A 67,255-nucleotide genomic window follows, 5' to 3' on the forward strand; every position below is an offset into this window, starting at 1 on the left:
GGGAGTTGCCTGGATGAACACCGAAATCTGTGGCCAAGATCTCGGGAAGAGAGGGATAATCGTGCTCAGGGAAGGCTTTGGATCAGAAACGCCCATGATTATTGGGATGAACATCTTGAAAGACCTGAATCTGGTGTTGTTTACCAAGAAGGGTCCCAAGTACTGGCAACAAGTCACCGCACATAGGGCCACCCGCCGTGCCTTTCAGCAAGTGGTCCGGACCTGCAACCTCCAGCGAATGACAGAAGAAAAACTGCCGCTGGCCACGGTCACCGTACCCCGCCATACTAGGATCACCTTACCGGCTGGGAAAGAGACAGTTATCTCACTACCCCTTAGCACCACGAGACAGCTTGAAGGCGTGGAGGTGCTGATTGAGCCACGCACCCCGAAGGAAGGGAAGCTGAATCCACTAGTCGCTCGAACTCTAGCAGTAGTGAGAAAGGGAAGAATTCCTGTCAGGCTGGGCAACACGGCTAACGTGAGCGTTGACCTAGAAGCCGGGACACAGCTCGCCCGAGTCTATGCTCTAACCGAAGAGGTGAACCCTATGAGCCCCCTCCAGTTTGTACCGTCTACAGAGGGAGATTGGACAGTGACGGTCTCTGCCATGGCCGCTGTCGCGGGTGACACCAACGCGGGGCGAGAACTACGAGAGAAGTGTCAGTTGGACGTATCCCAATACTCCAAACGGGAGGTATCCCAGGTGGAAGAGCTACTTCAAGAGCATCAGGCGTCCTTTGCCCGGTATGACACCGACTTTGGGTGCACCACCAGTATCAAGCACGAAATCCCCACCGGTGACACTGCTCCTATCCGTGAAAGGTACCGCCAAATTCCTCCCCAGCAATACCAAGAAATGAAAAATCTCCTGAATTCCATGTTACACGCTGGAGTGGTACGAGAAAGCCAGAGCCCCTGGTGTTACGAGGGGGACCCGGGGAAGCGTGCCAAGATGGGAAATGGACTGCTTCCGCCGGTCAAGGTCCACTGTGCGGTGTAAGGGACCGCCGCTATGGTGGGTGAAGAGTGAGCGGGTTGCTGCTAGCGATCGTCTGGAATGTCACAGACGATCTATGTACACCGATCTGCCCTAACCCGTGAGGGTTGTATGGCACAGATCTCACGGCTCGGTGTACCTGTTGCACGGGGAAGCACAGAGGTGCCCACGCACGTGTGCCAGTGGAAGTCACGAGAATATGGCACGAGGGTAGCACAGAGGTGCCCACGCACGTGTGCTTTCAATAACCAGGTGAGTCCAATGGAGACTTGAGGAGCTCACCTGGGACAGGAACACGGCCTGTTGACGGGGGTACTGCCGGAGCAGCAAGGCAGGAACACGGCCTGCAAACGAGGTACTGCCGGAGCAGCAAGGGCCAAGCCCACAAGAGACAGTAATGCCTGAGCAGTGGCGTGGCAGCACGCTGCCAGACATCCAAACATAGAAGGACGGTCGCGCGCCGCCATGATGGCAGGGGGAGCTTTTAAGGAGGTGCAGCTCCACCCGAGGGCGGGCGCGAGGCGGAGATGATGGACTTGACCCAATCAGGGTCCACGACGTCCCAGCCTGGCCAGTCAGGATTCACCACGTCACCAGCCTTGTCATCAAGCCGTGTGACGTCAGTGAGCGAATCAGGACCCACCACGCATTGCACATGCTCACCCTCCTGCCTCTGGGAAATAGAGGCGGGATCCTCGGTCTCACAATGTGGAGAGATAACGGGAATCTCACTGCTTCCCTGAGCAGTAAACCTCTGCACATTGCGCAGCCTCGCAGACCTTCGGGGCCGCTGAGCAGGAGAGTCTGCGGCAGGCCAGGAATGGGAGACCGCTTCACTCTTTGTAACAGGAGAACCACTAGGTGTCACCCTTCTGCTGCCTCTCTGAGAAGGTATCTCCTGCACACTGCACAGTCTGGCAGACCTTCGGCGCTGCTGAGTAGGAGTGCTCGTGGCAGGCAAGGAATGGGAGACTGCCTCAGTCCTTGCCTCAGGAGAGCCACGAGATGTAACACCCTGGGCTGCACCGGTGGTGTTAGTCAAGAAGAAGGACGGATCCCTGAGATTCTGTGTGGACTACTGCCGTTTGAATGCTTGCACCATCCGGGACTCATACCCTTTGCCAAGGATCGAAGAATCCCTGACAGCCCTGAAGAAAGCCAAATACTTCTCTTCATTGGATCTGGCCAGCGGATATTGGCAGGTACCTATGCATGAGAAAGATAGAGAGAAGACTGCTTTCATCTTACCCATGGGCCTGTACGAGTTCGACCGGATGCCCTTTGGTCTGAACAACGCGCCGGGGACTTTCCAGTGGCTGATGGAGCGCTGCTTGGGAGACTTCAACTTCGACTTCACCCTCATCTACCTGGACGACATTGTAGTCTATTCGGCCACATTTGAAGAACACCTGCAGCAGCTGGGCCGTGTGTTCAGTAGGTTGAGAGAACATGGCCTGAAGTTGAAACCCAGCAAGTGCCGTCTTCTGCAGCCCGAGATCAATTACCTGGGCCACCGGATCTCAGCCGAAGGTGTCCAGCCATCTTCAGAGAAGATAGCCGCCGTACGGGATTGGCCGCAGCCCACAAACGTCAAGGAGGTCAGGGCTTTCCTGGGGTTGGCCGGCTACTACCGCCGGTTCGTCAAAAACTTCGCCTGGCTTGCTGCACCCTTGCATGACCTGCTTCGAGGGACCACCAACAGCCCCAGAGAACGACCCATCAGCTGGGGACCCAGCCAGGAAGAGTCCTTCCAAGCCCTAAAGGGTGCCTTAACGTCTCCCCCCATCCTGGCATATGCGGACTACAACCTGCCCTTCCAACTACACACCAATGCCAGTCTACAGGGTCTAGGGGCAGTACTTTCACAGGTCCAAGAAGGCAAGGAACGGGTCATAGCCTATGCCAGTCGGTCCCTACATGAGGGCGAGAAGAACCCCACCAATTATAGCTCGTTCCGGCTGGAGCTGTTGGCCCTAACGTGGGCTATGGCGGAGAAATTTGCAGGATACCTCATGGGGGCTAAAGTACTAGTCCTGACCGATAACAACCCGTTGGCCCACTTAGAAAATGCGAAGCTCGGAGTCATGGAGCAGCGTTGGATGGCTCGGCTCTCCAAGTTCAATTACAAGATCAAATATAGGGCTGGAGCTGAGAATCAAAATGCGGACAGCCTGTCTAGAGTGTCTTACCCCTTACTCAACCGAGACCGGGATGAAGAATTAGAAGGGGACGAGACGCCTGACTTTGCAAAGCTCGCCCAACAGATGGTGGATTACCGCCAGTTCGTTGTGGGCGAAGCTGGAACTCCAGTGGGGGTCGCCTTGCCACCCCAGGAGTGGTGCAGGCTCCAGGACCAGAACCCTGAATGGGCTCTACTCAAACAATGGGTGAAGCGGCAGCAGAAGCCTCCCGCCGATATACGGGCATGACTGTCTACCGGGACCTTGACCCTGCTCAGTCAGTGGGACCGGCTGATTCTGAGAGGAGTGCTATACCGGAAGGTTCTCTTGTCGCACATGCTGGAGGAATGCACACAAGTTGTTGTGCCTGATCAATTGGCCCGTGAGATGGTGGCCCAAGCCCACAAAAGGAATTGACACTTCGGAATAGACAAGACCTTTCGGTGGATTCAACAGTCCATCTATTGTCCGGGGCTCCGCAAGCTGGTTGAAGACGTCTGCCAGACCTGTCGCACCTGTGAACTACACAAGTCCCCTGAGCAGCGTGCACCTGTTCAGACAATTAAAACATCCAGGCCCCTTGAGCTGTTGATGGTGGACTATCTGCTGATTGGGACGGCGAGCAGTGGCTATCAGTACTGCCTAGTCATGGTGGATCACTTCACAAAATTCGCTGTCGCTGTTGCTACCAAAGACCAGACGGCTGAATTGGCTGCACGGGCCATCTGTCGACAGTTCATCCACGTCTATGGGTGTCCGGAGAGGTTGCACTCCGACCAGGGGTTTTGTTTCGAAGGCCGAGTCATCGAAGAGCTGCATCGGATGTATGGGATCCAGAAGTCGAGGACCACTCCTTACCACCCACAAGGGAACGGTGCATGTGAACGCTTCAACCGGACTCTACTCCAGCTGATCCGCACCTTGGCCGATGATAAGAAAGACCAATGGCCCCAATTCCTTCCCGATCTAGTATGGGCCTACAACAACCAGGTCCACTCCGTGACTGGTTACACCCCACACACCCTTCTCTTTGGCCGCCCCGGAAAAGGGGTCCATGACCTGAACCTTTTCCGCCCTGGAGATGATGTCTGCCATAACTACCCCTCCTGGCTAAATGCTCACCGACAGAAGATGGAGACTGTACACCGGCTGGTGAGCCAACAAATCCGGGGCCAGATACATGCTGACCCACTCCCCGTGCAAGAGCAACCCTTGAAGTTAGGACAGCTAGTCTTGCTCCGTATCAAGAAGCCACAAGGGAAACTTCGAGCCAAGTGGGAGACTGAAGTCTACCGGGTAATCGAACGCCCCTACCCCAACGGGCATGTATACCGAGTGCAGGGTGAAGACAGTCGCAACATTCGCACTGTGCACCGAAATATGTTGTGTCCCTGCCGATCCCAGCCTGACTCCCCTACCACAGTACCCGGAGGGGGTGACGCTGCCAACACGACTGACGTCACGGACGTTTCCCAGCATAGTGATCACGTCGACTCTGAGACCGGTGACCCACCTACACAACCCAGTTCTTCCCCCGGAGTGCTGACTGAAGTGGGGCGTAAAGACAGTGACAGGGAAGGGAACAACCGACCCTTGAGATGCACTGACCACACCACTGCTGGGATCCCGCCCGGGCGGTCTTACAGGGACCAGTATGTATGGCCCACTTCTCAACCAACCCCTGTGACATCTGCAGTCATCGCTGCCTGGGAACCGACGGTAGTTGACAGGGACTGCCAACCTTTAAGTGGGGGGGTATGTAATGGGATCAACAATTCAGACTGCATCATTAATGTAGAAATGGATTTGAATATTGCTTCAACACTTGCCCACAAGGGGGCAGTGTCAGACTGTGCAACCACAAACACAGAGGTGGGAAATCCCCTACTGCAGCTTGTGTGTTTGAACCAGGAAGAAAAAGTGCGGGAAGATTATTCAGCTCCGGAGCTCAGCCAGAGGAGAGCTGCGTGTGGTCTTCCTGAACAGAGGGCTCTTTTGCCACCGGAGTCTTGGAGGAATCACCCTGTGGAAGTGGTTTCTGCCATTCCCGGTCTGCAGGACTTTGTTTGCACCAAGGATCTAACCGGACTGCAGAGCATCGCACCCTGAGTGCAAGTGCAGGGGCTGTGATCTCCCTTCTTCTGTTCGGCGTGCCCCGGGACTAAAAGACTGACTAGAATCCGTTACCAGCGGGAGAAGATCAAAGGAAAAGACCGAGGAGCTGCATCCCTTCAGCGCTGCATCGGGACCCATCATCGTGAGACCCCAGGCCTGCGACGTGGGAGCGGCATCTTCTTCCGGGATAGACTGGTACGTGATTGTAGGGAAAGTTAGGGAAAGTTGCCGCCATTTCTTTGTTGTTTTTTTCCCTTTCCTCTTGCTGCGTACCCGGAAGGAGTGAAGATTCGGGGACTCCACCATACACATGTGCGCAGATAGTTCGGTTGATTGTATTATAAATATGCTTCCTAGTAAAGAAATGTTACTACCGGTAAAATCTGAGTATGGGGATTTTGTTGGAATAGAGCATACACACACACCCGCGGCCCTACCACCGGTCGCTTCAGATTCCCACCGGTAACCCGCTCCCCAGCGTGTATATGTGCCGGAGGAGCCCTTTTGCCCGCAGGCTCTGGCCCTTGGAACTCTAGCTGTGGTGGTAGCTGTATTTCCTTTTGCTGGTCGGACGGTTGCCTTCAATCGGGTCTTGGCTGTTAGGAAACCCCTGGGGTTCTGGTCACTGACGGATTTGACCTCTAATGGCGACTCCAAGCCTGGTTGGGGTCCGCAGGCCCTGCCTGTGTGTGCTGGCTTCACTTCGCGCCCCAGTTCGGTTCCGGTTGGCCACCGCCCGTCCCCGGTCCTACGGTTCCGCGTTAATCTGCCTCTCCTGCAGACGGCCACCACCGTCTGCCAACCTTGCTCTTGGTGCCCGGGCCACACACCCGGACACGGTCAGTTTACTCCTCACTTCACTCCTCTCTCTTCCCCTTCCCTAACTGTTCTCTACTTCTCACTCACTGATTCCTTTCCCGCCTCCAGGACTTTGAACTCCTCAGTGGGTGGGGCCAACCGCCTGGCTCCACCCCACCTGGTGTGGACATCAGCCCCTGGAGGGAGGCAACAAGGATTTTGTGTCTGGCTGATGTGCCTGTCTCAGGGTGGGGGTGTGTGTTGTAGTACCTGTGACGACCTGGCTAGTCCAGGGCGCCACATATCTATCTATCCATCCATCCCTATCTATCCCGCTATCATCTATCTCTCCCTCCATCTATCCATTTATACCTATCTATCCCTCTATCATCCATGCATCCATCCATCTATCCCTCTATCATCCATGCATCCATCCATCTATCCCTCTATCTATCTCTCCATCGCTCTATCTATATCTGTCTGTCTTATTTCTGCCTGAATATGAGGATGGATAGACTGATAGATGTCAGTAATCACACAATGTGGTGTCCCAATTACTGTGCACATGCTCCGAGCTCAGCTGTGATGTCAGGGTTCCCTGCTGCACTGAATACTGTGCACATGCACTCTTCTCTACTGAGTTGTGTGGCGCCATATTGGATCAAGGCACTGCCCTCAGAATCTATGTGTCTATTGCACTCACAGTTGTATGTAACTGCCATATTGGAATGCCCACACTCCTCACAGGCTGCAGAAACATAAAAGAAATGACAGATTTCTTTGGTTTCTCAATGGTAAACTATGAACAAAGACCTTTCACGGAGCAGAAATAGGGGGCAAAGTAAACATTTTGACCTCACCCCAATCGTCTCCCACAAACCGGACCTATTTATCATTTCTTTCTACCCTGGCAGGAGGAAATGTCAGAGGGTTCATGATTGGAGATGACCAGACCAGTGGATATTCGGGTTCGCCAAATCTGCATGTAGTGGGAAAAAAACTTTAGTTCAGGAACCGGACTTGCCCCGAACTTGACCCTGGATAATGAACCCCATACAAGTCAATGGAGATGATACGTGCTAGGGGGCTCTAAAAGGAAGCTAAATGGGGGTAAGAGCAGGACAGGTATACATATTGGGTTTCCAAGATAATACTGGGCCCACTCATTAAACCTCATGAATATTCAATGCTTCCCCGCCCACCCTCTGTGTGAGCATCTGTGATTGGTTGCAGACCAGGTTGCTGTATAGGAGTGTAAAAATAAATAATTTTAACAAATTGTTTAAGCTCTCACCATACTTTTGATGACCAGTGAGGGTAAAACAAGACAACTTTGGGCTGCAACCCCCAGTGTTCAGCTTTACTGTGGCTGGTTATCAAAAATAGAGGAGATCCCACTTCATTTTTTAAATTATTTAGATAAATAATTAAAAAAAAAACAGTGTAGGTTCTCTTTCATTTTTGATAACCAGCCAAGATAAAGCTGACAGCTGGGGGTTGGTATTATCAAGGTGGGAAGAGCCATAAATATTGGCCTCTCTCAGCCTAAAAATAGCAGCTCAAAGCTGAAAATTCTGTTCATCACATTAAATAACACAATTCTGGTGCTTCACTCAGCTTTTCCCAATTGTCACCGCATCATGGCAATCGGGGAAATTGAGGATAGATGTGACTTGTAAAAAATCACAGCTGCCATCAAGCCCTAGGTTAGTAATGGGGAGGGGAGGCATCTATGAGACACCCCATTACTAACATGTAAGTCAAAAGAAAAACACACAGAAAAATCTTTTATTTGAAATAAAAAATATACACACCCTCTTTCACCTCTTTATTAGCCCCAAAAACCCTGCAGGTCCAACAAAATACATAAAATGTCCCATTACAATCCCGACTCTGCTACATCCAGAGGCTGCAGTGATGGAAAACATGACCGATCACTACAGCCTCCAGCGCACACAGAGCAGTGGGGGACCCAGCTATGAGAAGCGGTGACGTCAGTGAGTTCACCAGAGTTCACAGCAGGGCTCCTACAGTGCCAACTGTCACCGCTGGTGAACAGACTGCCAGACTGTTGGATTGCGGTACACGGCCATACAGCAGTCCGGCAATCTGGCAGCGGATTCAACCGAGCTCACTGAGGGCAATGGAGAAGTGGGGAAGTGGAGAGCCCCCAAGTGTGAACACTGGTGACCTGACTGCCAGACTGAGGGACACGGCAGCACATATACAGATATACTAGGTGTAGCACCCGGCGTTGCCTGGGATAGTAACTCTCCTGTGTCTTTCTCTCTATGTGTGTGTGTGTGTATATGTATAGTATATATGTATAATATATTTTATATATATTATATATATATATATATACACTAGAAGGTGGCCCGATTCTAACGCATCTGGTATTCTAGAATTTACGTATTGTATAGTTAATGTATGATTTTTGTTATATCTATATAGATGTTGTTGTGTGTAGTTGCCAGTGTTTGTGTAGGGCACTGTAAATGTTCTGGGTGTTGTCTGGGTGGGGTGGGGGGGTGAGAGCGGTGTTTGTGTGTTGCGTTGTGTGTGTTGCGTTGTTTGTGGAGCGCTGTGTGTCTGCAGCATTGTGTGTGTGTGGTGCTGTGTGTGTTGCGCGGTTTGTGTGGGTGTGGCTGTGGGGTGCGTGTGTGTGTTTTGGGGAGGTATGTTTTGTGCAATGTGTGTGTGTTGTGCGGTATATGCGTATATTTGTGTATGCTGCAGTGTTTGTGTGTCGCCCGGGGACCAGGGGTACTCAGATCCGGGCCACGGAGTCACTTCTGTGGGTATCACGGCGGCGTGACCCGGTCTGTGATCCCAGGCTCCACAGTAAAAGGGGATTTGGTAAGGGAGATTGTCCGTGACGCCACCCACGGTTGTGGTGAGGTTGTGACACCACCGCTGCTCTGGACGGGGATCCCGGGAGTGATGGTATGGAGCAGCTAGATGTTAGTTTTCCCCTCCGTGGTTAGGGGGTTGGTTGTCCCGGGGCCCGGTGAGGTAGGTGGATGGGTAGCAGGCGGGTTACGGGGCCTGGTGAGGTACAGGGTCGCAGGGGCAGCGCTGTGCCTCACGGCACGGGGTACTCACTCAGCCAGTAATCACGACACAGTCCTTGGTAAAACACTCGACTGGATGGACGGGTGCCCACAGACGGCTGCGGTTGTTGTTTCTCCCCTGACCCAGTTTGGTGGTGTAAGTCCTTTCTTCCACCTCCGTGCACGCTCCTCCTGCGCTCCGATTTCCCATAGACTTTGCTTGGAAATCAAAACGCATGCATCTTTGTGTGACGCCCTGGACCCCAGGGGTCACAGGTAATTATATCAGCCACATACACACACACCCCCACCCCCTGTGAGGTCACACACATCACCCGAGAGGGAGACCTGATGCCTCCCCCAGGGCTAGTAGAGCACACAGGTGGGCGGAGTCAGGCGGAAAGGCACGCCCACCGAGGAGACTACTGTCCTGGGGCAGGAAGTTCAAACAGATAAGTTTTGAGTTTGTACAGTGACAGTGAGTGGTAGTGGAGCAGCTGTCAGGGACCCGGGTAGGAGCCTGGGCCCCTTAGAGAACGTCAGGCAGGCAGACGGTGGTGGCCGTCTCCAGGAGTACCGGTACAGCAACCGGCGGAACCGTACGGACTGGGCCTGGGTTGGAGCCCGCCGGTCCCGAACCGGGGAGTCAAACGTGTACAGGAGCACCAACAGAAGGGTACTCAGACCCCGTCCTAGCTTAGAAGCCACTGAGTATAGGCAAATTGACTGATTGCTGGCCGGACCTCACGGGTTCATCCACAACCAAAGTCCCGAAAGAAGGCAAAAGCCCACCGAGACCGGGTGAGAGCCACCGCCAAGAGCCAAACACCCGACGGGCCAGCGCCTGCGGGCAACCGAGGGCTCCTCCGGCAGCTCAACGCCAGGGTGCGGGCTACCACTGCTCAGGCAGGGGGAAGCCGAAACACAACATCTAGAGGTGCACGGGAAAAGGGGCCACCATCAACCTCACAGGGGACAACAGCAGCTGGCCGCGGGAACCGATCACACCCGAACTTTGGTTTACCAGTGACTCCGTGTGAATTGTAAGTACACCAGTGCCATCCGGGCATGACACACTACACCACGGCACGGCACCCTGCACCCCAACAACAGCATCAGCCCAAGCAGTCCCCCACCGGGCCCCAAGACACACCGCCCCTACCCACGGAGGGGCTAACATGTCGGATGCGGCTGCAACACCGATCCCGGACGAGCCCGCCATCACTAGAGCCGCAGCGGTGGTGCATTCCCCCATCACCACGACCCGTGGGTGGCGTCACGACCCGTTACACAACCACCAACAACCCCTCCCAACCGCCTTCCCTTAACAAGAGCGACGTGGCCCCCGGTCCGGAGGTGCTCGTGCCACTGACCACCCGAGCCCGGACCTCGAGCGGCTTGACCCGAGCAAGCGGCCGGGCCCCTCTCAGGGCGGTACATTTGCATTAAAACGCTGTGGAAACGCATGAAAAAACGCAACATGCGCATACAGCCTAATACATGAATGCCGGCATTTAAGAACACCTGTTGATTGGGGGAAGGGGGGCATTCAGACTTTTGCTATGGGACCCAATGATTTCTATGTACGCCTCTGTATCTATGGTTTATACAGGTTTTCCAGTGAAATAAATCATTATAGGAGACAAAAAAAGTTCTCTCTCCAGCTCCCATATAAAGTGTGTGGGCAGAAATGGTGGAATAATTACTAGTCGGGCTTTTTAATGTTTTTTTTTCTTTTTTTCAGTATTTTCTCCCCCTTTCATCTTCATAGCAACGCCCCGCGGTTTGCTGATGGAATTAATAACATAATCAGCAGGACGCCGGGCTCCACGGAGGGAGGTCGCGCTAAATAATGATTAAACGGCGCTGGGCCCGCGCTATAAATTACCGTGTGACCCGGCGGCTCATGGGACCCGGCCGCTGCGCTTTATTGCTGTTGCCCCCTCCCGCTGTTAGGGGTTTATTAAGGCAGAAAAGTATCCAGAGCACAACAAGGCCATGGACCCAAACAGGGACATTCTTGTCCTCACATCTCCCCCAACAGGTCGTGTTCTCAGGAGGGGTTTGTTGTTTTTTTTTTTTAGGTGGTAAAAGTAGTTTGTTTACAGTTTTCTGTGCCCTGGACTACATTTCCCATGAGGCATTGCACTGGCTTTTCAGCCCGCACTGGCTCTGCCATTCAGTGTGCACAATGGAAAGGTAGAAAATTCACTCGAGGCCAGCACTAAATGAAGAGGTCCATATCTCTGGCACCATATGGCGGATTTATAAAAAAAAAACCATAATCCTTATCAAAGAGGAAAAACTGAAAATATTTGACCCAGTTAAGTTTTGTGGGGTTTTTTTGAGCCTTGCTTAAAAAGGAGTAGTTTTTATTGATGCCCTGCACACTCTCGCAGCTCCTGACGTTCATGTTGGATACAGTTGGAGCCGGTAGATGATAGTTCTGTCGGGCGCTGGGTGTTTTTGGGGTCCATCTCTTCTGACCTCTGCAGGAAATCAGTATTTCACAAAGTAAAGCTAGGAAGACACCTGGTGGCAGAACTGGGGTACTGCTGCCTGTCAAGATTGCCATTGACTACACCAATGGCTGTAGTGCGGCACACCTCTGCCTGCACCCTGGCCATCACTCCCTCCTTGCAAGCAATTGTACTCACTTCTAGATTTATATTTTTATATTTTTTTTTTAAACTTTCTTATATTATTTTGCCCCTGAATGCCACCTATCTTAAGAGGGGCTGTGGGGTGGCATTATACCATGTGGGGGCCATCCTAGTGTATAGGGAGGGGGCTTTAGAAACCTTCTACTGTTAAGGGGACTGTTGACCAACTGTATAGGGGGCTTTAGGGGACATACTGAGGTTTCTGGTGACTATACTGTATTAGGGGTTATTTCATAATGTGTAGGGTGCTGTGGGAGACATTGTATAGGGTGGGGATGTAGTGGAGATGTGACACCCTGGACTAGCCAGGTAGTCACAAACATCACACACACCCCCTCCCCTGGATAGTCAACAACAAAATCCTTGTTGCCTCCTCCAGGGTCTGATGTCCACACCTGGTGGGGCGCAGCCAGGCAGTTGGCCCCACCCACCGAGGAGTTCACAGGCCTGGAGGCGGGAAAAAGCAGTTAAGTGGAGGAGTTGAAGAGGAGCAGTGAAGTTCAGTTTGGAGTTGAAAGTGACAGGAGAAAAACTGTTAGTGTCTGGGTCGGAGCCCAGGCACTGTCAGCAAGGTCGGCAGACGGTGGTGGCCGTCTGCAGGAGTTGGCGCAGTTCAGCGGACCCGTAGGAATGGGGACGGGCGGTGGCCCGCCGGTACCGAGCCGGGGAGCAGATCTGAACCAAGCACAAAAGGCAGGGCCATCAGACCCCGGCCAGGCTAGGAGCCGCCGACAACGGTCAAATCAGATAGTGACCGGGACCTCAGGGGTTCCCTCACACCCAAGACCCGATACAAGACAACCGTCCACACAGTGAGGATAAAAAGCCACCGCCATAGGCTAGAGATCCAAGGGCCAGCGCCTGCGGGCAAAACTGGCTCCTTCGGTACATACACGCCGGGGAGCGGACTACCGGTGGGAAACCATCGGAGTTAACACATTCACAGCTGTGCAGGGAAAGACAGCCACCATCAACCTGTCCGGGGAGAGCAAAGACACTGCAGCCGGCTGCGGGACCCGTCCATCCTGCCGTTTGGTTTACCAGAGACTCTGAATCTGTGCGTGAGTGAGTACAACAGTGCCATCCGGCACCACACCGCACTGCCCCTGCAACCCGGCCTTCCTGCCTCCCCGTACCGCCACCAGGCCCCGAGATCACCAACCCCTACCCACGGAGGGGACAACATCCTAGCTGCTCCCTGCCATCGCTCCCGGGATCCCCGTCACTCACCAGCAGCGGTGGTGCCCATTATCACCACGACCCGTGGGTGGTGTCACGAACTATCTCCCCAAACAAACCACCCCTTTTCACTCGTGGGTGAGGAGCGCTGCTCGAGTCCCTGGGTCCGGCCCACCGCTCGAGCCACCAAGCAGCAGCCCCGGACCCGAGCATAGCGAGCGCAGCCCCTCCGCCCGCGACAGAGATCATACTATATAATTCAGGGCTGTGATAGATATAATTATACAGTGTGTCCACCCATGTCCTGTCCGCCACAATTAACTTGAGAACGGCGGCAGCTATAGGCATAGAAGTGATGTCTAGGTATAGTAAAGTAGCCATGTGCTACGCAATGAAACCACCTATAGCGCTACCTGGTGGAAAACAACGGAGTTACCATTTTTATTTCGAAAATGGAACATGAGAGAAGAAAAAGTGAGTTACAAAGTTGTATGGCTTCATCAATTCAATACGAGTCCACACCTTGCATGCAGAAATGCTATGATTAGAACGTGTAAAACTCACAAGGCTGCGGATGTGAAGCGATACTTCATGGAGACCTTCCTACAAGTCATTGGGTATGGTGGTTGCGTGGAGTGGCCTCCGCTCACCTGACCTGACCCCATTGGACTTCTGTGAGGTCACATCAAACAGCAGGTGTATGCGACCCCTCCACCAACATTGCAGGACCTACGACGACGTATCACAGATGCTTGTGCAAACGTGTCACCTACCATATTGCACAATGTGCAGCCAGATACAGTATGCTGTGCAGAGTCCAGATGTGCATTGCAGCTGACGGGGGACACTTTGAGCATCAAAGTTACATGAGCGCCATATACGTGTTCAGCATTCAATGTTTTGGGGAGGAGGAGGGGGGGGGGGTCATGGGTTTCATATAATAGCATTTCTGTATGCAAGGTGACGATTCGTATTGAATTGATGATGCCCTGCAACTTTGTAATTCACTATCTCGTTCCGTTTTCGAGATGGAAAACAACGGAGTTAGCATTTTTCTACCAGGTGGCGCTATAGGTGGTTTCATTGCGTAGCACAAAGCATGGCTACTTTACTATACCTAGACACCACTTCTATGCCTCTGGCTGCCGCCGTTCTCAAGTTAATGGCGGTGGAAAGGATATCGGTGGACACACTATATTGGGGGCTCTGGTAACCATCGTACCATATAGGGGGGACAGTGTGAGGCAGAGGTATAGTTTGGAGAGGTCAGTCTGGTGAGCAGTATGAGGGGATAGTGTGAAAAGGGGGTACAGAATGGACATGGACAGAGGCAGTGTGAATTGGAGGCAAAGTATGGAATGCGGTTAGATTGGTGGGGGAGAGAGCGGAAGGAAAATGTGTACAGCCATGGTAAAAGCTGTGATTCATAAGGTCAGATTGTGTGCCAGTTGTAGCAGATATGGAGCTATATTCACCATACTGTGCCACTGAGGAAGACAGAGTGGAGGTTATATGATAGGAGGCTTATTTAGGTCCTAGTATGCACAATATTTTTAAATAGAGGTCATAATACTCTATTTTTAAAGGGCACCATGTGAAAAGTGCTACAGAAGATGGAAGTCTGCAGAGAAGAGCTGTGGATGTGAGCAGTTTTGGAGACGAAGAGAAAGCCTTCTCCAATCTGAAAAGATGAGACACATACACACACACACACACACACATACACACACACACACACACATACACATAAAAATTAGCTGTACTACCCGGCTTCGCCCGGGTTAATAACTGCTGTTAAAATAGAATGTATTAACAATAATGTATTCTGCACACAAAAACCACAAAACAAATAGATAGAAATGTGATTATTATTATCAGAGCTCAGATTAACTGTAGCAAAATAGAAGCCAAGCTGTGATTGGTTGCTATTGGCGGCCTGATAAATCTCCAGGCAACAGAAAGCCCTCCCCCTGACAGTATATATTAGCTCACACATACACATATAGACAGGTCATGTGACTGACAGCTGCCGTATTTCCTATGTGGTACATTTGTTGTGCTTGTAGTTTGGCTGCTTATTAATCACATTTTTATTTGTGAAGGATAATCCCAGACTTGTGTGTGTTTAGGGCGATTATGTGGTGAGGTTGGTGTATGTGTGGTGAGATGTGCGCTGAGGGTGGTATATATGTGTTCAAGCACGTGGTAGTGTGTGGCGCATTTTGTGTGTGTGTGTTCATATCCCCGAGTGTGGTGAGTATCCCATGTCGGGGCCCCACCTTAGCAACTGTACGGTATATACTCTTTGGTGCCATCGCCTCATTTTTTAAGTCCCCCTTGTTCACATCTGGCAGCTGTCAATTTGCCCCCAACACTTTTCGTTTCACTTTTTCCCCATTATGTAGATAGGGGCAAAATTTATTGGTAAATTGGAACGCGCGGGGTTAAAATTCCGCCTCACAACATAGCACCGGCGCTGCCTGGGATAGTAACTGTCTGCCCTTTACCCTGTGTCTGCCCCTTACCCTGTGTCTGCCCCTTACCCTGTGTGCATTGTGACACCAACATTCCATATAAGGGCGTGGCTGCGCATTCTTCTGAAGTTCTGGCTGCACTGTGGCTCCCAGCTCCATTTGCTTTAATGAAGGCAGGTTTTTGGCAAATAACTGTAAAGCGCGGGGTTAATATTTCCCCTCGAAACATAGCCTATGACGCTCTCGGGGTCCAGACGTGTGTGTGCAAAATTTTGTGGCTGTAGCTGCGACGGTGCAGATGCCAATCCCAGACATACACACATTCAGCTTTATAGATTAGAAATTATATGTGTGTGTACATACATACATACATACATACATACATACATACATATACACATATCTATCTACACACATATCTACAGTCATGGCCAAAGGTTTTGAGAATGTCACCAAAATGATATTTTCACATGATCTGTTGCCCTCTGGTTTTTATTTGTGTTTGTCTGATGTTTACATCACATACAGAAATATAATTGCAATCATATTAGGAGACCAAAAGGTTCTATTGACAGTTAGAATGAGTTAATGCAGCAAGTCAATATTTGCAGTGCTGACCCTTCTTCAGGACCTCTGCAATTCTCCCCGGCATGCTCTCAATCAACTTCTGGACCAAATCCTGACTGATCGCTGTCCATTCTTGCATAAGCAATGCTTGCATTTTGCCAGAATTTGTAGGTTTTTGTTTGTCCACCCGTCTCTTGATTATTGCCCACAAGTTCTCAATGGGATTAAGATCTGGGGAGTTTCCAGGCCATGGACCCAAAATCTCTATGTTTTGTTCCATGAGCCATTTAGTGATCACCTTTGCTTTATGGCAAGGTGCTCCATCATGCTGGAAAAGGCATTGTTGGGCACCAAACTGCTCTTGGACAGTTGGGAGAAGTTGCTCTTGGAGGACATTCTGGTACCATTCTTTATTCATGGCTGTGTTTTTAGGCAAGACTGAGTGGTGCGATTCCCTTGGCTGAGAAGCAACCCCACACATGAATGGTTTCAGGTTGCTTAACAGTTGGCATGAGACAAGACTGGTGCTAGCGCTCACCTCTTCTTCTAATAAGCTGTTTTCCAGATGTCCCAAACAATCGAAAAGAGGATTCATCTGAGAAAATGACTTTACCCCAGTACTCAGCAGTCCACTCCCTGCACCTTTTGCAGAATATCAGTCGGTCCCTGATGGTTTTTCTGGAGAGAAGTGAGTCTTTGCTGCCCTCCTTGAAACCAGGCCTTGCTCAAGCAGTCTCTGCCTCACAGTGCGTGCAGAAGCACTCACACCAGCCTGCTGCCATTGCTGAGCTAGCTCGCCACTGCTGGTAGTCCCATCCCGCAGCTGACACAGTTTTAAGATACGGTCCTGGCGTTTGCTGGTCCTTCTTGGGCACCCGGGAGCCTTTTTGGCAACAATGGAAGCTCTCTCCTTGAAGTTCTTGATGATGTGATAGATTGTTGACTGAGGTGCAATCTTTGTAGCTGCGATACTCTTCCCTGTTAGGCCATTTTTGTGCAGAGCAATGATGGCTGCACGTGTTTCTTTAGAGATAACCATGGTTAACTGAAGAGAAACAATGATACCAAGCACCAGCCTCCTTTTAAAGTGTCCAGTGGTGTCATTCTTACCTAATCATGACTGATTGATCGCCAGCCCTGTCCTCATCAACACCCACACCTGTGTTAATGGAACAATCACTAAAACAATGTTAGCTGCTCCTTTTAAGGCAGGAATGCAATGATGTTGAAATGTGTTTAGGGGTTAAAGTTCATTTTCTTAGCCAATATTGACTTTGCAAGTAATTGCTGTTAAGCTGATCACTCTTTATGACATTCTGGAGTATATGCAAATTGCCATTAGAAAAACTGAAGCAGTAGACTTAGTAAAAATTAATATTTGTAGCATTCTCAAAACTTTTGGCCATGACTATATCTATATACACACACACACACATATATATGTATATATATCTATATCTATGTATGTATATGTAAGTACATACACATACATATACATGAGTTTCTTATATTTTATCATATATATTAATACATTAAACAAGTAATTATGTCTGGAGAGAAATGTTTACTTGTTGCTACTGATCATGTCTTATCAGTACTGTGGTTCCTGTATGGTCCACAGTCTGGTGCTAACTAAACAAAATTAAAAAAAATAAAAAATATAAATAATTCATTTACAAAGTCAGATTTATTTCTTTTCAGTATCAAACACAAATCATGTAAACCTCAAATTCAAAATAATTAGAAAAAAAAAAACTGCAATAAGGATCCAGTCCCCAATCAAAGATATAATAATATTACAGGAGAGAATTCAGACATCGCACGCACCTGTCATTCTGGGTGATCTCACACACAAAAAGCTAGCAAGAAAAAAAAAAATACATTGTCACTTTACAGAAATGGCACCATCTGATTGACCCGGTGGGTGGAGGCTGCACCAACAAATGCCTAGTGGGTATAAATTTAGTACACTAGGGAAGATTAAAGCTCAACCCAAAGTGAGATCCATTACGTTAATATTTTGGGGGCAATTTTTTTTTTTTTAAACTGGAGTAAAAAAAATTGCTAAATTTTCATAAACTTGCAACAGTGCATTTACAATCTTTTGTTTTCCCAATTTTCCGCAGTCATGGAGTGTATGGCACACTGGGTAAATATCCACATTAAGGCCGGTATGATGCAGCAGACATCTAGTTTTTCTTAGTTTTTCTCCACCTTTATGAATTTTACAAAAATCTGATTACTAAGGCAATAAAACAGAAAGTTTGATACCGCCAAGCCTTATTCCCATGTTAGATCAGACCAATCTAGCTTTATTCTGCAACTAAAGGAGTTAGACTAGATTTTATGATGTTCTGCTTGACCTTCTTGTGTTCTTGTATGTAATGCATCCATGAGTTTAGCCTGCACTAGTAATCAGATTTTTCAGATTCAGGTAAAACACCTCTTTAAAAAGAAGTACAAATATACTAATTGTAATCAGTGATGGAAAAAAAAAAAAAAAAAAAAAAAAATATTGGAAGGTGGTGTTTTGTACGTGATCAAAGGGTGGTACATGTACGGAGTTGGCACCCTTCATGATCTGCAAGCAAGGTATCGCCAAGAAGCAGTAGAGGCTCTGGTGACTGCAGTGCGCATGGTGATCAAGTTACATTGGACATAGTGGGGGGTTGTGAATGGTGGTGGTGGGGTTCTGAAGTTGGAGTGTTCTACTAGGAGTCAAGGATACCAAAAGATGGCACCGAGGCGGAGTCACCAAATGCCAAAATGGCCCCATATTAGAGCAATGTTCTGTTCAGACCATGGAATGTATACATTTTCAGGAAAGGATAAAAGTGCCAAAATTCTCTTCAGGTTCAATGTTATTGCTTTTTGGAAATACGCTGTACATATATATATTATCTCCCGCCACAGGCAACAGATGGAAGCTTTCGAAACAAGAGGTTGTCAAGGATAGTTCTACCATCCAAGGTCCTGAGAAGTTTCAGACATGGTCCGCAGGAGGATCAGACCTATTAGATTCCATTTACTTGCTGGCTGTGCTCTTTAATCCACTTTTTCATGTAGGACACCTCCAACGCCCGAGCCTCAATCACAGACCTAGGGTCGTAAGCGTTATTGGAGCGCAGGTCCAGGTGATGGGCCCCGTCTGTGATGAGGATGGCGACTAGGGAGTCACTGAGGCTCTGCTTCACGCCTCCTGCTGACCACGGGTCCAGATCTCCATTACTGTATTTAAGGAGAACAATTAGAACTTTTTAGTTTGAGGAAACTTCTGAAAATCACACACAGTAATTAGAACTTAGAAATCGTACCTACAGGTCATCTAGGAACCACAGGCAATGGTCAACCTGCATCCCTAGTGATGAAGGGGGTTAACAAGAATATCCCTGGTGGTCAAGGGTAGTGTAGGGTTTAACGTGGACCATCTCTGATGGTTAATGGTTTATTGGGAACATCCCTGGTGGTAAACCGTAGTGAATAATTTAACGATGAGTTAGTAATTACAGGGTCAGAGCAAGTGCAGATCGCTAGAGAATTCTTACCAAAGACAGCTACAAGCCACCAGGGATCTGCCAATTATTATGCTATTCTTGGTCATTAAGAATCCTCTCACTAGCCCAAGCCACCAATGGGATTCCCATTACCACCAAGGAAACACTTATGCTCCATACATATCCTGTCGCATACAACAGATGAAGAATTCAATGCAGGAACCAATGATTGCCAATACCGCCTTCATTACCCTAGACCACCAGTTAACTTCCCATTATATGATTTATTAGTCTTAACTATTGAAATAATCTCACTGGCCCCTATGCTACCACAGGCCACCAGGGAAGTTTAGAAGTATGGTCTCCCACCTATGGGGTCTATAGCCCTGAACACAGCAACACAAGTCGACCCACCATTACATGTTTTGTTATGAACACTGGATCAGTATAGGGATACTAATCAATAGTTTATGGATTGTCGTCTTCTGGTGTCCTAAAACCCAATGTAAGGAGATGGATATATGTGGTCAAGTGATCTCTTCAGCGAGGACTCAACCAAAAGAAAGAGTCTATATCCACCATGTCCTTCGTGCCCTTTTGGGAGCAGATCTGGACAAGCTAAAGGCATAGAAAGCAACAATCATGGTGCGCTATGGAGAATAAAGGTCTAGGCCATGGTGAACCCCTTCTCCAAAAGGTAGGGGGTAGTAGTAACAGATCTTTCCCTACAGAAAATGGTCTACCTGACCCTCTAATTCCACACTCTTCCCATTCCAGTAATTGACATGAAGGACATCACAACACACCTGAAGATGATGTTGCTGGCGGCACTGATGTTCTTCCCTCCATACACGGATGTGATCCATTCAGGACGAGGCCTGATGCCCCACTGTTTATAACACTCATCCGAAAAAGTGTCGAAATTCCACGTTTGAGGCTCAAACATGTCCGTCACCCCATCAGAGCAGAAAGGCATCACCATCTCTGTGCAAGCCTGAGGAACAAGACACCAAGACGAGCAAGTCAAGTACATGGATGACCAGTAAGCGAACAATTCACAGCAAAAGTCCCCATCCAGTGATGCATGAGGCCAAACCAAGTAATTTTATAGATCCTAGGTGCCTTGGCTTCGCATGTCACATCACTGGGACAGGTACACACTGATTTTACATAAGTGTGCATCAAGTTGATTTTTCCTCACCAGTTCTACATTATCTATCCCTAGGATCATTTATGATCCACAATGCCATTGTTGTGATAAATGCTAATCTATATAGTGTCTGGGGGGGTTGGAGTGTAAAAATCCTGTTCTAGATGATCAGTAAAATGGAAATTAAGATGGTTTGGAGAAAGTAGAAGGGACACTGAACAGGTAGGACATTACCATCATGGCCGCCAATGATACTTCCACCAATGTCAATACTGCCACCATCACCCCCAACGAAGATTGTAGAAGATTGTAGTCTTACCACTGCAGATACTGAACCAAGGATAATATTACTAAACACCATAAAGAATTCTACTACTAGGACAGCCAATACCATGTCTTTCATCAACAATGATACCCCCATTACTAATACAGTTGTGTTTTTTTTAATATCATAGTATCATAGTTTTTAAGGTTGAAGGGAGACTCTAAGTCCATCTAGTTCAACCCGTAGCCTAACATGTTGATCCAGAGGAAGGCAAAAAAAACCCCAATGTGGCAAACAAGTTCCAATTGGGAAAAAATGTCCTTCCCGACTCCACATCCGGCAATCAGACTAGTTCCCTGGATCAATACCGTGTCATAAAATCTAATATACATAACTGGTAATATTACATTTTTCAAGAAAGGCGTCCAGGCTCTGCTTAAATGTTAGTAGTGAATCACTCATTACAACATCATGCGGCAGAGAGTTCCATAGTCTCACTGCTCGTACAGTAAAGAATCCTCGTCTGTGATTATGATTAAACCTTCTTTCCTCAAGACGTAGCGGATGCCCCCGTGTTCCAGTCGCAGGCCTAGGTGTAAAAAGATCTTTGGAAAGGTCTCTGTACTGTCCCCTCATATATTTATACATTGTGATTAGATCCCCCCTAAGCCTTAGTTTTTCCAAACTAAATAACCCCAAGTTTAATAACCTGTCTTGGTATTGCAGCCCCCCCATTCCTCTAATAATCTTGGTGGCTCTTCTCTGCACCCTCTCCAGTTCAGCTATGTCCTTCTTATATATCGGTGACCAGAATTGTACACAGTATATAAGTGCGGTCGCACTAGTGACTTGTACAGAGGTAGAACTATATTTTTTTCATGAACACTTCTACCTCTTTTAATACATCCCATTATTTTATTAGCCCTGGCAGCAGCTGCCTGACACTGGCCACTAAAGTGAAGTTTACCATCCACCCATACACCCAAGTCTTTTTCTGTGTCTGTTTTACCCAGTGTTCTACAATTCAGTACATAATCATAAATGTTATTTCCTCTACCCAGTCCGAGTACGTACCATTAATAACCACCCTTTGTTTCCTATCACTGAGCCAGTTTTTAACCCAGTTACACATATTTTCCCCTATCCCCATTATTCTCATTTTATGTACCAACCTTTTGTGTGGCACCGTATCAAAAGCTTTTGAAAAGTCCATATACACAACATCCACTGCATTTCCCTGGTCCAGGCTTGAACTTACCTCTTCATAGAAGCTGATCAAATTAGTTTGACAGGATCGATCCCTCAAACCCATGTTGATGCTCTGTCATAAGGTTATTTTTCTTGAGATACTCCAGTATGGCATCTCTCAAGAAACCCTCAAGGATTTTACCAACCGTAGAGGTTAAACTTACCGGCCTATAATTTCCCGGCTCAGTTTTTGTCCCCTTTTTGAATATTGGCACCACATTTGCTATGCGCCAGTCCTGCGGTACCGACCCTGTTATTAAGGAATCTGAGAAGATTAAAAATAATGGTCTATCTATCACAGAACTCAATTCCTGTAGTACTCTGGGGTGTAGCCATCCGGGCCCGGAGATTTGTCAACCTTAGTGATTTCGAGGCGGCGGCGTACTTCCTGCTGGGTTAAGCAGGTAATATTCAAGGGTGAATTTATGGCATCACTGGTCATGTCATCTGCCATGGCATTTTCTTGTATAAAAACCGTAGAAAAAAAAAGTCATTCAGCAGGTTGGCTTTACCCTCATCCCCTTCCACCATTTCACCAAGACTATTTTTAAGGGGGCCAACACTATCGCTTTTCAGTTTTTTTGCTGTTTATGTAGTTAAAGAATATTTTAGGATTATTTTTACTTTCTCTCGCAATGAGTCTCTGTCTCAAACTTAGCTAACTTAATTTGCTTTTTACATATTTTATTTAATTTTCTTTAATTATATAATGCCTCATCACTACCTACCCTCTTTAATTCTTTTAAGGCTTTCTGTTTTTCTTTTATTGCTTCCCTTACAGCTCTATTTAGCCATAGGGGTTTCCTCCTATTTCTAGCATGTTTGTTCCCATAGGGTATATTTTCTGCACAAACCCTATTCATAAATATGTTTTTTCAAAATTTATATAATCGATATATTCAATGGGAGCTGTATAAATATTGATGCAGGGAGCTCCCCTAGTGGTGGCTAAAAGGCAGAAGTAATATATATTTTAATTAAAAACATTGAATGTATATTTCATAAAATATTTTTATTTGTGTATTTAATACAATATTTTTTTAGAAATATATATTTTTAAAAAAAATTAAATATATATTTTTAAATAAAAATATATTTTATGAAATATATTTAAAGGTTTTTAATTAAAATATATATTTTGAAAATATAAAAAAAAAAGTAAAAAAAAAATATATTCCTATCACTCAGCCATGGAGAGAAATACATACATACATACGTACATCTTCTGCCTTTAGTCACCACCAGGGGGAGCTCCCTGCATCAATATTTATACAGATCACATTGAGAACTCATACATATCTATTACACACACACTAATTTTTATTCTTTTTTAAATACAGTTATATAAAATTACCAGTAACATACTCCATGTTTTAAACAAATCATTAGATCAGCTTTGGAATTTGACCGTCCAGAAAAGCCTATATTTTAGCGACATCCTAATGCTCTGGATGGGGGCAATAAGGATTCTTAATATAAAGTTAACTGTTCTAAATTTTTATATTAAGATTGATATATTATACTGTATATCTTCCGATAAGGCTGAACATACAGATATTGTCCCCGTCTGTATGCATGCATCCTATAGGAACAGATTAGTAATTGGGATCTAGAATTTGTCCCTATTCTTCCTGGGCCCCGTCCGGCCGCTCTCCGTCCTCTTACACCCGTGTGAGCCCACAGCACCCTCCACCCTCATACAGCCCTTTATTAGGAGTCACCAGCATGGAGGAGATCTCCCTTCCTGGAATTCTCAAACGTGTTCATCCGAGACATGAGGGTTCCGGTGCCATTGTTTGCCGTCATGTAGGTCCTGCTCTAATCCTCACCATCCTGCTGAGGGTCCATAGATAATAAATCTGGAGGATACAACCATGTCATGGAGGAAACCCTCAGTGGAATGTAAATTTGCCCGATTAACCCTTTGCCAAAAGGAGATAAGCAGCGGCGTGCGGTTCTCTTCTGGAGTGTAGCAGATTTAATTGTTGGTGGTCTGAGCTCAGATTCCCAGCACTTCTTACCTAACTGAGGACAAAATGCTCCAAATACACCTCCAGCCATCAGAGTAGGATTTTACAGATACACAACTCCATTTTTTTCCCCCCTTAGATACCTATGGCTTTGAGGATGCCAAATATTATATTTATATAATTTATATATATTATATTATATTTATATAATTTATATATATTATATTATATTATATTTATATAATTTATATATATTATATTATATTATATTTATATAATTTATATATATTATATTATATTATATTTATATAATTTATATATATTATATTATATTATATTTATATAATTTATATATATTATATTATATTATATTTATATAATTTATATATATTATATTATATTATATTTATATAATTTATATATATTATATTATATTATATTTATATAATTTATATATATTATATTATATTATATTTATATAATTTATATATATTATATTATATTATATTTATATAATTTATATATATTATATTATATTTATATAATTTATATATATTATATTATATTTATATAATTTATATATATTATATTATATTTATATAATTTATATATATTATATTATATTTATATAATTTATATATATTATATTATATTTATATAATTTATATATATTATATTATATTTATATAATTTATATATATTATATTATATTTATATAATTTATATATATTATATTATATTTATATACACACACATACACATACACATACACATACACATACACATACACATACACATACACATACACATACACATACACATACACATACACATACACATACACATACACATACACATACACATACACATACACATACACATACACATACACATACACATACACATACAAAAATCCTTTGTGCCTTCCAATGTAATGGAAGGGGAGTCTAGGTTTTTTAGTTCTGTCTATGATGTTTGTGGTATTGACCATGTGCAATAATGCTTTTATTTTATGGTCATGGTCATTCTGGTTACAGTTTGGGTTTTTTTTACTTTTCATCCCGCTATGACAGGGGTCAGGAACCTTTGGCTGAGAGCCATGAACGCCACATATTTTCAAGTGCAATTCCATGAGAGCCATAATTAGGGGAGAGGGCGGTGGGCTCGTGGGGTATCACGGCAGCGAGGACCATTGATCTGCCGGTGTGCTGCTTTGAATCTCCCACATTTGATAAAAAGAGACTTCAAGAAAATGGCCGTCAATCTAGTCAACTGCAGGAGAGTCAAAACAGCCACAGATCAATGGTACCCACCGCCACGACACCCCACGAGCCCGCAGTATCGCCGACCCTGCACTACCACTGCTGCCTTGGTAAGCTATATGCGGTTTCTAAGATTCACACCTATTTTTCCCCCCAGTTTTGGGGAAAGTGCATCTTCCAAATCGGAAAATACAGTATTTGTTTTAAAGATTTGTCTGCGAGCCAGATGCAACCATCAAAAGAGCCACATCTGGCTTGCGAGGAATAGATTCCCAACCCCTGCTCTATGAGGTGCCTAAACATACCATAGCTTAATGGCTGACATAATATGTGCAGTACATTAGGTCTCTGGAGGGGTGTAATTTGTTTAAAAGGGATATTCCCATCTCCAAAATCCTATCCAAATGTGTAGTAGGTGAAATAAAATTAGCAAATACCTACAATTTGAAATGTAGTATAGTTCTCCTGATTAGCCATGTTTCTTACCGCATGTGCAGGGCAACGGGTATGATCACAAGCAACTAACGGTCACTATATAAGTGGATGTAACCATGGATACTGCAATGCCCTGCACATGAGGTAAGAGACCTAGCTAATCAGGAGAACTATACTCTATTTCTAATTGGATGCATTTACTATTACACCTACTACATATTGGAATAGGATCTTTGAGATGGGAATACCCCTTTAAGGCTACCTACACAGTATTTTTGCTGAACTTTTGGATCATAAACATAGTGGAAATAAATTTGAGTTGAGCTCTGGAGAGTTTCCCCTTCCCCAAACATTTTTACATAGCCAATGATTGCAAACCTGGAGGTCTTTCGGATCCTAGCTGGTATGAAAATGTAACAGCACTGATCACATTGCAGGGGCGCTGCGAGGAGGACAGAGTGTCACCACCATCTCTACCAATGAGGATACCATCATTAGTACCCCCGCCACACCAATAGCACTTCCCCTTCCAATAATTGCCTATAATGGTAATACTATAAATCGCTGAAATGTTAATGGGATGGCAACGTTAGCAGCCTCTTTCAGGTTAACCCTTTAGATGCATGCTCACTATTGGCTGTGGCATGCGAGGCGGTTAAACCACCAAGATGGTATTTAACCAAACCCAGCAATTACAGAAAGCCCCAGCTTGTGATTATGTGACCTCCATTCCTTTTCCCAACCCATGACTAACGTGATCTGTAGGGGGAAACTAGTATCAAGTGTGCAATTTTCCTGCAGCGCGCCAAAAGGGGAAATCTGGAATTACATAGCGTACTGAATTCACTGAAAAAAAAAAAATCAAGTGTAATACATGGACATGTTGGATCCTCCCACTATGCACCAGCTACTTTGTGTTCTGGCTGATAAAGGAGAATCCTCATTATGACAACATGGACTGTCAGGGGTTAAATTTCTTAAAATTCAGCCAGACATGAAGATAGTTTGTTTATAGACGGGGGATAAGTCCATCATTGTTTTTACAAGACTCTTGTCGACTCATGTAATTGCCTTTGCTAATGAAGGCCAGACACCCAGATAAATCAATTATGCGAACTTCCCATTGTATTACTAAGTGAATTGCTAGATGTGATGTAACTTACCTGTCTATCCTGTCTCTGGATATTTGAATATGGCTTGAAATCTAGCCAATAAGAGCCCAGTCTTTTCCACCAATAGTGAAGACCCCAATGGTCTGAATGGAGAGCTCAGGGGTATAAGAAGGAGGACTGTCCATTGCCCGTAGAGACTCTTGCTACATGATACCAATCTAGGACCTGCGGATCCGATCGGCAAGCCATAACCAAACCTGGATTAACACTATATGGACTTCAATACAAGCCAGAGAAACAAAAAAAGTGGTATAACTCCAATATAAAAACAAGATATGTTTTGATTTTATATATTTGAAATAAAAATAACATTAACAAAAAGCAAAATTCACAGCAGTAAATCCTCAATAGAAGGTGAGCTGGTATCATACATAAAGAAGTATATGAGACGTTCACAAAAACATGTCAGCAACAGTTAATAATGGTATTCCATCCATAGTTTAGAAGAAAAAGTGCAACCAAACATCTATTAGGGCTTTAACAGTTAATCAGCCTCCGTAAAGGATAGTGTGATCCCTAAAAAAGTATTGACATCAAAAACTAACCATGTACTGACCAGTAAGATAGATACCGCAACACCTGCCTGTCCCAACGCGCGTTTCACCTTCTTCCTCAGGGGACGTACGTGTCTATCTTACTGGTCAGTACATGGTTAGTTTTTGATGTCCATACTTTTTTAGAGATCACACTATCCTTTACGGAGGCTGATTAACTGTTAAAGCCCTAATAGATGTTTGGTTGCACTTTTTCTTCTAAACAATGGATGGAATACCATTATTAACTGTTGCTGACATGTTTTTGTGAACGTCTCATATACTTCTTTATGTATGATACCAGCTCACCTTCTATTGAGGATTTACTGCTGTGAATTTTGCTTTTTGTTAATGTTATGTTTTGATTTTATATATTTGAAATAAAAATATCTTGTTTTATATTGGAGTTATACCACTTTTTTTGTTTCTCTGGCTTGTATTGTATAGTGGTTATCCAACACATGTCTGGTTTGATCTGAAATATATGGACTTCAGCATCAAATACAAGGATTCGGCTTTGATATCAAGGACTACCTAAGGAAGGAATCCAGCTTGGGACAATCCAGTCACTGGACTACAGACTTTGCGGACCTCAGCCAGCTTCCTAAATCTGGCGTTATTCCATTCTCGGTGGGTGCCCGCTGAAAGCGGGGTGCTGCTGGATTGGAGTAAGTAGCCCTGGAACCTGTGAGGCATGGACATTCTAAATCCCTGGTGAGCCAGCGGAAGGGTGAGACTCTGTTGCCTGTTACATTTGTGTGTTTTGCTGGTTATGTGTTATGTGCCGTTAATTGTTTGGGGATCCAATAAAGTCTTAATATTGTGATTCCTTCACCCTGTGTTGTCTGAGTAGTGTTACGCCCACGGTTAAGGAGGCCGGCGTTCAGTTGGGATGAGCCCTGGGACATGCTGTCTTTCTAAAGGTGGCCGGGCCAGCGGACGAGAGCACCCACTGACCCCCCGCGTGTCTCCACAATCACGGACAACATTTGCTCTTCATTTAAAAAGGAGTTGTTGTTGGGTCTCAATACAGACATTACCTGATAACTCCAGCCGAGGTCATCCAGGCTCCCGACAGCCGTCTGGGAAGTGTTGAGGCACGGGGTGTTTCCGGTGTAGTTATAATATACATTAATTGCCTGGAAGAGGTTCTGCAGCAGTGATTTGTCATCTAGGTCTGGACTCTTCAAATATTTGCAAACCTCCTAAGTAACAAAAATGCAAAATATAAAAGTCTATCTATACACAGCAGACAACACAGCAGGCAGATATAGAAGCCTTAGATGGAAAGGGTCACCACAAAGGCTGCAGGACACTTCCCTAATGAAGAAACCTCCAGTGGACACTTTCTACACATCACTGATGGGCCCCAGAGGATGGGCTGAAACATGGATTTTTCCCTCACAACCAGTAAGACCAGTTTGTTACCTTGATGGGCCAGGCAGGCAGTGGCTCCAGGAAGTTGGCCGGGTACGGATAGTCCACCATTGCCAGGTTCACCCAGGTCTCACTTAACCAGTTTTTAAAGGCTGCTACTTCATCCTGGCACTTAAGAGCAGAGCACAAGTGAAACGCGCCGGAGACCCACCGGATGCCTTCATCTACGACACAGGAGGGGAATGGTTACAACATATAAATACATTACTTCTATTATACTCCAGAGCTGCACTCACTATTCTGCTGGTGCAGTCACTGTGTTCATACATTACTGATCCTGAGTTACATCCTGTATTATACTCCAGAGCTGCACTCACTATTCTGCTGGTGCAGTCACTGTGTACATACATTACATTACTGATCCAGAGTTACATCCTGTATTATACTCCAGAGCAGCACTCACTATTCTGCTGGTGCAGTCACTGTGTACACACATTACATTACTGATCCTGTACTGATCCTGAGTTACCTCCTGTATTATACTCCAGAGCTGTACTCACTATTCTGCTGGTGCAGTCACTGTGTACATACATTACATTACTGATCCTGTACTGATCCTGAGTTACCTCCTGTATTATACTCCAGAGCTGTACTCACTATTCTGCTGGTGCAGTCACTGTGTACATACATTACATTACTGATCCTGAGTTACCTCCTGTATTATACTCCAGAGCTGCACTCACTATTCTGCTGGTGCAGTCACTGTGTACATACATTACATTACTGATCCTGTACTGATCCTGAGTTACCTCCTGTATTATACTCCAGAGCTGTACTCACTATTCTGCTGGTGCAGTCACTGTGTACATACATTACATTACTGATCCTGAGTTACCTCCTGTATTATACTCCAGAGCTGCACTCACTATTCTGCTGGTGCAGTCACTGTGTACATACATTACTTATTCTATATAACTCACCACTTCCAAACATGCGATTTATGGCTGACCAAGACTTGGCGATGCTTTCCGCACATCCCGGGCCGCTTTTTTTAAAGTCATTTGTGACAATTTGATAATACAGATTGCAGGGAACCAAATCCTCAAATTGCCAGATGGGGGCAGAAGCAGCAAGAGCCCTGGAGGAGGAAGAGGTCAGCATTAATTATTGCAGGACACTGAGTGCGCACCTTATAAGTACACACAGAACAATGGAGCCTCAAAAGCATCCTCATCAAAAGAAACAAAAACCATCCAATTCTGGAATTCTTCTCCAGCTCCGCTTCCTTCCTAGACGCCCCATCTAGCCTCCTGGACAGCGCAGGGTTAATTGTCCAACAAGGGCAGACCTAATACGTCCCCCAGCAAAGGATGAGCTCACAGCATTGTCTAGACTGGATGCAACTGGAGAAAAACCCATCAGCAAATCTCATCTTCATAGATCACATTGTCAGACAGGGCTCGTAAAAGCGAGAAGGTTTCCAATTTACTGTTTTGTAAAATGTTCAGCCGCTCTTGAGATATTAAACACCATTCTTTTGTTTATAGCTTGTTTCCTTGGAGACAGACCGCCGCTGCTGGACAGCAGAACATGGGCAGTGCATACAAGCTCTTTTCTATTGAGCTTGTAAGCACTGATTTGAAGCGGACCAGAATCACTGGGTTGTTTTCCTATCCCAGACAGCTTCAGTGACATGCTTACATTCTGGAGACCGCAGTGGCGATCGGTCTCCTAGGAAAAAAGCAATAAAGAAAAATTAAAAAATAAAATTTATAAGACACATTGGCCCACATACCATGTTAGTATGCCCCTGTGGGCGTGCTAGCATTCTAATGAAGGCACAGCAGCGCCGCACATACCTCAGTCTTGATGGTGGCCGGCGAAGGATGGATGTGCACGATCCGGAGTCCCCAGGATCCCACGGGCGTGCTAATATGCTATGCGGGCTGACTAGCCAAGGGAACTCACGCCCTTGTTAAGAGTCCTTGACTTCATTAGCAAATTATAAAGGACCTTTAAAGATTGAGATCTTTACAAAAAGTATTTTTAAAAGGTCCTTAATATGCTAATGAGGCCAATGACTTGTGATAAGGGCGTGAGTTCCCTTTGGCTAGTTGGCCCACATCGCATATTAGCGCGCCCATGGGATCAGGGGACTCCAGATCGTGCACATCCATCCTCCGCCAGCCACCATCAAGACTGCGGTATTAGTGACGCTGCTGTGCGTTCATTAGAATGTTTGCATGCCAACAGGGGTGTGCTAACCTGCTATGTGGGCCAACTAGCCAAGGGAACTCACGCCCTTTTGACTAGTCCTTGGCCTCATTAGCATATTATATAGGACCTTTAAAAATACTTTTTGTAAAGATCCCTTTATCTATGCTATAGTGTATACAGGGACGGTTAGGCAGGGATTAGCAATATGCACCCAGAACTGCTCATGGCCTTGGGGGAATATTGCACCCGACAGGTTCTGAGTTTGTAAAACTGTGCTACTGAGCTGCTTTTCACCTGATTTACAAGTCATATGAAAGTTTAGCGCTCAGGTGATGGGATGTGTGGGCATAAACAAGCACAAAAAAAAAAAAAAGTAGGAAATCTTCCATCAGAATGAGCTCACTAATTGTTTCTCAGTTAACTCATCCCTCAACGTTTTCTCGGCCTAAAATAAATTCATTACAAGAAAAAAAAAAAAATAAATAAATAAATTACCCCAAAACGGTCCATGTCCTTTAAATTTATAGTGTATGGTGTCATTACTTACATAGAGTTGGTTGGCAAATGGTAAGTAACGCGTCAGTAAAGGGTAACAAGGATTGGGGGGGGGGGGGGGGGTATAACAACAATTTCATAGGTCACCATTGGGGACTTTAAATGCAGCACAGCATCCTTACCCCACTACAACGTGAGGATACTTCATTCTCAGCCAGGCCGCCAGCATCCCCCCGTACGAGCCCCCGATGGCGATCACTGCACTGTTTTTGGCTTCGGAGCTTTCTTTGAAGAACCGGATTAGAATGGCAAAGTCTGCGAGGGCCTGCTCCGAGGTCAGATAATTCAGGTATTTGGGATCCTAGGAGGGGGATGACACAAAACAAAAGGGTTTTAAAAAAGAGAATGGGTCCGACCTCCATCATATACAGTTACAGGAGCCTAGAAATACTCACACTGTAGGACAAGTTTCCATAGGGCATGGACTCTCCATAATAACGGTGTTCTGCAAATACCAACATAGCGCCGAGCTCCTCCGCTACATCCCACATAAAGCCCTGAAAAGAGGGACCGGAGGAAGTTAGAGCAATCTACATACGATATGGGATTATTATATTAATGGTTATAAATATTTAGGCTCCAAATTGACATCTTTATCACTCAGCCACAGCGGGGAAACAAATATCCACTTTAAATCCTGAAATTCTTCCTTCCGCCACTAGGGGGAGCTCACTATATATTCAATTGTGAGGTCTAAATATCAATGCCGGGTTTAATGCTGCGCTAGAAACCACATGAATCCATTAGTATGTGATGAAACACTTATTTCTGCAGGTCGACGCGTTTCAAAGACATCAGTCTTCATCAGGACAAAAGAACAGTATCCTGATGAAGAAGACGGCTATGTCTTGAAACGCGTTGTCCTGCAGAAATAAAGAAAAAAGGATGTCATCACATACTCCTGGATTCACGTGGTTTCTAGCGCAGCATTAAACCTGGATTTCTTTTATCCATATTGTTTTCTCTCTCGCTTCGGGGCTGCTGCTGACCACTTTTTGATATATGTGCATCAAGGAGTTGTGCCTGACAACTTCGAGGTGAGTGTGCCTTTGGCACCATATTTGCGAAATGTTATACCGGGTATGACCCTATGTGCTCGCTCTTCCACAGACAAATAATCATCAATGCCAGGAGCTCCCGCTAGTGGTGGCTGAAGGAATTAGATAATTTAATAAACTGTAATAGTAATCCGTACAGTTGAGCTGAACCACCACATTATACATTTTATATTATATAATATATTATAAATATAATTAATTATTTATTTTATTTATATTATATTTAATATATTATATATATTAATTATAAACAGAATGGAGACCAGCTCACATCAATGAGTCACCTGGATCCACAGCTCTCCTCATTACCTTGGTCCTTCCCGAATCAGGATTGGGAGTGTAAGCAACATGAGGAATGGATCTAGCAAAGACTTCAGAACTTCAGGGTGCGGATGAAAAATTCAGTTTTATTGGAAAAATTCTTAATACAGAAGAGCCTATCTGCTCAGGTACAAAAGTTAACAGAAATTAAAACTCAAATGGGACTACGCGTTTCGGCGGTGTTTTCTACCTTCTTTGGACCGTGAGGAAGACTGACAACACCGCCAAAACGCATAGTCCTGTTTGCGTTTAATTCCTTTAACTTTTGTACCTGAGCCGATTGGATCTTTTGTATTAAGAATTTTCCAATAAAACTGAAGAATTTTTAATCAGCACCTTGAAGTTCTGACGTCTTTGCTGGATTCATTCCTCATGTTTCTTACATTTATATATTATTATAATTTTTTTTTGGGGTTGAAAAAGTGAGGTTTTTTTCAGCTCAATTGTACAGATTATCTATTATATATTATATAATTCCTTCTGCTTTCAGCCACCACTAGGGGGAGCTCTTGGCATTTATATTCATACAATAATTTAATATAATATTTAATATATTTATTAAATTATTTAATATAATATATTAGGATATATAATAATTTATATAGTAATCTATATTATATTATAATATTATTTTATAATATATTATAGTGAGCTCCCCCTGTGGTGGAAGGAAGAATTTCAGGTTTAAAAAGTGGACAAAAAAATAAATAAAATAAAATTAAGTAATAGCTTATTGTTGGGTGATCGGTCATCACGTTACAATCAGGAAGGGTCCTACTTTTGGTTTCCCCATCTATTTGGAGAAGGTCGGACTAGTGCTGCAGTCCCTTCAGTGTAGTTCAGTCTGAGTTAAGGGAATGTGTATGACTGCAGCTCCCTGTACAGTAGGAGATGTCTGTTGTATCATGGTGGTCGGGGGTCTCAGACAGGAAGAAGATCCCTCAAGATGAGTTTGTTGGTTTTACCACCAAAAAAAAAAAAAAAAAAATGTTTGTCCGACCCATTCTCCGTGTATGAACTGGATATCTTTACTTGGCCTGTGATTTACACCAGTATGAGGCGAGTCTATACGTACCGTATTATTACTGAATAATGTGATATCTCCTTCGTTGCCGGTGTAGAAGAGGATGGGGCCGCCGGGTTTCCTCCAGTGAGTATCGGAGACAAGGTAGCGCTGCTTAAACGTGGAGTCCTCGTAAAATCCAAAGTGGTCAATCTGTAAAGAAAACCCAAAAATGGATGAATACACAAGAAAGTCTACCATGAAGTGGAGAATCCTTGATTTAGGCACTAATGTTAAAATAATACAAGCAAATAAGCTTGCAATACATCTTATAAGAGAAAAGTTGGCTTGTTTCTCCACTTAGTAGCCTCTTCTATACCTGGATTCCTGACATTTACTCTGAAAATGACAACCAAAATATTTCTTACTCAAGACCAGACACACTGCAAGTTTCAGCTTTCTGGTGAGGGTTTCTCTCACCCCAGAGCTGGATTCACAGTTATACTGCTCAGTTGTGTTTTTGTTTCTTTTAAGACGACCTTCAGCTGGATCTCAAGCTATGGTGACTTGATGGATGCACGCTCTTGTAGGAAGATCCATCTTGTGCAAACCTGTGTTCCCAGAGTCCTCAGGTCCATCTGTGACCCAAGGTCTGTCTGAACCCCACCCCCCCAATCATGTCTATGCCTGCCTTCTCCTCCCCCCTCCTGACTCTCCAGTGATTTATATTCCTCCCAACCCCTCGTTGTAATGTCTATGCCCACATCCCACCATGATGAATATGCCCCCAGCCCCTCCTGTGATGTATATGTGCCCAGTGTAACCTATGTGGTGTATATACAGCAGTCACAGCATCTCTTATGATGTTTATACAGCAGTCCACCTTTATCTTGATTGTATCAAGCCATTGGGTTGCTGTCTTAGCCTTCACCTTGTTCCTTCTATTCTTCCTACCATGATGACCTTCTCTAGTGATTGCCCTCTTCGTATGATGTGTCCAAAGTAAGCAAGTCATAGCTTGGTGATCCTTGCTTCGAAGCACACGTTTGGTTTGACTTATTCCAAAATTAGTTTGGGCTTTTTGACATCTATGGTATGAATAACATTCTTCTCCATACTGGTGAGTACTTCCGTATAATCTCCTCCATGCCACTTCTGAACATGTGCTACATAGAGAGCAGGAAACAGTGTGCTGTGTATGGGAGACATCATGGCCGCTTGCCTCCACTCACTAGCTCAGAGACAACTGAAAATTAGAGGAAGCCTGAGGAAGGAGAATTTAAGGTCTTATTTCTTCTAATTAAGGAGACTGAGGCTGCAAGTATGTGAAAAGTGAGTAAATGCAGTTATGTGCACTTGTATAATACAAAAACTAAAAAGGTGGATAGGGATGTACAGGGTTATGCACGCTATGGCAGTATTACTGTGAAACCAGGGTGGGGAGCAAAATTTTATATATCTTTTTTCAATGAAGAAAACTAGTAATAAGTGGATTGTTGACGCTCGGCCTTCCTCGACCATCCTCAGTTCCCGCAGCTCAGGACATTACAGCGGAGGTCCGGCCTTTGATCATTTGTATTTAATGCCCTTTAACCCAACATGTCACACGGATTTACAGAGTTAATTTACACGTCAGAAAGTTGTCAGCTCCTCCAGATGTGCAGCCTCGCACATTTCTTACATGCCTAATGGTGAATCGCTGAGAGGCACAAACATCGGCTGCTCGAGGACAGAAATGTTATGGATTAATACCTATGCATGTTCCAGAGTAGGGGCCCCATTAGCCGGAGCAGAAGGAGTGAGGTTTACTTTTTCGGCACTTATCTACAATTTTATTGGTCTAGAACAGGGTTTGGGGGGGGGAATCTCTTGCCTGCGATTACCTTTTTTGCGCCCCTCGGGCAGATTCCCAGGGACCGCCGTGCTTGGGCAGCAGTCACATGTTGCTGGCTTCCGGCCCTTTAAATCCCAGATGCAGTATTCAATGCTGAACTCTGCCATGCATACAGAGCCAGGGCGAGGATATGCTTTGTGGGTGGGGAAGGCGTGCGATGTGCCCCTGTCCCACAGGACAGGAGCGGCTGTCCCACCTCCCCCAGCGCCACCTATACTGTCTGCTCCCCCAGATTGTGTTCGCAGCATCCTCAGGCCCTTCTGTGCAACACCTACCCACATCTATGTCTGCCCTCTCCCCACCTACCAACTCGCCCGTGATGTATATGTGACGCCCTGGACTATTTGGGTCGTCACAGGGTTCTGCACAATCTGCCCTTACCTGCAGGGCTCAACCCCCCATGGTTCTGGGTCTCCATCCTGCAGTGTTGCCTCCACCAGCATTCACAAATCCTAGATACACTTTGCACCGCACCCGTCAGGCACACCAGTGGGCTGGTTAAGCAGGAATAGGGGTCAGGCAGGGAGGTGGGAGGTGTCAGGTCAGTTCAGTGGTAACCCTCGAGCTGTGAGGAGCTCTGAGGAAGCTGGGAGTTGTAGCTCCCAGGGGAGAATGAAACTAGGTAGCAGACGGTGGTCTGGACCTAGAGGAATCGGTTCCCTGGTCGCAGGGGATTGAGGCTGGATGCCTGGAGCCAGTCGAGGAGGACGGCCAGCAGCCTGGTCCTATCACCAGTCCGGGGCCGAAGGCACGACAGGGTACACTGACCCTAGGTTGGGGAGAAGCTTCAGGCAACCCAGCCATTAACCTGCGGAGAACAGGGCCTTTATGGACTGTTCCCACCAGCTCCAGAATCGGGGCACTAGCGCAACGAGGGGCATATTTCTTTCCAAACAAGCGGCCCACTGAAATCCCAAGCGTGAGCTCCTGAGAGCAGGCTCCTTCACTTAGCCACAGTGGGGAGCGGGGCCCGGAAAGCTCCAAGCTACTGGGCCGTAACGGACACTTCCAAACTTCAGTGCCAGGCAGGGATAGACCACCCGCAACACTGCAGGGGACGGGAGCCGGACGAGCTCCCCTTGAGAGGCGACGGTGTTCAGAGACTTTGTTTACCCTGTTAGCATCTGTTTATTGGCTGAGCGAGTACCTGACTGTCCCCCCCCCCCCCTGTACTGCGTCCCAGAGCACTCATCCAGAGTCCTGGGGCCTTCCCCTACCCGTGGAGGGCGACAACACCTTGCTGCCCCACTCCATCACCCCGGGTACTCCCAACGGCAGCGGCGGTACTACAATACACTACGGGTGGAGTCACAAACTATACCCAATCCCCTGTAAATACCACCCTGCTACTTTATAGTGTGGCCCCAGGACCCGAGCAGTTCGATCCGCTGCAGGGGAGGCACACACATTCCTCCCAACAACCTTCCCTTGTAATGTCTATGCCCCCAGTGTTACCTATGTGGTGTATATACAGCAGTCCCAACATCTCCTGTATGATGTATATCAAGCAGACAAACCTGGAAAAAGCAGTTATAAGAAGGAGCAAGAGCAATATCACCTAAAATCACAGCCACACCAAAGAGAAGAAGCTCCTGCCACACCACAATAGGGGCGAGTTAATTGTTTGACCAAACATAGGGTAATTTTCTTCAAGTTGATAATTTTGCGTGCTTCCCGAATGATTGCTGAAATGTACAAGTGGGCCCCCGGCAGGGGAGGGGGCAGAAGTTTACCAGTCCTGGCCTAGACTTTCCGGAGCAAGAATAAATGCTTTATCCGCAGCTTGCTGGCATTGATCACAGCCAGAGACTCCCTCAATGGAAAACCTCTTAAGGATATCCCTGCAGTGTACAAGATGTTGCTGTTATGATGATCTCCCATCCTGTCTGATGAGTTTCCTTAGATGGGACAGATCGAGGGAAGAGGATTTCCTCACCGCGCCCAAAATGTGCCCATCATAGGAGAGGTAGGAAATGAGGGTCACCTCCTGTGGATTCAATTCAGGACCAGCTTTATAAGCCATTAAGGCAGCGCGGTCACAATTAAACATTTTCGGACCAACTTACAAAGTTTGTCTTAACATACGTGACTGCTGCAGCCAATCACTGGTCACAGTGGTGACCTGCTACAGCCACTGATTAGCGCCAATGTTCACTGGAGCCAGAAGTACAGAGACTGGTTGGGGCCAGGAAGAATCTAACAAGTCGGAAGGTATTACTATTGGAGCCGTTCTAATAACAGAATATCGTGGCCCCTTAGTCTATGGGTTAAACTGATTAAAAAGGGGATACATACATACATACATACATACATACATTTCTTTGGGGTTTTTTGGCATTTCCGCATTCAGTCTTTTGGGGTTGGAGCCTATCACATGGCACATCTAAAATTGGCAACCTTTGCCCACTGTTCCTTGCAGCAGCTCTACATCTGTTAGATTGCAGGGACAAAGCGCCCGCTTCCAGTCACCTATGGCTTTTCCATTGTATTAAGGTCAGAGCTCTGGCTGGGACATTCCAAAACTGTGATCATGTTGATTTGGAGGAATGTATAGGGTCATAGTCATGCTAAAAAGGTGAAATTCCTCTTGTACAATTTTTGCAGATGCCTGAAGGTTTTATTGCAAAACTTACTGATATTTGTAAGAGTTTGCAATTCCCTCCACCTTGACGACCGCCTCAGTTTCACCTGCAAAAAAAGCCTGAAAGAACAATGCTGCCTCCACCATGCTTTACTGTGGGTATGGTGATATTTTGATTATGCATACTTAGCATTGCACCAAACATAAAACTTTCGGAATTATGGCCAAAAGTCCCACCTTGCTCTCATCAGACCACATGCTTTTGGAAGACGTTATGTAGCTTTTGTCAAAAGCAGTCAATCGTTTTTGAAGGTATTACTTTGTAAGAGGCTTTTGTCTTCCCCCCCCCTCAATCCCAAACACTGGGCATATGAAGAGTATATGGGAGCTTGTTGTGACATGTGGCCTTGCTTCAAGTTATGTAGCTCCTTTAATGTTACTGTAGACCTATTGGCAGCCTCCTGGCCCCAATTTTCCAATCATTTTTTCAATTTGAGAGACGTCCAGTTCTAGGTTGTGTTATGTTTAAGCGACTTCTTGATTACTTCAGTGTCTTAAAGTATATCTTAAAAATTCTTTTTTTTTTTTTAAACTTTCTCCTGACTAATAGCCTTCTAAAATTAGATCCCTTTGCTGTGTTATCAGCTGTTTACAGACCATGGATTTTGCTGTATAATGCAACTAAGATCAGGAAAATCCTCCTAATGGCCATGTGCGCACTAGAAAGTGCCTTTTTCTTGAGAAAAAAAAAAAAAAAAAACACTGCGCACAGCATTTTTTATTTATTTATTTATTTTTTTAAAACCTATAGGATTTGCTGGGGAATGACTGCAGCAATGTTAGACACATTTTCTGCGGCAAATCCGTGGCGTGCTCAGATAGCCAAAAGAGCGAGACTTCATATGGGGTTAATCAGAATTACTGTAAATTAGCACAGCTGTGCACTAACATGATGGTAAATGTTAGCGTTCAGAATTAGCCACCGCATCCCCAGATTGTCTGCTTATAAGGGGATGTTGACAATTGTAAAAATAACAAAAATTAATGTATTTATGCCCCTCTAAAAATTGTGTAATAGATTTATACAACTTAGATGACAAAAACAATTTAAAAAAAAACTTCTGAAAATGCTCCTCTTAGGATATTTTTTCTTACAATCTAAAAATCTGGCATTGTGCTGTTTCTATTTGTCTTAGTTAAAACTGTTATTTAATGTTTTTCATGCTTGTCTCTGCTGCCATCTACTGGTCAGACCTTTTGGCTCCTCTGTTTCTTTTGTCCAGCCCATGGGAGCATCTGATGACCCTCTTGCATCACATCCTGGGATGTTCATTCCAAACCAGAGTTTGTGAGAACAACTTCCCTTATTGGAGCTGCTAGAAGCACAGTCTTCTGACCGTAGTGGCTTCAGAGACAAACATCACAGGAGAACTACAATGCCAAGTACTTGGACCGCTGTACTTCTGCATGTCCTTAACCTTTGGAGAAAATAAACCACCATTGTTTCATCTCAGCATGTGCATGTTTAACTCTGGAGCGCTCTGGTCCTGTCTGCCCCACCTATAGGAAAACGAAGGTAAGATTCTCACAACCTCTCACAACTACACGCCTTCCATCGCCTTTAAGTGGCGACAGAACAGGCATTATTATGGGTGTGTGCAGAAAAAGTTATATAAAAACATTTAATTTGTCTTCATCCGATATACTAAACTTTCTGATGAGACTGGAGAAATCAGAGGGAGACTGAATACACTGCCTCTACCAAACTATAAATCTCGTGTACATGAGACTTCAGGACAAGTCAATTTAGGAGAAAAAGTGAGTACATAATGCAAAAACACCAACACAGATCTTGTAGAACAGATTGTGGTGTGCCATAATAATAATATTATCTATACATCTATAGGTCTAGCTGGACACTAAGAACCATTGTCAGCACAAGGACACTAGAAGATGCCCAACTTCTTAATTATCAGCCTGGACCTGATCCATTCCCAGAGGAAACAGGACACTTCATTGTCCACAGATGGAGAAGAGATCAGGAGAACATCCACAGATGGGAACACCACTGGAAAGAAATTAGAGACCACAGAAAAATAAGCTTTGTTTTCCCTGACAGAAAAGAATAAATGTGATAATCCCCAAGAGCCCAAACACATGACAAGAGGAAAACTCCTAAACTCCTGTACACATCTGCAGCTTAGACCATGAAGAATTTATTAGGGACCCATCAATGCTTCTCATACAGCCAAGAGCTATAGGTAACGAATCAGCACACACACACACACACACACACACACACACACCTTGCCATGCTGTTGAAAGAATATAAATTTTCGGAATACGCACACATATACATAAATCTTCAGATCCGGCGAGCAAAATATAAAAAAAATAAAAATCTCAATGGAATAGTTTTGGTGACCACATGGCGGATACGAAAGAAGAAGCAGAAGCGGCTCTGGTTCAGACTTCAACTGAGCTTCGAGATTCAGTTCCTTGTAGCCTGGTTACATTGTGCTTTTATCCAGCTGCCCGCACAATACTTACATCAACTTTTTTTGTGAAGTTTCCTACTTCCTCAACAATTTGAGTGAACAAGTTGTGTCGCGGGCGGAGGAGGGGACGCTGCGCTCTCCCACTGCTCGGGTCCGGCTGCCGCTCGGTGGTGGCTCGAGCGGCAGGCCGGATCCCGGGGACTCGAGCGGCGCTCCTCGCCCGTGAGTGAAAAGGGGGATTTTGATTGTGGGGGGGGTTTGATTATTGTCCGTGACGCCACCCACGGTTGTGGTGATTTTTGGTGACACCACCGCTGCTCTGGACGGGGATCCTGGGAGCGGTGACAGGGAGCAGCTTTGTTGTTAGTTCTCCCCTCCGTGGGTAGGGGGTTGGTGGTCCCGGGGCCCGGTGATGGGGTAGGGATGGATGGCAGGTGGGTTGCGGGGCCTGGTGAGGTGCACGGTCGCAGGGGCAGCGCTATGCCGTACGGCACGGTGGTACTCAGCCAATGATGAGGACACAGTTCTCGGTAAAACACACGGCTTGATGGATAGGTCCCACAGACGGCTGCGGTGTCGTTTCTCCCGGCAGGTTGATGGTGACTGCCTTTCCCTGCACCTAAGTAGTTTGTACGTTTCCAATGGGTTCCCACCGGTAACCCGCTCCCCAGCTTGGATATGGGCCGGAGGAGCCCCTTTTGCCCGCAGGCGCTGGCCCTGAGAAACGGTTGCCTTGGCGGTGGCGGTGTCTCTCTCACTTGGTTGGACTGTTGCCTTCTGTTGGGACTTGGCTGTTGGGAAACCCAGGAGGTTCCCTTCACTAATGAATTTGGCAAATTCACGGCGACTCCTAGCCTTGCCGGGGTCCGTAAGCCCCTGCCAGATGGTGCTGGCTTCTCTTCGCGTACCGGTCCGGTACCGCCAGGCCACCACCCGTCCACGGTCCTTACGGTAGACTCCAATCGGCCACTCCTGCAGACGGTCACCACCGTCTGCCAACCTTGCTGATCTGTCTGGGCCGCACACCCGGACCAACTTCAGGCTGCTTAGCTGTCACTTTTCTCCTCTCTCACTACTTTTCCTCCTTCCACTTTCACTACCAAGACTCATCTGCCTGGTTTTCCCGCCTCCAGGACTGTGCACTCCTCGGTGGGTGGGGCCAACCACCTGGCTCCACCCCCTGGTGTGAACATCAGCCCCTGGAGAAAAGGCAACAAGGGTTTTGTGTTCTGACTTTGGTGTGCCTAACCGGGAGTGTGGGTGTTGTTCTCTGTGGCCCTTGGCTTGTCCAGGGCGCCACAGTATGAAGATAGGACAGTAGGAAAGATATGAGATGATAATATTTAGGCTGTGTCTGCACTTTGCTTTTTACCTGCTTTTTTGCTGCTTTTTCAACTGCAGCGTTTTAATACCAAAATGGATGTGTTCTGCTTTTCAAGCAAAGTCTATGGGAATTTGGGTTTCTTGTACACACTATGCTGTTCAAACTGCAGCCTTTTTGTAGCAGAAATTTGGGCAAAAACTCTACTTTGCAGTTAAAAACACAAATGGCAAAAACAATTGACATGTTGCTTCTTTAAAAGGCCGGAGCACCAGGAGGGGTACTCAGACCCAGAAACAACCGGGCTGAGTCAAATCAACTGATTGAGGACTGGACTTTAGGACCTTTCCCACCTAAGACCCGACTGAAGACAACAGCCCAACCATTAGGGTAAAGCCACCGCCCAGGCATAGAGACCCGAGGGGCCAGCGTCTGCGGGCACACGGGCTCTACCGGCACATACCAAGCCGGGGAGCGGACTACCATTGCTCAGGCATAGGAGTCATCATTTTTACATAAGTGAGGTGCAGGAGAAAGGCGGAAACCACCAACCTGATAAGGGGAAAACTGCAGCCGGCTGCGGGCACCGTTCACCATCTTGTTTGGTTTACCAGAGACTCCAGCGTGTTTGTAATAGTGAGTACAACAGTGCCATCGGGCCGCGCACTGCGCCGCACCATACCAACACGCATCCACTCCCCCACCTCAGCACCTCCCTCGGGCCTCTGGGACCATCATCCCCCTACCCACAGAGGGGTCAACACCAAGCTGTGCAACACCGTCCCCGGGAACCTAGTCAACGGCAGCGGTGGTGTCCATCTATTCACCACAACACGTGGGTGGCGTCACGAACTCAAATCTCCCCTACAAACAACCGCGGCTCCGGCCGTGGAACTCCCCACCGAAGTCCCTACGTGTAGCGCCAACCCCCCCTTTCAGAACGACGTGACCCTCGGGTCCGTGAGGAGCTCGAGCCACCCACCGACGAGCACGGATCCAAGCGGCTCGGCAGCCGGCCGAGCCCCGGGACGGTACAAACTACTTGTAGATTGTCATTGGTGGGATTTAAACTCAGGACCCCAGCGCTGCAAGACTGCAGTGCTAACCACTGAGCCACCGTACTGCTAACCACTGGTAGAGCAATATCTTACAGTCTGGATGACACCACTTTGGAACGCATTTCTATTAACACTAGAAGTCCCAGAGAGGGGTCACTTAAAATTTCTACAATTGGAACCCTATGGAGCTCGAAATTCCTGGGACTTCTAGTGTTAAAGTGCTAAAGCAAAAAAATTTTCCAGAATACTTCTACTCTTATGCCAACGCCCCCTCCCAACAAGTCTCAAAAAAAAAAAAAAAAAAATAAGGAGCACTTTACATACTATTAAGGGGGGAGGATTTCTTTTGTGGGCAATATCTCATGTTAGTAAGCTGTGTAGGAGTCAAGGAGCGAGAGCGCATGAAGGGATTGGAGAAGAGTAGGGACTAACTGTATGAGATCACTAACTGCTAAAACTACTATAATCCTCCACCTCCTGCATACAAGAATATAACTACTATAATACTGCTCCTATGTACAAGAATATAACTACTATAATACTGCTCCTATGTACAAGAATATAACTACTATAATACTGCTCCTATGTACAAGAATATAACTACTATAATACTGCCCCCTATGTACAAGAATATAACTACTATAATACTGCCTCTATGTACAAGAATATTGCTACTATAATACTGCTCCTATGTCCAAGAATAGGACTACTATAATACTGCCCCTATGTACAAGAATATAACTACTATAATACTGCCCCCTATGTACAAGAATATAACTATTGTAATACTGCTCCTATGTACAAGAATATAACTACTATAATACTGCCCTCTATATACAAGAATATAACTACTGTAATACTGCTCCTATGTACAAGAATATAACTACTGTAATACTGCTCCTATGTACAAGAATATAACTACTATAATACTGCCCCTGTGTACAAGAATATATCTACTATAATACTGCCCCTATATACAAGAATATAACTACTATAATACTGCCCCTGTGTACAAGAATATAACTACTGTAATACTGCTCCTATGTACAAGAATATAACTACTATAATACTGCCCCTGTGTACAAGAATATAACTACTGTAATACTGCTCCTATGTACAAGAATATAACTACTATAATACTGCCCCCTATGTACAAGAATATAACTACTATAATACTGCCACTATGTACAAGAACAGGACCTTACTAGAACGCAGAACATTTGCCAGCCCAAAAAGTGCCAAACCTTTCTTTGGAGGGTTTTGGGTTTTCATATATTCCATTTAGGCCAGCACAGGCAAAAATGTGGAACACTGACCGGTATGGGTTTCATGTTCCACGTGTGAACTGTGCGTTTGTACATACTAAATTGTAGAGTGCTGTGGAATATGTTGGCGCTATAGAAATAGGAAAGATTATGCACGCTCATTCGCTGGGTAGCGCTGTTATAGAGATGGCCCCTGTCACAGCAGATGTAGTGGCGATGTACACGGCACATGACTTATAGGAAACATTTTAATAATTAGCCAATCCTCAATGAGCGGAACAATTAGCCGCGCTCTGCTGATACTTTCCAGCTGAGTCAGGACGGTCCGTGCTTGAAGTTCACTTTTATGGATGAGTGAGACTATCTGATCTGGAAAACAAGAGGACAGACCGGACCAGAAGATCTGTAACTCATCAAAGCCTCAGTAGCATTGCAGAAATGATTAAGAGACGCTTCCTTCAAGAAACAAAACATGTTTTCGTGCATAATATTCAATGTTCTCAGTGAGAGGAACAAAATTGTAATCTTGTGATACCTTTTAATGGCTAAAGTAAAATAAAGTGATGTTACAAAGCAAGCTTTCTCAGGTCCCTTCATCAGGCATGGTATGACAAAATATCTGAAGAAACACAAATATATGCACAAACCGAGCAGAGGGATGGCATAATAAGACATTTAAATTAACACCGCTTAGAAAGTGAATCCTTAATTAGCTTTGATTAGTGGTGTGAGAGCTTTATTGTTCCAATGTCCATGTAGGATCAGAGGTCTGGTGAGTCTCTGCAATAGAATTCTCAGATTTTGTAATGGGCCATAAATCCTCCTGACCGGTTCAGTCCTGTGTCCACAGAGTTAACCATTTTAATGAAGACTGTACCGGTTACCCTCCTGACTTTGGGACATCACTGAATAAAAAAAGGTGAGAAAATAGATTGATTGCTTGTCAAATGTTTAGGAATTTGTTGATTGTACAGGAGGCAGTGAGCTGTGACATTACCTATAGTGAACAGTTGATCCTCTTATGTATACAGGGTTTATCAGTCTTTGTACAGGAGGAAGAAGTGAGCTGTGATATCACCTATTGTGAATGGTGGATCCTGTGTTATCTACTGTATATAGAGGTGTTATTGTAGCGCCCCTGAAGCCATCAGGAGCTACAGGGAACTGCATCTTTACCAGGATGCAGGACCTACCCCCAGGGACCCAGAAGACCAGTGCCGGTTCCAGCAAAACATTTAATCTAATCCCTGTTTTTCACCATTCCCAAAGACTGGTTACAGGCTAGGGTAGGACCCAATAGACAACCACCTAGGGGTGGAACCGATCCAGTCCACTAGACGACAACCAGGTGGGAGGGGTCAGAGTCAGTAAGTGGAAGCAAGAGGAGTTTGATATTTCGCACTGACAGGGGAGTGACGGTGACCTGGGGGCCCAGGCGTGTGGTTGCCAGTGGTGTGCGGTGGAGTACTCCCGCAACCACAGCACCAATAGGGCACAGAATCCTAGGTCAAGCAAACGCTCCAGGCAGACTTTATAAAATCTGCACAGTGAGGGGACCACCGAGGACCTCACCGACCGTAAAGTTCGGAACACAGTAGCAACGGGAGAACGGGGGAGCAGAGCCAGAGGAAGCGTCCACAGTGTTCTTGCTACCTGTTCTACGGACTGAGACTGAGACTACCAGGAGGGGACCCCAGATGCTCCAAGCAACAGGGACCCACCAACCAGAAACAGGTGTAGGGGGAAAGAAGTCACCAGGTCACTAAACCGGCACTGGGACTAAGGGACCTGCGGTCAGCACCAGACTTCCTCGGCTTACCAGTTACCATCATACTGAGTAAAGGAACCAGTTACACTGTAACCCCTTGTGTGTTGCCTACCTTCTTTCTGCACCCAACGACATCTATCCCCTGGGGCCTGGCCCTGCTTGCGGAGAGCCTAACATCCAGGCTGCCATCAACACCAGCCCTAGTAGTGAACTGTGCAGCCGCGGCTCCACTAAACAGCCGCAATCTGCAAGTGGCGTCACGACAAACTTATTTCAAATCCCTTGTAAATAAACCCCCTTTTAAAAAAACAAAAAAAAAAAAAAAAAAAAAAAAGACCCTAGGGTCATGGAACCGGGCAACGGCCACCCAGTGACCCAGCAATACATTGCATGGGACAGAGTACCCCATACCCTGGGGCAATCACCTATTGCAAATAGTTTATCCTAAGTTATAAGGTGTATTCATGCCAATAATAAGATGACTTTTACAAGGTGACCTCTACAGAAAAAGACAATGAGACAGGTCCATGTGAAAACTGCAATATGTCAAGATTTTGCTATATAAGTCATTCCTAACGTTTTGATCCTGGACGAGAAGCCTCCATTTCTGTAAGTTATTGGACCTGAATTTCTAGGCATTAAAAAATTACTGCCAAAAAAATTTAAAGCTAACCCCTACACATCAGATAGCGGCTAATTTCAACAATCCCAAAAACAAGGCTCCACAGCCGTGGCCTCAATGGAGGAGAAGTTTGCATGTGGTCCCACATGGGGATGCAGAGCGCAATTCTCAGGATAACAATAATATAATATTTATTCATTTATATAGCGCTATTAATTCCACAGCGCTTTACATACATCAGCAACACTGTCCCCATTGGGGCTCACAATCTAAGGTCCCTATCAGTATGTTTTTGGATTGTGGGAGGAAACCGGAGAACCCGGAGGAAACCCACGCAAACACGGGGAGAACATACAAACTCCTTGCAGATGGTGTCCTTGGTGGGAATTGAACCCAGGACCCCAGCGCTGCAAGACTGCAGTGCTAACCACTGAGCCACCACAAGACTGCAGTGCTAACCACTGAGCCACCGTGCCGCCCATGCCGCCTCATTCTCAAGATTGCTGGGGGTCCCAGCAGTCAAACCCCCAGTCAGCCCCACCTTAGAGGAATAACTCTTTAAAATCTTTTGAGAACTGGCAGCATTTCTTAAGTATCTTAATTTAATTATCAATTGACAAGATCACCGCACTATTTGCAGCTTACAGGAGTCAGAGATGACTAATGGCAAAGTCAAGATCATGCAAAAACAAAATCTAAATTACGTCATTGCATTGGAAAACCGGATTCCTGCCAAACCGGACTATCTGCTACAGCAAACCAATACCAATATGCGCCAAGCCTCCTGCACAGAGGTAATAAAATATACAATATTGATGTCCTGCAGCCACCACTAGAGGGAGCTTATCGCATACTACATACTGATACAGAGGAAGGGGGTGAAAGAACCTATTTTTAACCCATTTTGGACCAGATTGCTGGATTTCTACTCTATTCATACATACTGATACAGTATACTGTGAGCTCCCCCTAGTGGTGGCAGCACAAGGGGGGGGGGTGATTTAAACTCTTACTATGTTTTCAAAAGCAATCCTTCAATTTTTACTTTATTAGTCATGCTAGGGACTTATATCATGGTATTGCAGCATTTAGTGAAAATCAGTCACTTAAGAAGACTTGTGGTTGGTTGTCAGGAGTACCAAGATGGTGGTGAAGGGGGGGGGGTGGGGGGGTGTCCTCATTAGGCCTTTGACCACACTGGCAAACAGTCAGTTACTGCAATTGTGAAACTTTATTGCCAGTGTCAAAGATTGCGGTGATTTCTCTTTAAACGTCACTATCCTAGGCAGGTGCTGGCACTCCCATCATTTATGGAGTGGGATCAGGTCCTGAGTCAGCTCCATATAGCCGCCTATGACATGTGATGTACATTTCAGGAAAGGATGAAAAGGGGAAGCTTTTTTTTTTTTTTCCTTCTGAGAAACAGCGCCACCATTGTCCATGGGTCGTGTCTAGTACTGCAGCATTCACTTCAATGGGGAAAGGCTGCAATATCAGTTAGAGCTTATATGGGGCTATTTGTAGAGATAGATTTTACCCTTCCCCAATGTTTTTAAGGGCATAGTAACAGGGGCTGGATCTTGATCCACTCATTGCACCCAATGAATATGAACATCTGCAGATATAATTGACTGGTGCCTTATAATGAGCCGGTAACGAGCGTTGATTGTGTCCTACCAGGTATATGAGCAGATTGTAGAGGCCGGCGAAGGAAATGGCTACAGCTTCCTGACCGGGTATGAAAGTGGCGTCTGCAGGGTGACCCTTTGATTAGCAGTGCATAAAAATATCTCATTTCACCGGCCGCGTCCTACAAGTACTTCCTTATTTTACCCAATTGACAAACACAGTCCATTGTATCCTCTCCGCGGCCCATTGTGTGGATGGCGCTATTAAAATCCTCATTCAACACGAGCCAAGTACATGATCTGCACCGATGAGCAGAACAATACATCGCTTATATCTTCCAGCATGGCGTAATCAAGACGGGTGACGGAAGGGAGGCATTGATTGCCATTATAGTGCCCACAGGGGCCAAAACCATGTCCTCCATAAACCCTAAAAATAGTGGCTAAACCAATGGGCACAGCTATAGAGGATGCAATGGTTGCTGGTGCACCAAGGCCCTGAAGCCTAGGGGGTCCTAATGATACTGCAGCCCATATAAGATGACCATTACTATTAGGCTATGTTCGCACGTTGCGTTTTTTTCCTCGTTTCTGCAGCGTTTTTAGCAGCAGCGTTTTTGCGCTAAAACGCATGCGTTTGATTGCCAGCAAAGTCTATGGGAAAAGCAGAAATCCTGTCTGCACTTTGCTTTTTTTTCAGCAGCGTTTAATTTGCATATTTGTGGTCAAAAACCATGCTGAAAAGAAGCAGCATGTCAGTTGTTTTTGCCATTTCTGCAGCGTTTCCTTAACATTGGAGTCAATGAGAAATGGCAAAAAGCAACCAAAATCACAATTCCTGCGTTTTTCATGCTTTTTACCTGCTTTTCCACTGCGTTTTTGGCTCCAAAAACGCATGCTTTTCTGGACAAAATGTAATGGGTTCTAATGTTCCTTTACACACACACAATAAGCGAAAATTTAAATGTTAAAAAATTAGAAACTTCACCTATTTTTCTGTTAAAATGTGCATAACCACTATTTTCTCATTAAAAATGATAATTTCCCATATAGTTTTATTAAAAGTTAATTTTATACTTTTCTTTTTTTTCATTCTTTTTGACTAATTCAACTTTATTTCTCAGTGTCTTGATCTCAAAAACGCATCTGCAGAAACGCAAGTGAAAACACAGGTAAAAAGCGCTAAAAACGCACTAAAAACGCATGCGTTTTTAGCGCTAAAAAATGGTCAAAAGCCATTTGGTCAAAAACCAAGGGAAGGAAAACGTGCAGAATAAACTGCAGGTACTCCGACGCAACGTGCGGACATAGCCTTAGGTGTCCACTTGAGGGGGTTTTTGGGATTTGTTTTTGTTTGTTTTGGGTTTTTTTAACTTAAATTCAAATATTTTAGGCCAAAAAATATTTTGTTGGGCTTCATTATAAATTTTGCAGAGTTTGGATTTTTACAGGATCATTGTTTCCCTGCACACGCAACTTTGATGTGGTCAAAAATCTGCTGAGAAGAGATTAAAAAAAGGACAAAAAAAAAAAAAAAAAGTTACAAAATCCCTGTCTAAATGAGCTCATCAGCAATAATGCAACGCAGCTGCTATAAAGGGCAAATCGTGCAAAATTTTACTACTCTGAATGCCAATGTCACAATAATGCAAAACCAGCATTCCATTCATGAACCAGGTGACTCAGGATGAACAGATCAGGTTTTGCAGCCGTGGCGATACCATATATGCTTTTGGGGGGGGGTTTCCCCTTTAATTGCATCATAGAAAGAAAGCGATGGAGCCAGTGTGCGTGTACCAGCAATTGCACCATTTAAATAGTTAAACAGTAGATGCTGGATATAGTGCAGGCTCTATATGCACCGCCATCATATAATGTGAATTTACGTCCTATGGTTGTAAAGGTGTGACACGGTCCTAAAAATCTACAGACGACTTACCTGCATGTAGGTTATTCATTTTATGGGGGTTTTTTTTTTTTTATAGGTGTATTTTTTGACTGCTGTATTTTGTGCCAAATTCATCAAAATAAGAGTTTGTGATGAATAGTTGCAAAAAAAAATAAAAAAAATAATTTATACATACATATACATATATATATATATATATATCCCCATAGCGACGGCCTAACGTCTCAAGACGTCGGAAAAACAGGGTACTTATTCTGTTCCGACGTCTTGAGACGTCAGGCCGGAAAAAGCTTGTAGCGCCCCCCAGTGACGAAAAATCTCGGGGGTTTCAGCTACCGGAGGTAGCTGAGACCCCCAAGATTATGAATCGGGGTGTTTTTTTTGGACCCCGTTAATGCGATCGCCGGTATACACCGTATACCGGCGACAACATTAAAAAAAAAAACAAATGGCCGGTAAAATTGATTTATTTCTCATCTGACGTGATCAAACATGTCAGATGAGAAATAAATATAATCCTCTAGTGCCCCCAAAGCCCCCGGTACCGGAGAGTCCCCCCACCACCCCTACCCCCCCCTCCGGAAAATCCAAGATGGCGCCGACGCGCGCTGAAAACTGCCGCCGCCGCCGGCTCTGCATTCATTTCCCTCCGATCTGAAATGATCAAACATTTCAGATCGGAGGGAAATGTCCTCCCCCTGACCCCTCCTCCGGTACACCGGAGATCTCTGGTCCCCGGAGCCCCCTCCGGTTCTCCAGAGCCGCCTCCCCCCCTCCCCCCTCCGGAGCGTGGAAAATGGCGGCCGCATTCATCCTACTCTTTCTGCCGCATGTGACACGTCACATGCGGCAGAAAGTTGTCCCCAGGTCCCCCCGTCACCCTCCGTCACCCCCCCCCCCCCCCAAGCCCCCGGTCATACGTTACCTGTCTGCTGGTGCTCCGGCCCCGCGATCACGCCACCTCCTTCTCTTGAATGCTGGCGGCGCATGCGCAGACAGCGGCTGTCAGCTGGATCCCTGCAAGCAGGGATCCTGCTGACGTCGCTGATGCACAGGCTCCACTGTGGACCGGGGGAGGGTGAGTGCAGTGATCTGCAGCCACACTCCTCACATGGAGAGGCTGCTGTTCCAGAAAATGGGGGGGTACGTTCTGTGAGCGTGCCCCTCATATTCTGGAATGAGGTTACTGCAGGTCACTCTGCCCTAGGTTGGACCGGGGCAGTGTGAGTGCAGTATTCTCAGATTACTGCACCCACACTGCTCATGGAGAGCTTGCTCTTCCAGAAAATGGGGGATACGTTCCCTGAACGTGCCCCCCATATTCTAGAAGATCCAGAGACGGCGTGGGACCTCAAAAATGGATTACAGCGACCGAAATTTATTTATTTACAATAAATTGGTAAAAGAGGAATGTTTCGGGGAGTTTTTTTTCAAATAAATTTTTTTTTGTCTTTATTTTTTTCTATTTCTTGACTGGGTTAGTGATGTCGGGTATCTGTTCAGATGCCGTGACATCACTAACCCCAGGGCTTGATGCCAGGTGACATTACAGCTGGTATCAACCCCATATATTACCCCGTCTGCCACCGCACCAGGGCGCGGGATGAGCTGGAGCGAAGCGCCAGGATTGGCGCATCTAATGGATGCGCCACTTCTGGGGCGGCTGCGGCCTGCTATTTTTAGGCTGGGAAGAGTCCAATAACCATGGCTCTTCCCACCCTGAGAATACCAGACCCCAGCTGTCCGCTTCACCTTGGCTGGTGATCTAATTTGGGGGGACCCCACGTTTTTTTTTTTTTTTTTAAAAAACGCCTGGGGAGCCCTCCAAATTGATCACCAGCCAAGGTGAAGCTGTCAGCTGTGGTTTGCAGGCTACAGCTGTCTGCTTTACCCTAGCTGGCTATCAAAAATAGGGGGGACCCCACGTCGTTTATTTTAATTAATTTTTTGGGGGGCTAAATACAAGGCTAGGCACCCTTTAGTGCCACATGAAAGGCACTAAAGGGCGCCAGCTTAGAATATGCAGGGGGTGGGACGTTATATTTGTTTGACATCTATCCATTCATCCATTGTAGCATTTTAGGCTGTGCGCCCACAATCGGGATTTGCAGCGTTTTGGGCGCAGAGTGTTTTCCCTGCGTCCATAACGCTGCATTGTGCAGTAGAAGCACAGTGGAAGGATTTTTAGAAATCCCATGCCTAATGTGCTTGCCCAATGTACTTCTCTTCTCCGCAGCATAAACCGACCTGTGGCGCAGCTTCCCGAGCCTCAGCATGTCAATTTATGCTGCGGAGATGAGTGTTCTCTGCAGGTAGCATAGAGCTCCACAGCGGCCTGAACCCAAATCGTGGGCATGGGCAGCTGCGTTCTCCCGTGGACAACACTCACATCTCTGCAGGAGGCTGACACTGTGTACTAGACGCCGTGTCGCTGGATCATGGCCACATAGCCTAAAAGTGAGACATTTGTTGCTACAGCAACATTTTTGTGAAGTACCTGTGGATTCAAAATGCTACTATACTCCTGAATAAAATCCAGTTTCCAAAATGGAGTCACTTGTGGGGGGTTTCGAATGTATAGGTACCCAAGGGGCCCTGCTAATGTGACATGGTGCCCGCAATTTATCTCAACTTTTCCAGAATTCAAATGGTGCTCCTTCCATTCCAAGCCCTCCCATTTATCCAAACAGAGGTTTTTGGCCACATGTGGGGTATCCCTGTGCTCATAAGACATTGGATAACAACCTGTTGGGTCCACGGTTTGTTGTTGTCTCTTGAAAAAGTGAGAAATTTGATGCTGAAGCAACATTTTTGTGAAAAAAATGAAAATTTTCAATATGGCAACCTAAGCTTATCAAAATCTGTGAAGTATTCGTGGATTCAAACTGCTCACTATACACCTAGATAAAAGCCTTGAGGTGTCTTGTTTCCAGAATGGAGTCACTTGTGGGGGACAGCCACTGTTTAGGCACCTCAGGGGCTCTCCAAATGCAACCTGGCGTCCGCTATTGATTCCAGCCAATTTTGCAGTCAAATGGCACTCCTTCCCTTCCGAGCCCTGCTGTGCACCCAAACAGTTGATTTCCACCACATATAAGGTATCGCCAAACTCAGGAGAAATTGCACAATAAATGTTATGCTGAATATTTTCCTTTTACTCTTGTAAAAAAAAAAGCTACCTGGTTGAAATAACAATTTTGTGGTAAAATTTTATTTTTTTTTTTTCATGGCTCAACGTTATAAAATTCTGTGAAGCACCTGGGGGTTCAGGGTACTCACCAAACATCTAGATAAATTCCTTGAGGGGCCTAGTTTCCAAAATGGGGTCACTTGTGCGGGGTTTCTGCTGTTTAGGTACCTTAGGGGTCCTCCAAATGTGACATGGTGCCCGCAATCTTTTTCAGCCAAATTTCCTTTCCAAAATTCAAATATTGCCCCTTTCGTTCCAAGCCCTCCCATTTGTCCAAACAAAGGTTTCAGACCACATGTGAGGTATCACCGCGCTCATAAAAAAGTGGTTAACAAACCTTGAGGTCAAATTTTTGGAATTACCTCTTGAAAAAGTGAGAAAATTGATGCTAAAGCAACATTTTTGAGAAAATTATTAAAATTTTCAATATGACAACGTAACGTTAACAAAATCTGTGAAGTACCTGTGGATCTAAAATGCTCACTATACCCCTAGATAGAAGCCTTGAGGGGTCTAGTTTCCAAAATGGTGTCACTTGTGAGGGATTTCTTCTGTTTAGGTACCTTAGCGGACCTGTAAATGCAACATGGTGCCCGCAATCTATTTCAGCCAAATTTGCTTTCCAAAATTCAAATATTGCTCCTTCTGTTCCGAGCCCTCCCATTTGTCCAAACAGAGGTTTCTGATCACATGTGGGGTATTGGCACGTTCATAAGAAAGTGGGGAACAAGTTTTGGGGTCCATTTTGTTGTGTTATTTCTTCTAAAAGTGAATAAATTTGGGTTAGAGCAACATTTTTAGGTAAAATTTAATTTTTGCTTTTTTTTCATTCCACATTGCTTTTGTTCATGTGAAGCACCTGAAGGGTTAATAAACTTCTTGAACGTGGTTTTGAGTACTGTGGGGGGTGCAGTTTTTAGAATGGTGTCACTTTTGGGTATTTTCTATCATCTAGGCCTCTCAAAGTCACTTCAAATGTGATGTGGTCCCTAAAAAAATGGTTTTGTAAATTTTGATGTAAAAATGAGAAATCGCTGATAAACTTTGAACCCCTCTAACTTCCTAACAAAAAAAAATTTTGTTTCCAAAATTGGTCTGATGTAAAGTAGATAAGTGGGAAATGTTATTTATTAACTATTTTGTGTCACAGAAATCTCTGGTTTAACGGTATAAAAATTCAAAAGTTGAAAATTGCAAAATTTTCAAAATTTTTGCCAATATTCAATTTTTTTCATAAATAAACGCAAAAAATATTGTCCTAAATTTGGTACTAACATGAAGTCCAATATGTGACGAAAAAACAGTCTCAGAATCACCGGGATCCGTTGAAGCGTTCTAGAGTTATAACCTCATAAAGTGACACTGGTCAGAATTGCAAAATTTGGTCTGGTCATTAAGGTGAAAATTAGCTCCGTCACTAAGGGGATATATAGATATATATATAAAAACACATACATACATATATATATATATACACAAACTTAAAGTCACAAATGAAAGGCTAAAATCTATTCAATTAAGAAAAAAAAAGGAAACAAAGAAAAAAAAGCGGGTAAATTTAACTTGAGGCACAAACTCAATGAAGAGAATTAAAAAAACAAAAAGTTATTTTTTAATTAAGGGGCAGAATATCAGTGAACAATAAGCCCTTTAAGGCCTCATTTTTCATAACAGTCTTCATTGCCCCTTGCAACCAATCACAACACAGCTTTTATTTCATAAAAGGCTCAGCTAGATTGAAAGCTGCTCTGTGATTGGTTGCCATGGGCTACAAAGACAGTTATGATAAATGAGGCCTAAAAAATTTCGGCTTCAAATCTGCCACATGTGAATGCACCCTCATAGGCGGCCAGGTGTCCTCACAGGGAGGTTCATACAACCCAAATGGGCACATACAAGAGGTTTATTATTGAGACTATGGTTTAAAGTGCAACTAAGCTTATAAACCTCTTTAAATAGGATATAGCCCCTTCATTACCATTCACAAAGATATTTATGGACTATACAAGTCAAAAGGTTTTTCAAAACTACAACTCATCCACACAACAAGCCCACATAGCTCTACATACTACAAAAGAAAAAAAAGAATAAAGATGGCGCAGTGCTGTGTATCAGTCAGGGTGTGAGTCCTGGGACCTCTATGCATTACCCAAACAAGACTGATAGACATCCTATTGAGCCATACTGTACACCACTTTGCACAGGTTTACACATTAGCAGAGCTTCTGCCTTGTGGTTTGATGGATTAGGCTGCTTTCACACATCCGGTTTCTGCAATGCAGCACAATCCGGCACTTTGCAGGAAAATCGCAACCGTTTTTTTTTTGCTGCCGGTTGCGATTTTCCTGCATAGACTTTAATTAGTGCCGCATTGTGCCGCATGGCCTTGCGTTCCATCCGGTTTTTGCCGCATGCGGCAGATTTAGCCGATGCGGCGGCCGGATGGAACGTTGCCTGGCACGTTTTTTCGTGCGGCAAAAAAAACCACATCGCGCCACATTCGGCCGATGCGGCGCATTTTTCAATGCATGCCTATTGTGGCCGGATGCGGCAATAACCGCATCCGGCCGCCGCATGCGGTTTTTGCCACTGCGCATGCTCTGTAGCATGCCGCAAGCGGCAAAAACCGGACTGGCCGCAAAGGAAAAACTTATGCAAAGGATGCGGTGTTTTCACCGCATCCGTTGCATAGCTTGCACAGCCGGATTGAGCCGCACTGCTCAAGCCGGATGTGTGAAAGCAGCCTTAGTAGGGATTAGACTAGTGATGAGCGGGCACTACCATGCTCAGGTCCACAGTATTCGGAACTAGTGATTAGTGGGCACTACCATACTCGGGTGCTCGGTACTCGTAACTAGTGATAAGCGGGCACTACCATGTTCGGGTGCTCGGTACTCGTAACTAGTGATGAACGAGCACTACCATGCTCAGGTCCACAGTATTCGTAACTAGTGATTAGTGGGCACTACCATGCTCGGGTTCTCGGTACTCGTAACTAGTGATGAGCGGGCACTACCATGCTCAGGTGCTCTGTACTCGTAACTAGTGATTAGTGGGCACTACCATGCTCGGGTGCTCAGTACTCGTAACTAGTGATGAGCGGGCACTACCATGCTCGGGTGCTCTGTACTCGTAACTAGTGATTAGTGGGCACTACCATGCTCCGGTGCTTGATACTTGTAATGAGCAGTTGGATGCTTGAACGGGCTCAAATCGTGTATCGAGTTGAATGGAAGTCTGGAGAACTCGAGCATTTTTCCAGAATAGTGCTGGGGTTCCCCATTGACTTCCATTATACTTTGTACATGAGTCGCACCCATCCGATCATTGAAGTGCTCATCACAAGTACTAAGCATGGTAGTGCTCACTCCTCACTACATCAGAGCCCTGAGACCCCCACTAATCAACAGGTATCTGTATGATGGTCTCCATACGTAAACGTAGATTACACAAATTAGGTCATGGATGTAACGAGACATGGTGCTTGAGTATGATAATCACTGCCACCACTGTCCATTATTAGTCGCCACAATACAATGGTCAGTATGAGGCAATGGATTCACAGCAGGTGACGCCACAGCTGTACACGGACATGTGCCACGTCCAGCCTGGCACAAGAGGCTATTCATGTCATACAAGTGGTCAAGGGAAAAGCCCTGCAGCCATCTCCGCTCCATTCCCCGGTCACAATTTACTAAAACACTTAATAGTGCATTTCTGCTTTTTTGTCTAGCTTTCCATTTACACCTTATTCCTGTTTATGACTGTTTTTACCTGGTTTTTCTTTTTTTTGTAGGTGGTGGATACATTTATTACATTTTAGCAGATCATGCAACTTTTAACTCAAGAGATATAGATTTACATAAAACCACTAAAATAATTTACATTTCTGATTTTGTGCAAAATTCGCGACCCACATGTGCCATTTTGAAAAATTTGGTGCAAGAAACATCAAATACCATAAGAAAAACCAGCATACACCTAATCAGAGATGGATACATATATCTGGGGGCCCCTCTGCAAGACAGTGTATGGCCCCTTGATATCCACGGTCTCATCCCATAGCGGACCCTTATGTTTCCCTTACAATCAAATCATTTTATGATTAAAGTTGCTTTGCTCAAGCATTCTTAGTGTAATAGACAATAGAAAGCGGCTTGTGGGGTGACCGGGGTCCTCTTATGGTCTAGGCCACAGCAGAGGTTACATCAATGCTACAGCCGCCCTTTAACCCATCACTTGTCCCCGCTGGCTATGTATTTGCTATGATTGTAACAAACTATTACCAGGATGTGTTTAGAGTCTTGTCTAGAGTGGATACAATGTATCAGTGCAGGTATGTTATAGAATGATTATGGGAACATATTTTGGGGCGGTTGTACAAGTATTTGAACCTGTGGGTGGCAGATTCTTGTTGTTGGTGACCAGAGGACTGGGAAAGGGGGTGACCCCCCCCCCCCATTATTGGAGGTCACAACAAATTTTCACCTTTCTGGGACTGACAGTGGGAGTGGAGGGGCTCGGACACAGGACAGAGGACACAGGAGTGCATGTAATGACATGCCATTCAGTTGCTCAGGAGGATTTTGAAATATAGGCCTGAGTACACAGCCAAAGGGGAGTACACAGCCAGAGGGGAGTACACAGCCAGAGGGGAGTACACAGCCAGAGGGGAGTACACAGCCAGAGGGGAGTACACAGCCAGAGGGGAGTACACAGCCAGAGGGGAGTACGATCATGTTCTATCAAAGCAGGGAAACAATTGCATAGACTTTGATGGGACAGGAGCACATGAAAGGTGCCCACCTAAGAGAAAAACTCCATACATGAGCTCACTGATGTGCTACCACTAGACTCCCATTCCCACATTAAGGAAGAAGTCTGGGGGAGTTTACACCAGAAAATATACATAGTTCACAGAATTAGGATTTTATAAAAGTGGCTAGAAATGTGGCTATGAAAATGGTTATTTTTTAAGCCAGTAGGAGGAGGACACATGGGGTACCATGGGAGATGGATGGCATGAAGTGCCAACAGAGGAAGAGACAGGCATAGGGTGCCATCAGAGACACATGCAGTTACAGCTGAAAGAGGGAAGTTGCGAGTACACAGCATTCTTGTGGTATAGTGGGCCATCTGAGAGGGGGGACAGAAGGAAGACATGGGGTGCCATCCTAGATGAGAAAGAAGGGCATGGGGGGGCATCAGAGAAAGGGCACACAGTACATCTGAAAGGGGAAAGATTAGGAGAGCACTTAGCATTGTTGTGGAATAGAGTGCGTGGGGGGGGCACAGCAGGAAGACATCAGGGTGTCATCCAACATGAGAAAGTGGTGGCCATACGGTGCCATCCTAGATGAGAAAGGAGAGCATGGGGGTGGACCATCAGAGAGAGAGAGTGGCAGAGTAGGGCATGGGGTTTCATCTTAGATGAGAAAGGACGGCATGGGTGAACCAGAGAGGAGGGCAAGGGGTGCCATCCTGGATGAGAAAGTAGGGCATGGTGGAAGGGGGGGGGGGGGGCACCATCAGACTTGGAAGGCATGGGGGTGAGACGACCATCAGAGAGAAGGAAGAGGAGGGTAAGGGGTGCCATCCTAGATGAGAAAGATCTGAAGTAGGTGGGCATGGGGTCCATCAGACAGGAGGAAGGGGAGGTCATGAGTGGAGGGAGGACCATGAGCAAGAAGAGGAAATCATGGGAGGGAAAGAACATCAGAGGAGGAAAAGGAGGGCATGGGGTGCCAGTCTAGATGAGGAAGAAGAGGAGGAAATGGGTGAAGGGGGACTGAGTGAGAAGGAAAAATGAGGGCATGGGGTGCCAGCCTAGATGAGGAAGAAGAGGACGACATGGGTGAAGGGGGGACTATGAGCAAGAAGGAAAATGAGGGCATGGGTGGGGGAACCATCAGAGTGGAGGAAGGGTAGGGGCATGACGGGGAAAGGAAAAGAGCAGGCATCATTCTGGTGGCATGTAGTGCCATCTGAGTGGAGGGTAAGATGGAGAATCATAAAAAAGGGAAATGGGGGGGGGGGGGGGGAAGAAAAAGTGTGGATCATTTTTGTGGTATAGAGTGCCACCTGAAAGGGCAGAGAAGGAGACAGGGCACAGTGCCACCTTAAAGGGAGAGGGCATGGGGTGCTATCATCCAAGAGGCAGATAAGCGGCATCTTCAAGGCAAAATGGTGTCATCTGAGAACTGGAGGGGCATTCTGTAGGTTTGGAGCAGCACGCGAGGCATAGTGTAGGAGGGACACAATATATAGGACAGGTCAGAGGTTGGGGCCCCTCAGTAGTCAGGGGTCATTTTACATTGGACCCCAAGAGCATCGCCTTCTCCTCAGCTATGAGATACATACAGCAGTGGCTGAGACGTTACAATGTACCACTGTTTACATTCCTGGTAACAGAATACACAGCAGATGTAGCAGAGCTCAGATTGTTGGGGTTCATATACAATTGTAGCCATTCTTCCCATCCCTGCTCCATCCCCCGGAGCCCAGCCCCCCCGATCATATATTGGGGTCAGATAAGTTCAGGACATTGCTGACTATAGATAATTAAAGGGAAGGAAATTAGAATCCAATGTGAGCGGAGCCGATTGCAACACAGGAAGCCGAGCACTCGTGATGAGCGGCCGCATTAACCCTCATAGGGCCGCCATCAGCCAAGATGCCCCGGATAGTATAGGGTTAACAGGACCGCACAGACCCCAGATTTCCCCATAGAGATAATGGAGCCTCTTACCTTCTGCTCAAAGTAGAACGTGTCATAGGTGGGCGCAGACTGCACTACAAAGCCCAGAAGGAAAGCCCCCAGCAGCAAGCCCCAGCCCGCCACCCCCGGAGCTGCCATGTCTGCGCTGCACGGTCTCACAGCCGGGGATTCCCTGCCTGGACGGACTGAAGGAGGAAGGACTATCCTGAGGAGGAGGAGGAGCCGCATCCTCCTCCCTTTTAACCATGTCAGTGCCACAAGGGGGTAGTGACAAACAACAAAGCAGCGTGGCTCTTTAAATCCTTAAAGGGACAGTAAACCTGAACTCTGGAGCTTATAATTATAAGTGCCTTATATGAGGAGCAGCAGCCTTATATGAGGAGCCACAAATCAGTAATGTGAGGTTTCCAGCACTTACATTTCGAGGGCAGGGAGATTGTCACACTGTACACTGGCTGGTATCACACATCAGTTTTTTGGCATCAGGAACAATCCGGTTTGTGCCTGATGCAATGGATCCGTCACAGATTGTGTAAAAACTGATGCGACGGATCCAGCAAAAAACTGATTCATTTTTGTTTTTTTCATGCCAAGAGAGAGAGAAATCCCATCATCACCGCACACACCGGCACTACCGCCCCCATCATCACCGCACACACCGGCACTACCGCCCCCATCATCACCGCACACACCGGCACTACTGCTCCCATCATCACCGCACACGCACACAGGCACCACCGCACGCATCATCACCGCACACACACAAGCACTACCGCCCCCATCATCACCGCACACACCGGCACTACCGCCCCCATCATCACCGCACACACCGGCACTACCGCCCCCATCATCACCGCACACATCGGCACTACCGCCCCCATCATCACTGCACACACACAAGCACTACCGACCCCATCATCACCGCACACACCGGCACTACCGCCCCCATCATCACCGTATACACCGGCACTACTGCTCCCATCATCACCGCACACACCGGCACTACCGCCCCCATCATCACCGCACACACCGGCACTACTGCTCCCATCATCACCGCACACGCACACAGGCACCACCGCACGCATCATCACCGCACACACACAAGCACTACCGCCCCCATCATCACCGCACACACCGGCACTACCGCCCCCATCATCACCGCACACACCGGCACTACCGCCCCCATCATCACCGCACACATCGGCACTACCGCCCCCATCATCACTGCACACACACAAGCACTACCGACCCCATCATCACCGCACACACCGGCACTACCGCCCCCATCATCACCGTATACACCGGCACTACTGCTCCCATCATCACCGCACACACCGGCACTACCGCCCCCATCATCACCGCACACACCGGCACTACTGCTCCCATCATCACCGCACACGCACACAGGCACCACCGCACGCATCATCACTGCACACACACACAGGCACTACCGCTCCCATCATCACTGCACACACCAGCACTAGCGCCACCATCATCACCGCACACACACACAGGCACTACCGCACCCATCATCACTGCACACACACACAGGCACTACCGCTCCCATCATCACTGCACACACCAGCACTAGCGCCACCATCATCACCGCACACACACACAGGCACCACCGCACGCATCATCACTGCACACACACACAGGCACTACCGCTCCCATCATCACTGCACACACCAGCACTAGCGCCACCATCATCACCGCACACACACACAGGCACTACCGCACCTATCATCACTGCACACACACACAGGCACTACCGCTGCCATCATCACTGCACACACCAGCACTAACGCCCCCATCATCACCGCACACACACACAGGCACTATCGCACCCATCATTACTGCACACCCACACAGGCACTACCGCACCCATCATCACTGCACACACCAGCACTAGCACCCCCATCATCACCACACACACACACAGGCACTACCACACCCATCATCACTGCACACACGCAGGCACTACCCCCCATCATCACCACACACACACCGGCACTACCGCCCCCATCATCACCGCACACACACAAGCACTACCGACCCCATCATCACCGCACACACCAGCACTACCGCCCCCATCATCACCGCACACACCGGCACTACTGCTCCCATCATCACCGCACACGCACACAGGCACCACCGCACGCATCATCACCGCACACACACAAGCACTACCGCCCCCATCATCACCGCACACACCGGCACTACCGCCCCCATCATCACCGCACACACCGGCACTACCGCCCCCATCATCACCGCACACATCGGCACTACCGCCCCCATCATCACTGCACACACACAAGCACTACCGCCCCCATCATCACCGCACACACCGGCACTACCGCCCCCATCATCACCGCATACACCGGCACTACTGCTCCCATCATCACCGCACACACAGGCACTACCGCCCCCATCATCACCGCACACACCGGCACTACTGCTCCCATCATCACCGCACACGCACACAGGCACCACCGCACGCATCATCACTGCACACACACACAGGCACTACCGCTCCCATCATCACTGCACACACCAGCACTAGCGCCACCATCATCACCGCACACACACAAAGGCACTACCGCACCCATCATCACTGCACACACACAGGCACTACCGCTCCCATCATCACTGCACACACCAGCACTAGCGCCACCATCATCACCGCACACACACACAGGCACCACCGCACGCATCATCACTGCACACACACACAGGCACTACCGCTCCCATCATCACTGCACACACCAGCACTAGCGCCACCATCATCACCGCACACAAACACAGGCACTACCGCACCCATCATCACTGCACACACACACAGGCACTACCGCTGCCATCATCACTGCACACACCAGCACTAGCACCCCCATCATCACCACACACACACACAGGCACTACCACACCCATCATCACTGCACACACGCAGGCACTACCCCCCATCATCACCACACACACACCGGCACTACCGCCCCCATCATCACCGCACACACAAAAGCACTACCGACCCCATCATCACCGCACACACCGGCACTACCGCCCCCATCATCACCGCACACACCGGCACTACTGCTCCCATCATCACCGCACACAGGCACCACCGCACGCATCATCACTGCACACACACACAGGCACTACCGCTCCCATCATCACTGCACACACCAGCACTAGCGCCACCATCATCACCGCACACACACACACAGGCACTACCGCACCCATCATCACTGCACACACACACAGGCACTACCGCTCCCATCATCACTGCACACACCAGCACTAGCGCCACCATCATCACCGCACACACACACAGGCACCACCGCACGCATCATCACTGCACACACACAGGCACTACCGCTCCCATCATCACTGCACACACCAGCACTAGCGCCACCATCATCACCGCACACACACACAGGCACTACCGCACCTATCATCACTGCACACACACACAGGCACTACCGCTGCCATCATCACTGCACACACCAGCACTAACGCCCCCATCATCACCGCACACACACACAGGCACTATCGCACCCATCATTACTGCACACCCACACAGGCACTACCGCACCCATCATCACTGCACACACCAGCACTAGCACCCCCATCATCACCACACACACACACACAGGCACTACCACACCCATCATCACTGCACACACGCAGGCACTACCCCCCATCATCACCACACACACACCGACACTACCGCCCAAATCATCACCGCACACACACACCGACACTACCTGAGTGACGTCATCGCTGATAGCACGGCTCACTTCAGTTACTGCTTGGCAGTGAGCGGCAGTGTTCTATAGCTGTTCCTGTCAGCTTCATGTAGCAGAACTGAAAGCGTCGTGGGACCTCGTATGGACTACGCCAGACCTGGAGGGGTATTTGGGGATTAATAAAGTGGTGAAAGAGGGTGTTTTTTTTGTCTTTTCTTTCAAACTAGCTGTAGTTCCTGGGTGTTGCCTGGGATAGTAACTGTCTCTCTGTCTCTCTCCCAGTCTCTGTCTGTCTGTGTCTATCTCTCTGTCTGTCTCTGTGTCAGTCTCTCTGTCTCTCTCTATCTTTGTGTCTCTGTGTCTGTCTGTCTCTATGTCTGTGTCTGTCTGTCTCTATCTCTGTGTCTGTCTGTCTCTATCTCTGTTTGTCCCTCTCTCTCTATCTTTGTCTCTCTCTCTCTGTGTGTCTGTCTGTCTCTTTCCTCATCTGTCTCTTTCCCCACCTGTCTCTTTCCCCGTCTTTCCCTGTCTTTCCTTGTCTGTGTGCCACCCCAGCAGCGGATCGAACCGCTTGGATCCGGGGGTGGTGTCCGTTCATGGCTCGAGGGTCTACGGACCAGGGGACTCAGGGCCACACTCTAAGGTGAAAGGGGGAATTTACAGGGGAGTTATAGTTCGTGACGCCACCCGTGGTGTGCGGTAACTGGGAGTACCGCCGCTACCATTGGGAGTACCTGGGGTGATGAAGCGGGGCAGCAAGGTGTCGTTGCTCTCCACGGGTAGGGGCAGGCCCCAGGACTCTGGATGGTGCTACTGGGTGATGTGAAGGGGGGGGTCACTCAGGTACTCTCAGCAAATAAGCAGACGCTGACAATCGGGTAAACCAAGTCTCTGGGTGCCGCTGCCTCTCAAAGGAAAGGTCGTCTGGGTCCCGTCCCCTGCAGTGCTGCCTGGTGATCCGTGACCTGCCTCCTGGCACAAAGTTTAGATTCTCCGTAGTGGCCCAGTAGTCTGGAACTTTCCGGGCCCCGATCCCCACTGTGGTTAAGTGAGGGAGCCTGCTCTCAGGGCTCACGCTTGGGATTTCAGTGGGCTGCTTGTTTGGAAGGCACTATCCCCCTCGTTGCGCTAGTGCCCCAATTCTGGAGCTAGTGGGAACAGTCCATAAAGGCTCCGTTCTCCGCAGGTTAATTGCCGGGTTGCCTGAAGTTTCTGCCTGACCTAGGGTCCGTGTACACTGTCGTGCCTTCGGTCCCGGACTGGTGATAGGACCAAGCTGCTGACCGACCTCTTTTAAAGGTCCCAGGTACCTAGCCTCAATCCCCTGCGACCGGGGGGTCCGACTCCTCTAGGTCCAGACCACCGTCTGCAACCTAGTCAGCTTCCCCTGGGAGCTACCACTCCCAGCTTCCTCTGAGCTCCTCTCAGCTCGAGGGCTACCACACTACTCTTCCACTTCTCTTCTATACTCTTCACCTCCCCTACCTGACCCCCAGGTGGGCGACCCTATTCCACTTAAGCCGTCCACTGGTGTGTCTGGTGGGTGTGGTGCAGAGTGTATCTAGGATTTGATTTGCTGTTGGAGGCAGCACTGCAAGATGGGGACCCAGAACCATGAGGGATTTGAATACTGTATGGGAAGGGCAGTTTGTGCAGTACCCTGTGACGACCTGAATAGTCCAGGGGCGTCACATCTGTCTCTCTCTGTCTCTTTCCCTGTCTGTCTCCTTCCCCATCTCTTTCCCCGTCTGTCTCTTTCCCCCTCTGTCTCTTTCCCCGTCTGTCTCTTTCCCCGTCTGTCTCTTTCCCCGTCTGTCTCTTTCCAGGTCTGTCTCTTTCCAGGTCTGTCTCTTTCCAGGTCTGTCTCTTTCCCCGTCTGTCTTTGTCTGTCTCTCTGTCTCTTTCCTTGTCTGCCTCTGTCTGTCTCTTTCCTTGTCTGCCTCTGTCTGGCTTTTTTTTTTCCTATCTGTCTCTGTGTGTGTCTCTGTTTGTCTCTGTCTCTTTCCCTCTGTGCCTCTTTCTCTGTCTGTCTCTGTCTGCTTCTCAATCTGTGTCTGTCTGTGTCTTTCTCTCCACCGACATCATATTACCTCACACATAAGCTTCTTATACTATGAATGTCCTTTGTTCCTATAGCAACCAATCACAGCTCCTATTAATAGCCTGTAGCTCGCAGCTCCATTCACTTTAATGTAGGCAGGTTTTTTGGAGAGTAACTGTAAAGTGTGGAGTTACATTTTCTTGTCAAAACATAGTCTATGACGTTCCCTGAGTCATATGGAGTGTCTGTGCAAAATTTTGTGATTGTACATGCAACAGTGCGGATTCCTTTAGCGGACATACACATACACACACACACACACACACACACACACACACATACATACAAACTGTACATACACATACACTCAGCTTTATATATTAGATAAAGGATTTTTTGTGATTGTGTTTATTTTCTTTAACTTACAGATTAATCATGGAAGGTGTCTCATAGACGCCTGCCATGATTAACCTAGGACTTAGTGGCAGCTATGGGCTGCTGCCATTAACTCCTTATTACCCTGTTTGCCACCACACCAGGGCAATTCTGGATGAGTCGGGTAGAGATCCATGACTATCGCATTTAATGGATGTGGCAATTCGGGGCAACTGCTGGCTGATATTTTTAGGCTGGGGGGCTCTCCATCCTGAGAATACCAGTCCCCAGCCGTGTGGCTTTATCTTGGCTAGTATCAAAATTGGGGGGGGCACACGTCGTTTTTTTTTTTAAATTATTTATTTATTTATTTTTCTGCAAGATATAGACCCGCCCACCGGCGGCTGTGATTGGTTGCAGTGAGACAGCTGTCACTGAGCGTGGGGGCGTGTCTAACTGCAACCAATCATAGGCGCCGGTGGGCGGGGGAAGAAGGGAATACGAGATGGAATAATAAGCGGCCGGCATTTTCAAAAGCAGGAAAAGCCGCCAGAG

The 67,255-nt window shown here is 46.6% G+C and overlaps 1 protein-coding gene across 1 annotated transcript; it reads right to left on the bottom strand.

Annotated features, from left to right (window-relative positions):
- Positions 1-17,697: 17,697 nt before the first annotated feature.
- On the bottom strand, positions 17,698-60,721 carry PRCP (prolylcarboxypeptidase). Its single transcript, XM_075334698.1, has 9 exons — positions 60,572-60,721; positions 34,162-34,302; positions 32,103-32,204; positions 31,830-32,008; positions 29,916-30,073; positions 28,987-29,159; positions 28,599-28,763; positions 20,330-20,517; positions 17,698-19,257 (listed from the first exon to the last, which is right to left on the bottom strand). Exons 1-9 carry the CDS (start codon positions 60,677-60,679, stop codon positions 19,044-19,046), a joined length of 1,428 nt encoding a protein of 475 aa, XP_075190813.1. The 5' UTR covers positions 60,680-60,721; the 3' UTR covers positions 17,698-19,043.
- Between the last annotated feature and the right edge of the window lie 6,534 nt (positions 60,722-67,255).

This window comes from Anomaloglossus baeobatrachus, chromosome 2, assembly GCF_048569485.1.
Source record: "Anomaloglossus baeobatrachus isolate aAnoBae1 chromosome 2, aAnoBae1.hap1, whole genome shotgun sequence".
Taxonomy (NCBI): Eukaryota; Metazoa; Chordata; class Amphibia; order Anura; family Aromobatidae; genus Anomaloglossus; species Anomaloglossus baeobatrachus.

Excerpts from the sequence above, each read along its gene's own strand:
- PRCP (XM_075334698.1), bottom strand. The coding sequence starts at position 60,679 with ATGGCAGCTCCGGGGGTGGCGGGCTGGGGCTTGCTGCTGGGGGCTTTC. Across the intron at positions 32,009-32,102 it reads ATGGAAACTTGTCCTACAGT|GATCCCAAATACCTGAATTA; the intron begins GTGAGTATTTCT and ends TCCCCCTCCTAG. Across the intron at positions 28,764-28,986 it reads TGCCTGCCTGGCCCATCAAG|GAGGTTTGCAAATATTTGAA; the intron begins GTAACAAACTGG and ends TTTGTTACTTAG.